The sequence below is a fragment of the Muscardinus avellanarius genome, assembly GCF_963383645.1.
Source record: "Muscardinus avellanarius genome assembly, chromosome: 12".
In the NCBI taxonomy this organism is placed as follows: Eukaryota; Metazoa; Chordata; class Mammalia; order Rodentia; family Gliridae; genus Muscardinus; species Muscardinus avellanarius.
In genome coordinates, this window is record NC_137798.1 from 106,537,673 (window position 1) to 106,605,836 (window position 68,164).

General features: G+C 63.7%; 1 protein-coding gene across 1 annotated transcript; it reads left to right on the plus strand.

The window, feature by feature from the left end:
• Positions 1 to 2,218: 2,218 nt before the first annotated feature.
• Positions 2,219 to 35,019, plus strand: KIF26A (kinesin family member 26A; the record flags this gene model as incomplete). Its single annotated transcript, XM_080706909.1, has 16 exons — positions 2,219 to 2,356; positions 3,838 to 4,083; positions 11,768 to 12,211; positions 17,183 to 17,373; positions 23,335 to 23,524; positions 27,513 to 27,725; positions 28,343 to 28,436; positions 28,682 to 28,944; positions 29,034 to 29,217; positions 29,338 to 29,500; positions 29,696 to 29,858; positions 30,431 to 33,293; positions 33,898 to 34,103; positions 34,193 to 34,213; positions 34,394 to 34,544; positions 34,838 to 35,019. The coding sequence occupies 16 exons, from the start codon at positions 2,219 to 2,221 to the stop codon at positions 35,017 to 35,019; spliced, it is 5,712 nt and encodes a 1,903-aa protein (XP_080563035.1).
• Positions 35,020 to 68,164: the final 33,145 nt, after the last annotated feature.

Here is a 68,164-nt window from a genome sequence, read left to right on the forward strand (position 1 = left end):
GAGCCTGGCCCACAGTGGGCACCCATGTCCGATGGCCCCAAGAGCCAGGCTGCCCAGCTGGGACACATACCCTGGAGGGGCCGTGCGGGCAGCTGCAGTGCCCATGGGTGCTGAGGGTGGCTCTGGGCCACACTTCGATTGCTGGCAGTGTGGGCCCTCCCAGCCTCCTTAACCTCTTTGTTAAACACTAAAACCAGTGATCAAGACGGTCCATAAAAGATCTGCACGGAAGGGTACAGCACGGAGGCGAGAGTCCTTGAGCTCCCCTAGAGGTCATGACTCCATCCATCATGTCCCTCCCAGCAAAGGCCCGGGCCTTGATGAGAGCCCCCCGCTCACATTGGCGCTGTTCTGCCCCACGTCTGGCCACGGTTCCCAGAGCTCCCCCTGGTCCCACCTGCTGCCCGTCACTGCCACAAGGATGAAGCGTGAGGACTGACTGGCAGCCACTTCCAGGGGTTGATCTCCCTGCGCGTCTTCCAGCTTGCCAGCTGCCGGCTGCATGGGCAGTGCGCTTTGAGGGACTGGCCTCTGCGTTGAGGTGCCTTCCAGGGAAAGATGGGGCTCCTCAAGGTCAGCAGCTGGCCGGGGGACCCAGGGCTCCATGTGCCCGGCGCAGGAGCCTGACCGCACCATCCTTCCTGAAATATTGCCGCATGCGTGTCTGCCTGGAGGCTGCGCTCCAGCAATTAATCCGGGGGAGGCTCCGCTCAATTGCAGGAGGTTTTTCTCTTTTGCTCCCTTGGCCTAGATTTCCCCAGGGACAGTTCTGATCGGCCGCTGCGGGCCTGATAAATTAAATGTTAAAAAATCCCCACAATGACTCTAATCAATCCACAGCGATGGCGGGTGGCCCCCTCCCAGAAGCCTCGGGTACACAGAGGGATTGCCCTCCCCCAAGACTCAGGCTCTTGGAGGAGATGAGGTGGGGATAGGAGGGGAGGATCTTTTCCTAGTTGCGAGCGGTGGGGAGGAAGGAGGGTGGCGGCCGCTCCTCCTGGAGCCTAAACCCCAAATCCGGGCCAGGGGAGCTGACTGGAGGGGGTTGAGAGGGGCCCCTCAGTTTGCCCTGATGTCTGTGCAGGCCGGGGGTGGCCATGGGGGCAGGGACGGGGGGGGGGTGTCAGCTCCCTGACTCTCTCCCGCCTGCGAGCCTGGGTGGGGGCTGGGCCAGTGTCATTGCGGGTCTGGCAAATAAGCGTTTATGAAGAGCTTCTTGGAGACGGCAAGGACAGGGCTCCTGGATGGAGTCATTAGAGACAGCGGCCTTCAGTCGCCACTGGGGGGAGTCAGGGGAGGGACCAGGAGCTTCTCTGGCTCCCGGAGCCGTGGTCAGAGATTCCAAGGTCTCCGCAGAGTGCTGTGGAGGGGTGCAGCCGGCAGTGTGCGCTCGCCGGCCTCAGCAGCGCTCCCGGGCGGTTCCGAAAGCACCGGGGCCTCTGAAAGGGCCCCCTCCTCTTCCAGGTCCAGTTCGAGGCTCACCCCAAGGGACAGGCCCTGTCCCGCAGCATCCTTTACTTTCAGAGCTCTTTCCTGTGCGCTTTAGAAATTTAGGCGACGACTCTTTCCCCTTTCGGATCCCTTCTGTCCGGGCATCCCGCCCGCCCGCCCGCACCCCAGGCCGGGAGGGGCCGCCAAAGGAGACCTGGATCCCCGCAGAGCCCCCCAGCCTCCCGGGTTCTTGGCTCTGAAAGTCAGCTGGTTGCGGCTGGAGGCGAGCCCGCGGAAGTCCAGGGAGTGCGGCTGGGGGCGGCAGTGTCCTGGGCAGGGGAGGCACCGGTGGCGGCCAACCCGGGGACGTGGAGACCCAGGGCCCGCCGCCCGCGCTCTGGGCACCCTCGGTCAAGGCTGGGGGCTTTCTAAGAGCCTCCCTGGTGGGGGTCCCCTGGAGCTCGAGCGGGGTGGGGAGCGCAAAGCCACCGGCTCCCGAGGCATCTTTGGGGGCGGGGCCCCAAGTTTCCCAGACAGACCGGAGGGGAGGGGCTGCGCTTAGGCTCTGGGGCAGAGGTCTCGGGCGCCGCGCAGGGGGCGCCGGCGTCTGGGGCGCCGCGGGTGCGGGCGCGGGGCCCGCGTGTCCGCGCGCCGGGCGGAGGGGGCGCTGTGGGCGCGGGCGGCGGGCGGGCGGAGCGCGGGGGCGCGCGGCGCGGGCGGGGGCGCGGCCGAGGACCGGCTGGCGGCCGGCGCGGGCGGCGGCGGCGGCGGCGGCGCTCCCGGCTCCATGGCGCTGCCCGGGCCGCCCGAGCCGCCCCGCGGCGCGCCCCGCAAGGCCCCCAGCCTGCTGGAGATGGGGGCGCTCTGCCTGGACTCGGAGATCATCCTGGGCTTCACCAGCCACCTCCTGCGGCGGCGAGGCAAGGTGCGGCGGGGGGCGCCGGGAGCCCCCAGGTCCGGGCGTGGCTGCGGGGCGCAGGAGCGGGCTCGGGGCGCGTCGGGGCGCGTGTGCGGGTGCGCTGCCCGGGCGGGCGTGCCCGGGTGCTGTCCGGGGCCGCAGGACGGCCGCGGTCCGGGATGCAGGCAGGGTGGCCGGCAGCTGGAGGAGTTTTGTTCCCGTCCCCGCCTTGCGGAAGGGGCTGGGGGCTGCAGGGGGGACGCCCGCCCGCGCCGCCCGCACTCCCCACCGCGTGCCGTCGGGAAGCCCGCAGCGGCCCGTCCGCCCCGCTTTCCCTGGGGGTGCAGCGGGCGTAGGCATGGACGGCTGCCCGCGGCAAGGGGTGGCTGAACGCAGCGGAGGGGCTCGGGGGCGTCCGCAGGTCTGACCGCGCCGCCCGCCGCGGCCGCAGCCCCGCCGGGGCCAGGTGCGCTCCCCGCCCGCCCCCCACCCCCAGCCACTGCGCCCCCCGCCACTGCGTCCCCGCCACTGCGCCCCCGCCACTGCGCCCCCCGCCACTGCGCCCCCAGCCACTGCGCCCCCAGCCACTGCGGGGCGGGCGGCCGGCAGGGGGCGCCGGCGGCTCGGGAGCCCGGGGGCGCGTCCGCGGCGGGGCCTGGGCTTTCGGGACCCGACGGCGGCGACACCTGGGCCGGGCTGGGGCGGCCTCCCGGCCGGAGACGGACAGGCAGTTAATTCCGCAGCCAAGTCCCCTCTGCAGGGCAGCCGGCCACAGGTCCGCGCCCGGGGCCAGCGCGGCCGCAGGCACGCCGGGACTCAGGCCGGCGCCACTGCCCGCGGCGCCCCCCGCGGACCTGCACCCCGCGGGCCGGGAGCCAGGGCCCCCACGCTCCCTCGCCGCACCCCGGGTGCGATCGCGGCCACAGCCTCTTCGGCGGCCTCAGTTTCCCCGCCTGCCAAGTGGGGGCGGGAGGCGCCTGTCCAGAGGCGCGCAGGCACTGGCGGGGGGGGGGGGGCAGGCGGCGCATGCGCGCGAGCGGCCTGCGCGTCCGCGCGGCTCCCAGAGCCCCTCCCACGGCGGGCGGGCCGCGCCTGGACCCCGACCCGGCCCGCGTACCCCGGCGCCCCGCCCCCGGCGCCCCGCCCCCGGCCCGCCGCCCGCGCTCTCCGCCACTCGCCGGCGCCGCCAACTTCGGAGCGGCCGGCCGGGCCATGGGGGCGCCCCCGGGCCGGGTCGCGGGGCCGCGGCGCCCCGGGAGCTAGCGCCGCCCTCCGGCGCCCGGGCCATGGGCGGCCGCGGGGTCCCCTCGGGCACGACGCCGCCCGCGGTACGCGCGGCCGGGGCGGGGCAGGGATGCTGGCGGTGGCGGCGCCCGGGCCTCGGCGCCCCCAGGGCGGGCTCGCGGTTCGCGCCGGCGCTGCAACTTCGGGGCGAGCTTTGCGCGGGGCCTGGCGTGGCTCCCGGAGTGGCTCTGCCGGGCGGCTCACTGTCCCCTTCGCCCCCGCAGGTGGCCGAGAGCGGCCGGGCCCGGGAGCCGCTGCCGCTTCTGGAAGTGTCCCCGCTCAAGAGGCTGTCCTCCGGGCCTGGCCAGGACCCGTGCGGCAGCCGCCCTGCGCCCGAGGGCGCGGGGCCCGGCGCAGAGCCAGGCCACTCGGCCGGCGGCGGCGGCTGGTGCCGCCACTGCCACACGAAGCTGGTGGAGCTCAAGCGACAGGCGTGGAAGCTGGTCAGCGGGTCCGGGACGCCCCTGCGGGTAAGTGGCCCCTCCGCCTGGGGCCCTAGCCTGGGCAGCCTGAGCTGGGAGGGCTTGAGCTGGAGGGAGTGGACCTTCCGCAGTGTGGCCCCTGTCTCCCTCAGGGCCTCAGTTTCCCGTCTGTAACACCGTGGGTGAGCTGGGGCAGCTCACCCCCAGGGGGCTCAACAGCCATCTGGAGGAGGTTGGGAGGTTTTTGTTTTTGTTTTTTTTTTTAAGCGCAGATGTCCCACAGCTGGAAGGACACATCTGTGTTTGGGAGGGGTCAGGGAGAGAGGCCGTGGGCAGGGGACTCCTCCCAGGCAGGACAGCTCCTGCACTGGCAGGGCCCAGAGGTCAGTGGTGCCGAGTGGCCCGCAGGGGGCCTGGAGCCAGCCGGTGGAGGGCACCAGCCAGTGGGAGACCGGGCTGGTCTGCCCCCTGCAGCTGGGGTCCTTTCCCGCCCCTCCCACAAAGGCATGTATGTGTGCCCACCTATCCTGGGACTCCTCTGCCTGCCCGAGTGGGGAGTGATCCGCTGGCCTGGGGTTTCCCTGCTGCCTGTGCTCCCTAGCGTGCTCCGGGAGTGTGCTCCCAGCCTTCCTGCTTGGAGGAGCAGGCGCATTGTTCCAGGAACAATGTACCCTGAAGTTCACTGGGGCTGGGGTGGGCGGTGGCCAGGCACGCCTCTCCAGAGGAAGCCTGCGCTCGACCTTTAGATTTCTCAGAGGAGGCCTGGGAGGTCCACAGACTCCCCACTGAATCTAAATATAGTTCTGGAGGGAGCCATGTGGCCTGGTGGGCCCTAAGTTCCCTTCTGGGCCAGTAGGGCCAGGCGGCTGGCTGTCTGGTTTCTATCCAGAGCACCCTCTGTGGGTCCCCAGGGATCTGCCGCAGGTGGGGGCTGCAGCCTCTCTCTGTGGCCTGTCTTGCGTGTGGCTGGATGCCGTGGCACCCTCTGTTCTGAGCTGGTCTTCCCCTTTTTGGAGTGGCCCAGGCTGTGGTCCTAGCTTGGACCAGCAGAGGGCATGGTCTGGCTGGCCACAGGTGGGCCAGGGGTCCTGGTCCAGTCTCGGTGGATTCGAGGTCCCTTATCTGGGAGGGTCTTGGTGGTCTTTTCCTGCAGATAGCTTACCAGGGAAGCCTCTGACCATCCTTCAAGTCCCCTGTGTTGGGGTCGCCCTTCCCGGGTGGCTCGGGCTCCGGCAGACCAGGGTTGTGGGCTAGGCCCGCTCCAGGCCTGTCCTGCGGGTGCTGGCCAGCAGGAAGATGCTGTTCCCGAGAGGGAAGGCCCACTGCTAGCTCTCCGGGGAGGATGCGAAGCCACGGGGCGTGGGGGCCACGCCTGCTGCCCTGGGCCCTCCGTAGACACCACCTTGGCTTGTGGCCTCTCAGCTCCAGAGTGCGCCAGGGCCCTGCTGGGCCTTGTCCCTGCCAGGACAGCTCCCCATCGGCATCCATCGCTGGAGGTTCCCTGAGAGCTCTTGGCCTTGGCTCTCCGGTGTAGCGCCAGGCCACGTTGTTCACGCACGGGGGCACGGGAACAGTGCTGGGCAGGGCGAGCTCTGCACCCCAGCTGCTGAGATGAACTTGCGAGCCGTGCCAGGTGTGGGGGCCGTCTCTGCCCTTCTCTGCCCCTCCGGTTCCCAGGCCTCGCCTCCCAGTTGACTGCTTCCCGGCACCCTGCAGCTGGAGCCATACCTGTGACCTGGCCTCCCGGGGGCTTTATGGGGGCCTTGTACCTCCTCACTTTCCCTGTCGCAGTCAGGTGCCCACATCACCCTACAGTGAGCTGGTCACCAGGCTCCCACACACTCCTTTGTGTCCCCGCCCCAGTCCAGGGTGCCCTCCCCAGGCGGTAGCTCTGCCATGGCCGGTAGGGAGTCCAGGTCACGGACCTGTTTGCTGTGTGACTGAACGGCCCGCACCCCCCATCTCGCTGAGGGCTGCCGAGCTCTGTGTCCCCAGGTGATGACCCCAGCAGACACACAGAGCCCTCTCCCACAAAGGATCGCTGGCTCTTGCAAGGCAGCAGGGTCCTGCTCCGGGATCTGCCCGGCTGGGGCCCAGACCTGTCCTTCAGGAACACCAGTGACATTCTGAGCGTCGATATTGGTGCTGAATTGATGATCATCCCCAAAGGGGAAGCAGATGATTCTCATTTGCCTCTTGCAGATCTTGCTGCCCCCTGGGCTCCAGTACCCCCTCGCCTGGCCCCTTGCCAGGTGGGGGGTCGGTTCAGATCTTCCCTAAGCAGGCAGGAGCTCGGTCCAGGTGTGCACACAGCCCAGGTGCGGCGCCAGCCTTGCAGGCCTGGCCTTCCTGCCTCCCTGTGGCCACTCTTGTGGCTATCGGGTCGTCCCTCTTGTCTTGCTGTGACTTGGGGTGAGGGATGGAGGGGTCCCGCCAGCTCTCCATTTCTGTTTTGTCCTCCAGGAAGCCCCTGGCCCTCTGGATGGGGGGGCACACTCTGTCTCTACCACCCCTAGCTCTGATTGTACTGTGGGTTAGGGGTCCTGGGTCTGTGGCCCAGGGGGTCGGGCTGGGCCTGACTCCCTTGATGGGGAAGTTCGCCCCTGAGGTCAGAATTCCCACCCCACCCAGTCTCATCGCCCCCCACGTTGCTGGAGGCCAGCCCGCTCCCTCCCCCTCCAGCCAGGGTTGTGCCAGGTATCCATGTCAGCCTGGGGCTCTGCAGGGCGGGCCTGGTGTTGAGCTGGGAGGTGTGAGGGGGCCTGCTCCTGTGGCTGGCTGGCAAGGGCTGAGTCAGCGGGAAGGGCTGGGCTCCTGGCTTTCCATTTGTGGGACTCCAGGCCCTGGGGGGCCAGGCAGGGGCCAGAGGAGGCGGCTAGTCCCTCCCCATCCCAGTGGAGATAGGACGAGGCCTATCTTTGTGTCTGTGTACCTGTTTTGGTGGCTTGGGGTTTCAGAGGTGCAGTGCCTTGGAGGGAGGACAGAACTGGGGTATGGAGGTCCTGTCCTCTGAGCAGCAGCTGAGAGCAGGGAGGAGGGTGGGGAGCTGGCCACTGTGCCTCCTGCAGGGCACCCTGCCTTGAAGGCTGCTGGCTGTGTCAGACCTGGGGCTGGGCGGGGCTGAGAGGTAGAGGGAAGGGGCAGAGCTGCCTCGGTCAAGCTGGGGGGCTGTGTTGGTTCACAGGGGCAAGGGAAGGGGCCCGAGACCTCCCAAGCCTCCTGGGAGGGCTTTCATAGCTAGGAGTCAGAAGACCTTGTTCTTTTCTTAAATAGTAAGGAAGGGCTAGCTGCCCTTTTCCTTTGTCTGCCAGGAAGCTCACAGCTCTGGACAACCACACGGGACTGTTCTCATGTCTCTTAAGGGAATCCATCATTCCTGCGTGTTCCACTTGTGACCGTCTGTCGCTAGTCACGTGGTTTTGTTTTTAATTTTATTGTGTAGTTCCTGGAAGCCTCCATGAAGCCTTTGTATGAGACACTTTGGGCCGTGTGTAAATATGTGGAGGCCGAGTGAGCTGAGGGCGCTTTGGGGTCTGGCCTCGCCCCCCCCCCCACCCGCTGTCGGTGGGGAGTGGCCTCTGCGCTGGGCTGGGGCTGGGTGGTCTCCCTCACCTGCCACTGAGCCCGATCGACCTCCCGTGGTGCTGGGGTGAACGCTGGGCCTCAGGGGGAGCTCTTGGGCAGCTGGAGCCTCACTCACCCTCCCCTCTGGGGCAGGGTCGGGGGGGGGGGGTCCGCTTGCTCCTGCTTGTTCCCGCGGTGCTGGGACACTTTCTCCTTGTCTCACGCTGTCATGGTCTGCAGGCACACCAGCTGCCTCTGCCTCTGGGCAGGGTGGGGACCAGGGTTGGCAACAGCATACCAGAGCCCCGCGTGGGGCAGGCTCCCGAGGGCTGGGCCTCACTCCCTGGTGGCATCCCAGGCTGCAGCTGACAGTGCCAGGCCTCGCGCCGCCGTGTCCGGCCTTTGATGGAGGTTCTTACACGGCCGTGCGCGTTAACCCCTGACCTGGCGGAGGCCGGATTGGGCTTCTGCCCGTTTCTGGGGGGAGTGTGCCAGGTGCTGGCCCTTAGCTGCCATGCTGCTCTCCCTGCACGCAGCATAGGACCGAGTGTCCGATGGCTCCAAGCCACTGCAGCGCTGGGTACCTTTCACAGGTGGGCGTCCTGAGGAGCCGCCGCCATCCCACCTGCTGGAGGCCATACTCCTGCCTGGCCTTTAGAGCCAGCCCCCACACCCTGCCGGGCGTTGGTGGAGAACAGCGCAGGCCATTGAGGGTGGAGGGTCTCAATGAGCTGGTCTGTGCCGGAGTGGGCCAGCTGGGCTGGCGCCTGGCACGGGGGCTGGGATGGGGGCTGGGGATGGCGTGCCGGCCGGTGCTGGGTGGGCTGGGCTGCGTCTCTGGCTGCCCTCCTGGCAGAGGAGGAAGACCTGGATTGAGCTGCAGACATCTAGAAGAGGGTCCTAGCCTTTAGGGAGGTGCCCGGCAGGCAGGAGGGCTGGAAGATGGAGCCCTGGCCGCCCACCCCGCCAGGCTGCGCCGGGGATGTCCTCCACGGCGGGACCGGCAGGGTGGCCCTGGCCTTGCGGCCGGGGAGACCTTCCTGGACCTGTTGTCAGCTCCGGAAGCTGGCTGCATGGGGTCAGGGCCCAGCATGCTTTGCTTGGGAAGGGAAGGGAGGATGAGGATGAGGGACTGCAGCTGTGCGTCCTCATGCCCTGCTCCCTGGTGCTCAGGCCTGCGTGGTGGGGTGGGGTGGGGCCTAGGGTCTTGGGGCCTCTTGCAGGTGGACCTCTGGACCTGTCTCTGGAGGTCACCTTTGGAAAGACAGGGAGGCAGGCACAGGGAAGGTCTCAGTCTCTGTAGGCAGTGGAGCTCCAGGCCTGGCTGGCTTGGCCCTGGGGGTAGCATCCTCTAGCTGCTGGGTGGGAGGTCTGGGTTGTGCCGGTTCTGCCCCAGGGAGGGGCTTGGCTGTCCCTGGACCTGGGACTTCTCTTCTGGTGCTGACAATGGAGCAGCCTCCCACAGAAGAGAAAATGGAAGGATTACTTAAAGTTGCTCAGAGACTCCAGAAACAAAATAAAAATGAGAAGTCATCATTTTTAAGTAGGGGAGGCGCCCTAAAACCCACAGCGTGATGGGTGGGTTGTGCACAGTGCTAAATTGAATCAAATTAAGAAAAACATTTTCCAAATACAAGTAAAATATCTGTTTAATTATACCATAAAGATGAAATTAAAAGTAATATTTTGCAGTGGAGTAATTACTGTCTTGCTGAAGGCATTGGGTTTCTGGGCTGAGTAATGGGCCCCATGGCTGGGGCTTTCAGGGGTTAAAATCTTAAAGCACTGACAGTGGCCCAGGGGGTTAGGGCCTATGGACACCCTGAACTGCCAGGATGGCTGGGGGAGGGTCCTGACTGCCTTGGGGGCTTCCACCTCCTCCTCCAGCCCCAGCTGAGGTCCAGAAAGGTCCAGCAAGTTTGGCTGAGCAGGATTTGCTGGGGAGGCCCCAGACGCCCGAGAGGAGGGCGGAGGGCCGGGCGGCCAGTGCCTTTGTCTGGTGAGAGCCCTGTCTGGGGGCCACAGGAAGGGGGCAGCAGGCCTTCCTCCCTCACCTTCTGTGCTCCATCTCAGCCCTAAGGGAGCTGGGCCTCAGGTGAGGAGGTCCCGGGTCCCTCCAGAGGGGCTGTGTGGTTCTGCATCACTGGGTTTCTGGGTCTGTAGCAGTGTAGTAGCAGTGGCTCCAGGGCCCCCACACTGGGCCCTGTGCTGCTCCCTGGCTGTTTGGGGGGCGCATCCTCTGTCCCGCTCGGTCACCCCCGGCAGTCCTCTCCTCCTCTCTGGCCTGTCTCAGGCGTGTGAGCAGGGCTGGAGAGGGGCCCGCTGCCCTGGGCCCTGGCTTGGGCTTCTGCAACAGGCTGGTGTCTCCCTCCCTGGGGGATGAGCTTTGGTCTTGGCTGGTGAAGCAGGGCCTGGGGTGCCAGGGCGGCTGCCGGGGAGAAGGTTCCTGATGCTGAGCAGGCGCCTGGGCAGCCTTGGCTGTCTCCCTGGGCCTGCCCTGAGCTGGTGGGGGGCTGACCCCTCAGCCGGGTGAGGCAGTGAGGAGGGAATTCCTGCGGGTTGGCTGAACTGGGGAGGGCCTGTTGGTGCAGTCTCAGCTAAGTTAGGGCTCCTGCCCTGCCCCCAGGCTTCCTGAAGAGGTGGTGGGGCTCCCCCCAGGCCTGAGGCCCAAGCTTGTCCCTGGGCCCCAGAACAAAGGCCGTGGGTCTGGCCCGAGGTGGAGCTGGGCCCCTGCCTGCTTTCAAGTCGGGTTAATGGCTCTGGCAGGCAGGCACTTCCTTCCTCAGCGGACTGAGCTGGATTGGAAAACAGGCCACGCTGCCCTGGGCTGGCGCTGGGGCTGGGCCGGGCCGGCGGCCTGGGATCCTGCTCTGGATCTGGCTTTTCTCTCCCCTGCAGCCCTCCTGCAACGCATTCTGCGGACGGACGCAGTGAACTCCATGTGGGGTGGGGCTGATGAGGACCAGACCCGCCAGGCTGTGGTCTGGAGAATGTCCAGGCTGGGGTCTCTCCTTCATCTGACTTGGAGGGCCTGGGGCGTGGGGTGGGCTCACGCCGTGGAGAGGGTGGAGTGAAATGGGACTAGGAGGACCCCTGCCCATGACGGGCCCAGAGTCCCCTCGCGTGAGCCTCCTGGATCGGCCAACCACGGCGGGGGGCTTAGAGAACGGCGGCGCAGTGGGGATGAGATGTCCCTGTGGGGTGGGTGGCCTCAGGGCCTACAGCTGAGAAGGAGGCACATCTGGGGAGGCTGAGGGCTCTTTTGGCCACCGAGTGGCTGGGTGGGAACCAGGCCGCGCTGGGGTCCCCCTGGGGGCAGCGTGGCCAGGAAACAGGAAGGGAGGCCAGGCTGGGGCTGGGCTGGGGTGCTGGGAACGGATTTCATTCTAAGAGGGAAGAGCATGTGGAGAGCCTGTGGAGGTCACAGCCTCGGCCAGGGCCCGGTGATCAGGCCGGGTACCTGGAGCGAGCGGGCGGCCTGCTCCTCTGAAAGCTGGCCGGGCTGGCCGGGCCGGAGTGCGCGGCCAGCTCTGCTATGGTCAGACTTGCTCAGACACTTGGACCTTCCGTAGCCCCTTGGGAAGGTGCTGCCCCTGCCCCAGGGAGCCCCCGCCCCGCGAGCCTCTGGCCTCTGCTTGCTGCTCTGGACACCAGGCTCACGGCTGGAGGGCCCGGTGCACCCGCAGCTTGGCGAGGGGAGCCCTGCCTCTGTCCCTGCGCCCTGCTGCTGGACAGATGCCCTTGCTCACCCCAGGGACTTGTCAAGTGCCTGTCCTCTGTCGTGTTGACTGCGTTTTCTTCCCAGGCCTGGCTGGGGCAAGCTCTGGGTCTCAGAAAGCAGAGAGGGCCAGAGACCCTCGGCTCTGTCCCAGTGAGTTTGGCCTGCTTCTCCTGACTCCCACCTTGCCCGGGCTTCGCCCTTGCCAGGGGCCTGGTTGTCAGGAAGCCGCATACTCGCCCGGTCAGGCACAAGCCAGCGCCGATAACAACGGCTTAGGAGGCGGGCGCTTAGCAAGGCGCTGCGAAGCTCATTATTAAGTTCCATAATTATTTTCCCGCTGGGCTTGTGTGGATGGAACTGCTTGGGGGCTGTTAATCGGCCGTGGCTGGTCTGTGGCACCGTGCCCCAGCCCCTCATCTCACCTGCTGTTGTCCTTCCTGTCCTCAGGATCCCTGCCTCTCTGCTTTGCTTCTGGACAAGCTGCCGGCACCCGGGGTCCCACCAGCCTGCCGTCCCGAGGCTGAGAGCCGCTGTGATGTCTGCGCCCTGCACCTGCACCAGCTCACGAGGGAGGCCCTGCGCCTGCTCCAGGCCCCGGCCAGCCGAGGGGACCCTGATGCGCCCCAAGGAGGCCTGGCACCCACCAGCCCCGGAGCCACGACCAGCCCCAGGGACCCACCTGCACTGGCCAGCCCTGCAGGCAGGCAGCCCCCCTCAGGGCCTGATCGGAAGAAGGGGCTGGCCTGGCCTCCGGGGCCCAGTGTTCAGGTGTCGGTGACGCCCGCGGGCCTCGGAGGTGCGCTGAGCACGGTCACTATCCAGGCCCAGCAGTGCCTGGAGGGCATGTGGAGCGTCTCGAGGGTCAACAGCTTCCTGCCGCCCACTTGCCTGGTGAGTCCCTGGCTGGGTGGGCACTGGGTCGGAACCGGGTTCACTCTTGGCATGTCCGCATTGCCTGCAGTCAGGACTGTGGGCGTGGGGGAACCCAGCTGTTGCGAGCCCTATGTCAGAGCCCCCACTAAAGTGCTGGCGGCAGGGCCCTCTGCATCCCTGGGAGCCGCCAGCCTTGCCCCGGAGATCACGTGAGTCTGTAGGCTGGCGGGGGGCCCAAGGGTCGGGGCAGAGGGAGCATCTCTGGGTGAGGAGCCTTCTATGCCAGGCCTCTCCAAGGGCCCACGTGACAGACCATCCCTGTGGACAGGTGGCAGAGAGGTGAGGGAGGCCTGCAGCAGCCCCAGGGCTCCAAGCCCACTCCCAAGCTGGGCCTGCCCCGGGAGACCAGATAGTATTGACTGAAGGCTTTTCAGCAGCCTCCCTCCCCCGTCCCATCAGCCAGCCCCGTAGTGGACCCGACTTCTCCAAAGCCAGCTCTTGGTGCTCCCGAACAGGGCCGGGGTTCTCATGGAAGGCCTGGGTGCTCAGCCACACTGCCCAGTGGAAGCCAGCCCTGAGTCTGCTTTTCCTCAGCTCCTCCGGGGCTCTGTGGGGCGCCTTCTCTCTCAGCACCCTCGGTGTCCTGGGTTTTCAATCTGGGAGGGGTGCCAGGCTGGGGGTTTCCTGGGATACTGGAGGGTGTGGCTGGGGTTGAGCGAGTGCCTGGGGTTAGCTGTGATGGGCCTGTCCCCCCCGTAGGTCACGAGCCCGCCCACTTGGGGACACACTGGGTGTGGGAGTCCCGCCCTTGGCTGTAACTGTCTGCTTGTCGAGGCCTGAGGGAGGCCCACTGGCACCCAGCAAGGGCATGGCAGTGCGCCTGTGTGTTCACTGGGTGAGCAGCCAGCGGGAGGTGGGGGGATTGCTGGGGACGGGCTGGGTAGAGGCAGATGGGGGAGCTGGGCAGCTACGCATGTGGGTGGCTATCTACAGAAGCCCCCTGCATTGCAGAAGGGTCTGTAGGGCTTGTGCGGGCACATTCCAGGCCCCGCACAGCCGGCTGACTGCTGTGAGTCGGTGGGTCCTTGACCTTGGTCTCCATGCCCTGTGCCATGTCAGGGCCAGGGGGATGGGCAGAGGTGCAGGAAGGGGCCTATGGTGGCTAGGCCACGTGGATATAAGCCAGTGTAGGGCAGGCCTCTGTCCCCACCTGCATGTGGCCCTGGCTAAGACTCTTGCTCCATTGGCTACTGGGGCCGGTCCTCTGGGGCTCTTCCTTCTGTCCTTGGGGCTGGGGTGTGAGGGGGTTCACAGGACGAGGCTCCTGTTGGTGTGACGACTCACCCTAGGGCTTGCTGTGGCCTGCTCCTGGTCTGGGCACCGTGCCCTTATCACCCATCCTTCCGGCCTCCGGGCTCCTGGGAGGAGCTGTCAGGGGTAGCACTGATGGGGGGAGGTGGCAGATGCCCCCTCTTGCTTAGCTGAGCCAGGAGGCTTCTCGGAGGAGGTGGCCTTGAGTTGGGCCCCAAGAGAGAAGACCGAGGGTGCTGGCCCTGAGGTGCCCCGTCCTCTCCTCCCTCTCCGGCCTGGCCTCTGCATCTGGCCGGAAATTGGCCTGGCTGGTACTGGCGGACCTTGTGCCTTGGTTGGTGTGTGATGGGGCTGGGGTGGGGGCACTGGCCTCAGGTTGCTCAGCCCTGCTGGCGGCCAGCATGCCATAAAATGTGGGCACTTAAGGCACCCGCTCCCCATTTTATGTGTGCGTCGATCATGTTCAGGGTAGGTGGGAATGGATTTATAATTAGAGCACAGTCCTGGCAATCAATAGGGGATTATTAGAACCATAAACAGGACGTTAGGACTCCGATGAGGTAATGTCCCCCAGCCAGGGCATCGATCCTTAGAGGTGCTGCAAATATGGCCCGCCACTCTCTAGAATGAGTACCTCTGGAGAGAGCACTGTGGAGCTTTGGAGCCCAGCCCTAGACTGCCTGGCTACTGTGCCCGGAGGCCTATCCCGGTGGCCCTGCCATGGCTGTGTGACCTCCCTGGAGAGCCAGTGTGCAGCCCCTGGTGGAGCAGCCCCTGGCCGGCATGGCGGTAACAAGCCTCGGGCCACATCTGGTGTCCATGAGCAGAGCGCGGCCCTGTCTGGACCCGCTGGGTGTCCAGCCATGGTTCAGAGGCTGTGCAGCAGGACTGTCTACGGTCCATTCTAGACCACCCGGCAGAGGATGCGTACTGCCTGCTGGGCACAGGGCCCTGGGTTTGTTGCTGTCCAGCCTGCCCTGAGAGTGCTGGATGTGGCCCCAGGCTGCATCACCAGGGGTGGCCAGGGCCTGGACACACGTCTCTCTGAGGCCAGTGGTGTCCACAGAGCCTTAAAGGAGGCCAGGGAGACCTGCGATCCTTTTATACTTGAATGCTACTGGATGGAGGTCGCAGGCCCCAGGCCCTCAGTGGGCAGCAGGTTTCGCCTGCCTGTACTGGTGAGGGGGCACTGGCCTGGGGCTCCTGTTGCCCGCCTGCCTCCTTGCTGCAAGCCTGCGGGGGTTTGCCGCTCTCTGGGGCTCCACTGCACTCCGGGTGGTGGTGAAGGGAGCTCCCCGGGAGCAGGCCTGGCTCTCACGATGCCTGCTGCCCCTGGGCAAGCCTCAGTTTACTGCCGTGGGGTGAGGGTTGGCAGGATGGGCCCCTCCTCCTTGTGTGGCTGTGGGGAAACCGCTTCTCTGCCTCGGGAGTGGGAGGCGGCCCTGCGGGGCGCTCCAGGCGCAGGGGCTCTGGCTGCTGGAGCCTGGGGTGGCGAGTCTGCCCACTGAGGCTCTGTTGCACCTGTAAGTCCAGCCTGAGCCGGCTGCTCCCACCCAGCACCCTAGATCCTGCTCAGTGAGTTATTTCTGGGGAAGGTCGGGGGCCCTGCCCTTCGTGTGCCAGAATCTTACAGGGGTGGTCAGACTGGAGGGCTCCTAATGTGCTAGCCAGGCGTTTCCTAAGCTGTGTTCCGGGAACCCTGGTGTCCAACACAGGAGAGCCGGGCCTGGAGGACGGCGTGGGTGGAGGCGGGTGCTTGCGGGAGGGCCTCGGCCCCTCCGGCCTCACGCGCCCCTCTCTCGCGCTTTTCCTTTTGTTGCTGCTGTGGCCCCTCTGTCCTGCTTTCTGTTTGGCGGCCCTGTCCGTTCGCCCCCGCCCCACGCTGTGGCCTCCCTCCTGCCAGCCCTCCCTCTCCGCTCCACCCTGGCTTTGGCACGGCTTCTTTTGGCATGCCCGGGCTCCGCTTCTGGCAGGAATTGGCCGTGGCCGTCCGGACGGGCGGAGCTGGGTCAGGGCAGCTCGTGGGACAGTGGAGCGAAGTGCGAGGCTCAGGCGGGACTCCCGAGACAGGTCAGTGTGGGTGCCGCTCCGGTGGGCCGGCGCGGTCCTGCTGGAGGCCAGGCTGCCTGCGGGGCACGGCGGGATGCTGGGCCCCGTGGGGTCAGAGAGGGTTCTGTGAGTCACCAGCCCTGTCTCCCCGAGACCCTTCGGCCTCAGTTCTGTTGTCCGGCAGGCGGGCGGGGGGCGGGTAGGGTGCTCGGGCCTAGGCCTGCTTGGCGGTGCGATCCCTGTGGGTCACTGCCAGGTGGCCCCCAGCACCTCCCAGCCCCAGGCTGCGGGGAGCGCAGCCAAACCCGCAGAAGCATCGATCCTTAGAGGCGCCGGTGCCGCAAAGAATAGAGCCTGATGTTCTGTAAAGTGAAATACCTCTAGAAAAGAGCACACTCTCTGGAGAAGTTCAGATCCTATTGGTCGACGCTGTAACTTTAGGAGTGGTTCTTTTCTACACCATGTGCCCCGCACAGGAGTTTAGGTCTCGTATTAAAGGAATTACATTCAGGGTGAGGGAGGGGTGAAGAAGGGTGTCCAGCCGGGTCGGGTCCTGAGGGATGCTGGGAGCTCCTGCCTGTGTGGCACCCTGCACGGTGTGGGCACGACAGATGGCCTGGGGGCTGCTGCAGCCCCACTGCTCACTCGGGGCTCCAGGTACGTCCCGGACTGCTAATGACCTGTCCTCTTCGCAGCTCTGAGGAGTGAGGGACGGGCCCTCCGGGGCTGCAGCGTGCTGGACTTCCCCTGGACGTGGTTCTGCGCCACGTCCTGGGAGGATGTTGAAGCAGCACTGGCCTGGGCTGGCCAGGGCAAGGCCTTCCACCGCGGCCAGAGGGAAGCTGTGCTGTGGGGCCTCCTGGGGGCGCTTCCCCCAGGCCGGGGTGGCTTGTTCTGTGTCTGGCCTCTGGCCTGTGTCTCTTGAGCGGCTCCAAGGACTCTGGGCTCCTCGGTCTCAGGGTCACCTGGCAAGGCCTGTGTCCTGCCAGCCTGGACAGGGCTTCTCGGCAGGGGATGTTGACCCACCACTTGGAGTGGAGCGGGTTACCTGGCAGGGCTTGGGGCGTGGGCCCGTAGGAAGGGGGATGGGCCCAGAGTCTAGGGCCAGACCCAGCTAAGGTATGGAAGCCGGCCCCAGGTTTGCTGGGCCCATCCTGGGGAGTGTTTAATTACTTTGTGCTTCATTATGAGGCTGTCTCCCTTTCTGGAATTTATTTTAGCTAATTAGTTGGAAATGCCAGAGTAGTATTTCAGACAATGGGACCGTCGTAAGTTATCATACAGGGGCAGTTAACCCTCGTGCAGATACTTACTGTGGTTTCTTGTCTTATTATGGCTCTGGTGTCCTACTCGGCTGGAGTCCAGTCCACCCGTTCTGACCTCTGGTCACTGCATTTCTGGGTCTCCACGGGGAGGGCTGGGAAGCCAGGCCCAGCTCTGGGGTCACATGCCCTGCAGGGTCCTCCTGTCTTGCTTGGAGCCTGCGCCTTCCCAGCCATGTGGGTAGGGGTCTTGTGAGTGTGGGGTGGAGCGTGCCAGGCTCTGGGCGCTCAGGTTCGAGCTCCCGGCACCAGGGCAGTGGGCGCCTAAGCCTGTCCTCGCTCACCTGGACATCCTTCTTCCTTCCAGGCTGAGGCGGCGGTGGCTGCCGTGGCGGTGGCAGACACGGTGCGAGATGGCCCCCCCATGGCGGGCCCCGATGGTGTGTCTAAGGCATGGGGCCGTGCGGGGGGCTGCACGTCGGCCTTAGTCACCCCGGCCCCAGGCTCCTCGGCGGGCGGCTCCCCGGGCCAGTCAGCCGCAGCTTCCTTCTTCATAAGGTAGGTCCTGGGCCCCTTGAGCATGCAGACGAGGCCGGTCAGTGGGGACCTGGGCTCTTGCCCCTGGGGGCCTGCGGGCCATTCCTGGGTCGCTGTGGCCTGCCACAGGTGGTAGCTGCCGAGTGGTGTTCACCGAGGAGCCCCGGTGGCTTCCGGGGTGCTGTGAAGGGCAGTGTCTGTCCCTGGGTTCCCGGCCCAGGCCTGCAGCTTGGGGTGTTGGGGGTGCCTGGGGCCATGGTTTGCAACCTGGGGCCATGGGGATTGCGCTGGTGTGGATAGGATCCCTGCAGAGGGGGCAGCTGGGCTGTGGGAGCCGACCCCGCGCCTGCCCTCCCCCTGGTGGCCTCGGGGATGTGGATTACAGGATGTAATCTCTGTAATGAGTGGTAACAGCAAGCCCAGCTGAGGGTCGCTGTGCCATTAGCAGCCGCGAGGGTGCTGATAAGCTTGTCTACGAATCACAGCGGGCAGCCGGGCACAGCGCGCCTTATCAGCCTGGTCCACAGGGACTAAGGCCTGATGGGGGAGTGACGGGGCATATGATGAGGGCATTGTCGCGCTGGGCTGATGAGCACGCCGCTGCCGTGAGGTCCGCCTTCATCATGCATGTGGCCTCAGCCGCCATGCCAATTAGGAGCGGAGAGCCCGGCTGGGCCCTCTGTCTAGGCTGCTCGGGTGTCCCGTGTGCCAGTGACAGTTGGGTTGGGGCGCAGGGGCAGCCGGCCTTCTCAGTCCCCTGAAGCCCTGTCCCCGGATCCTGGGGTTGTGCTTGGCTTGCAACGGGAGACCTTCTGAAAAGGGAACGCTTGCAGACAGTCGTGTGCTGGGGCCACCTCTGCCCCATGTGGAGGCCCCTGGCTTGGGGGCCTTGTCACGGAGCGTGCAGGCAGGTGCAGACACCACGCTGGCTCATTAGCCAAGGCCCCAGCGCAGCAGGCCAGGCTGCCTTTTGTCTCAGCCTGGGCTGGTGCTGCTGCTCCCGGGCTGCTCAGCAACTGACCTTGGGAAGTTACCATAGAAACAAAGAAACAAGCCCGGACTGGGACTGGGGACCGGGAGGAGGGTTTCCTGAGGGGGAGCACTGCCAGCTGCCATTACTTCCAGTCTGTTAGCCACCCTGGATCACAGAGGCTTCCTGAGGGCCTGTGGCAGGTGGCAGGGTTTGGGTCAGGTGGGGTGGTGTCTTGGCTTGCGATGGTCCCCGCAGTCTGGCTGGAGGGGGTGGCAATGAGACTCTTCCCCATCCAGGGGTGCACTCGCAGGGTGCTCAGAGTAGGGAAGGGGCCTGTCCAGAGTCCACTAAGATGATGGTGTCTGGCCCCCTGCCCCTCGAGGGCCCGGGGCACGTGCTGAGCACTGGTCTGTGCTCCTACCTCTGCTCTCCTACAGGACCCAGAGAAGCAAGGCTGGCCCCTGCCCTGCCCCGCCCTCGGGAAGTTTCCAGGCTGGGTGAGGGCGGGCAGTGCGCCTGTGGAGCTGGCCTTCTGTGGCCAGAGCAGAGCCAGGGTGGAATGGGGTTTGAGGGTTGAGTAGGAGCCTGCGGATGGGATGGGGTTGGAGCTCGGGCCTCTGGTCTTGCAGCCCTGGGGCGAGTCTTGCTGTCTGCTCCCACACACACAGTCCCTGGTGGTCCCAGCCTCAAGCCTCCCCAGATCTAGCCGCCTTCCAGTGCCCTGTGTCCCCTGTGCAGGAAGCCAGGGAGTGCTCTGGTCCCGAGGTTCCCTGGAGCCCAGGGTCTCCTTACTGTCCCCAGGGATGGGAGGCAGGGAGAGGGTGGGGATGGGGCTGAGGCCAGACAGCCCCTTAGCTCCGGGATGGCTGGAGCTGGGCCCGCTGCTCCTGAGGAGGACCGGAGGCCAGGCTGTGTGTGTAGGGCCCTTCTTGTTGAGACTCCTGAGGCCCATAGTCTTCCCACTCCCCTTGTGTCCTGGTGACCAGCTCTGAAGTTCTCCGCCCCACCAACCCGCAGTCCATGCTCTCCACGTGCCGGTCAGTGCTGCCTGCCCTTTGCTGGGAGAGGGGGTGTTGCCTCGGCGACTCAGAACCTGCTGTCTCAGGATGAACTGCTGGGGGGCGTTTCCGGGGCAGGCGGGTGTGGATAGGGGAGTGGCGGGGCTTGCTTCTGGCAGGGGAACCCCCATACTAACAGGCTCCTGAGGGTCCCCACTTGTGACCCCCATGGAGCCCTCTGGTGGCTGGATGCCCAGGCTCGCTTGGCAGTGGTGCAGAGCCGGCTGGGGACCCAGGCCGGAGGGCTCTCTGGGCAGGTGTCTCTTACCAGCGCACAGTCTCCAGGGGAGGATCTCAGGTGATGTGAGGTGTTGGGCCACAGCAGGCTCTGGAGGCAGGCCATGGTCTCCCCCATGGCCTCAGGCAGCAGCTGCCTTCAGCCAGGCTCTGGGTGTCCCCTTAGGGGGCTCCGACTCCTGCCAGGCCCTCAGTGGGGCAGATTCTGCAGGATGGGCAGGGCCCCTGGGTGGATAGAGGTGTGCCTGGCCCAGCTGCTAGCCCCGTCACACATGGTTGGGAAGCTCTGGGTTGGCAGTGCTAACCCTGTGCTGCAGCAGACCTGAGCTTCTGCCGGCAAGCAAGGGCCTCATGGTTAGGGCCCGCTGCCTGAGAACTTGTGGGCGTGGTGGCACACACTCATAATCCCAGCATTTGGGAGGCTGAGATAGGAGGATCGTGGTTTGGGGACAGCCTCAGCCACTTAGTGAGGCCCTTGCAACTCAGTGAGATCGGGAGGGCTGAGGGTGTAGCTCAGAGGTAGAATGCCGCGGGGTTCCATCCCCAGTACCACACACACAGTTGAAGCAGCTTTCTCTCTGTCACCAGGGACTGGCGAGCCTGGGGAAGCCCTGGGATGGCGCGGCGGCTCCTGGTGGCTCTGGATGGTTCCAGCGGCCTGAGCGTGCCTCGCTCTTTGGCGGCCACGGCTGGGGTAGCTGTGTGTGGCACAGCCCCTGCTGGGTGTGCTCCCAAGTCTCAGGAGGAGCAGCTCCCATCCTAGCTAGAGGCTCGGGGCTGGGACCCAGCCAGGCAGCTTCCTGGAGGAGGTTCTGGGAGGCCACAGGTGCATCCCCTTTAGAGCCAAACTAAGAGTGGTCCACAAGCCCGCTGCGGCTCCTGCCCTGGTCACCGTGGTGTTGCTGGGGTCTTCTCTCAGCCTGGTGACCGTGGGTGTTGCTGGGGTCTTCTCTCAGCCGTGGTGGGCACCAGGTTGTCCTGCCCCTGCTGCCTCCCCCTTCCAGGTTCGGGGCCGTTGAGGGCAGGTCTGGCCTTGGCCCGGAGGCCTCTGAGGTGTGGCAAAGCAGTGGGGGGCACTGCTGTGGCTGCCAGGGACCTGCATCCCATAGAAGAAGCGCCTGTCCTGGGGCCTCGTTAATGCCTGCGTGCTGAGTCACGCCCAGTGAGGTGAGCCTGTAAAAGCAGGCGCCTGAGGCGGGGCGGTGGGTGGGGCCGTTGGCTCCTGGCCCCTCGGGGCTGCCAGTGGGTGGGGGGGGCACCTCGAGTTAGGCTCAAGGGTGGAGACGCCTGGCCACAACCATCTGGCTTCTGGGCTGCCTGGACTTTGGAGGGTGCGCACCTCTGTCCAGACAGCCTAGGGCTTGAATGTGCCCTCTGGGGCCCCTAGGTGGCCTGGGTGCAGCTAAGGTCCGTGATGTGACCTGGGCTTCTGACCCCGTACAGCCAGCCCTGTTTCTGTGCCTCCCTGGCATGGCCCACTGGGGGTGGCAGTGCGGGTGCAGGAGGCACTGCCCACATGGCCTTAGTGGCGGTTGGCTGTACTGACCCTGTCTGACCTTGGGAGGGCCTGGGGCAGGACTGACCCCAGGACACGGTGAGGAGGGTGGGTGGATGGCTGACTACTGCGGACACTCCCACGCCTCCCTCCAGGGCCAGCAATGGGCGTCCTAACCCCAAGCCCTGGGCAGCAGTGCTTCGCTGCCCAGGTGTAGATGATGAGGTGATCAGAGCCTCCCGGTCCTGCACAGGGGTCCCCGCCTCCCACCTACCCCAGAAGTTCCTGCCCCAAGCTGGCTGCACCTTGCCCCCTCCTTCTGGCAGTGGGCCCTCCCCGGGGTCTGTGCTTGGGGCATGCCAGGTAGGGGCATGCAGCCCTGCCCCATCAGACCTGCGAGACAGTCATGTCCTCCGAGACAGGGCTACAGTGTCTCCCCACGGAGGCCACTGTGGAGGCTGGAGTAACCCTGTGGTTGGGTGGGAGGGGTCCAGAGCAAGAGGCGAAGGCTGGGGCGGTGGGGACAGGAGGAGCCCGTGTTGACACTGGTGAAATTGGCCTCCCCAGGCCTTGCCCAAGACCTGACCTCAGCCGGTCGCAGCACAGCACCCTCACTCCACCCTGCAGGGGCCGCAGCCGCACCAGCGACAGTCTGACCTCTGCTGCTGTCTGGTCCTGGGCAGAGGGCGGCGGGGACGGCGGCCTGGCAGGGTGGGCAAGGTGAGCAGTGGGTGCAGATGCCCGTGAGGCCTGAGGGCTTTGACACATAAGACCCTGTCCCCTAGGGTGCCACTAGCTCACGGGTGAGGCACCGGAGTTCTCGAGGCTAAGCCTCCCTGGACACGGCGCCTCTGCTCCCCGCTGCTGGGCCTGCCTGGGCGCGTGCGGGGCCTGCCACGGCTCTATTAAGGACTCCGTCGTGCATCGTAGATTACTTTTATTTTCCATGATGACACGTCACCAGGATGAAGCCATCCCTGGGGTCTCTTAAAAGACAACTCCTATTAAAGATGAGAGGAGTTAGTGAATCGCAGGCACTGGGTCTTCCCGCGGTGGGAGGCGGTGGAGGCCGGGCTGCTGCCCGTGGTGTGGGCCCTGGGGGCAGAGTGGGTCTGAGAGACCCAAGGTGCTGGGGAGAGGGGGCACTTTTAGGTGCAGGTGAGGGGCAAGTCCGGTAGGGAGGAAGGGCCGCTGTGGGGTGCCCCATGCCTCCTGAGCCTTCTCTTGTCTGGGCCACTGCCCTGCCCTGGGCCCTGTGGTTGGAAGCGGTGATGGGCACAGGGAGACGGGCTCAGCTGGTGAGCCCTGTGTGTTTTCACCGACAGTGTCCCTGGGTCACTGTGCTGGGGGAGGGTGAGCAGGCTGGTGGTCCGTGCAGACTGGGGTACTGGGCTTGCTGCCCAGTGAGGGACTCGGGGCAGCAGGGAGGGGCGCTGGAGGAGCCCCCCGGGGAGCCCTGGGAGCAGGCAGTAGGTGGACCTTGGATGCGTGCCTGACAGTAGGGTCAGCTTGCGGGGCCCTGAGGTTCAGTGACTACTGCCCTGGGCGTGTGTCTGTCTCTGTGTCTGTGCACGTGTGTGTCCACAAGGTGTCTGTCTGTGGCCCTGGGAGTGGCAGTGGTCACCAAATGTGAGCTAGCGCCCCCCCCCCCGATGTGCAAACAGGTGTGTGAGTCAGGCGTGGCGCCCGCCAGGGGCCTGGGGGCCGCCGAGCTCCGGCTGCGGAGGGCTGCGGCGCTCTTTCCCCGGGGCACGGGCATGGTATTCATGCCGGCACCTTTGACTGAGCCCACCTGTACAGAGGCAGCATGATCGATGCTGAATGCATTAGTTCAGTGGGGTCACGTCAGCCCGCTTTAGAGGTGGGGAAACTGAGGCAGTGGGAGGCTGAGTCGGCAGCCTGAGTCCTCCCTCCTGTAAGCGGCTGCTTGCAGCCTGGGTGCTCCCGTGCCCCATGGCAGCTGTAGGTGGGGCATGACCGATGCCCTCGGCGGAGCACAGAGCCGTTGGCAGTCCTGTGTCCAGCTGGACCCTCTGCCCAAGGGCCTGGCCTGTGGGCCGGGCAGAGCTGCCAGAGGGCACGCAGCAGTGGCCACATTGCTGGCTGTGTCTCTTCGAGCACCTACCGAGTGGCCGCTGGGGTGGGAGGTGAGGCCTGTGTGTGCAGTGAGGCGGGGATGGGGACAGCCTTGGAACCCTCTGAGCGCCTCTTCTCCCCAGGGCTGCTCAGAAGCTCAGCCTGGCCTCCAAGCGCAAGAAGCACCCCCCACCACCTGCGCCTGCCGCCCGGGGCACCTCTACCTACCCGACCGACTTCAGCGGGGTCCTGCAGCTGTGGCCGCCCCCAGCACCCCCCTGCCTGCTCAGGGTCGCCTCCAAGGCCAAGGACAGCCCCGGCAGCTTCGGAAAGGTAGACTAGCAGCCCTGCTGGCGGAGCGGTGGGGGAGGAGTGCGAGGAGGTGCAGGGAGTAGAGGGCCCCACTTGGTCTCCAGGGTGGGTGACGATGATAGCAGAGGTACAGATGGGGAGACTGAGGCCCAGGCCAACAGGGAGGCTTGGGAGACTTCATGGGGCTGGGAGTGGCTTGTCTTCAGGTCCCAGGGGCAGGCTCTGGGTCAGCCAGGTCATGGGGCTTCCTGGGACTGGGGTGAATTCCATCCAGGAAGCCACCTTGCCTGGTTCCCAGCTGCCCTTAGGGGGCAGGGGAAGGGCCAAACCCTCAGCTCCTCTGAGTCACCATGTCCTGCCAGATGCCAGCCACGGCTTGGGGAAAGGATTGATGTAGGGGCGCTGTTTCAGATGGGGACACCGAGGCCTGGGCAGGGAAGGGGCTGGCTGGCCCTGAGCCTGCTCTGGGAGCCTTGGCCCTGGACCCTGCGGGTCACTGTCCCTGCAAGGCTGGAGAAGCACTTGTCTGGCCCCTAGAGGCCATCCATGCTGGACTGAGCGACTGCTGGGCTGAGGCGTGCACTTGTCCAGTGGGGAGCCAGCTCACACCAGCGCATGCCCGGGGGTGGGAGGACAGAGAGGCCATACGACTCCCCGCCTCTCTGTGACCTCAGCAATGGCTGGACCTGCACTTCCTTGTAGCCCACCAAGGTGCCCTGAGGGTACTGGGTGGAGGCCCCCCGCGGTCAGCCAGGCTGCTGGGCTCCTTGTATGCTTCCTGGGCTCTGCTCCCCAGGACAGTGTCTGGAGGGGAAGCTGATGTCTGCCACCTGCCTTCAGCTGGCCTGGCCAGCACCTGCCCACCTGCTCAGCTCTGTGGGCCAGGTGTGCTCTGGGTTCCCCTCTGCCGGTTGCCCCCAGGGGGGTGCTCCTGGGTGTCTGAGCCCTCATGCATGGCCCAGGACCAGCTGCCCAGGCTGCCCTGAATCTAGTGAGTTCAGGATTGATGCCCAGCCTGCCCTGCCCCGTCAGAAAGGGCTCTGGGCCTGGCCCACTGTGGGGGTGGGAACTGCTGGGGACCCCACCCCAGGTGATCACAGTAAGAGTGCTGTTAGCATGTGGGGTGGGGGCTTCCACCTCCACCTGCATCTCCCAGAGCCCTGGCTCAGCGGCTGGAGGCTGGAGACCAGCCCGGTGCCCAGGGTTGAGTGCTGCCGTTGGCACGTGAGCTGTGTGCATGTCCAGAGTGGACTGTGGTGTGGCCAGGCCCGGAGCGAGGAGTGTGGCTGTGAGCTCTGGGCCTCCTGCAGCTGCGTGGGTCTGAACTGCAGCCTTCCGCTCTCAGCCTGGGCTCCAGCATCTGCAGTGCAGGGGTCTTCCGGGTGGCCTGGCCATCTCCTATCTTAAAGTGGGACATTTGGTGCTGTTTCTGTCTGAGTTGCCAGGCCCAGGGGTCCGGGCAAGGGCGACCTCTGCTGCCTGGTGAGGTGACCTGCCAGCCTCTTGGGATGGGTGCTGGGGTGGCAGGTGTCCTCACTAGCCCCCTAACCTGCACCGCTGGGGCACATGGGGCTTCTGCCCTGTCACCCGCCCTGCACACCTGCAGTGTCCTCAGGAGGCAAGGCTGGTAGTGTGGGGCATCTAGGAGGGAGGGCAGGATAGCGGGCCAAAGCCTGGCCCAGGGGTCACCCAGTGTCCTCTTCTCTGCAGCAGCTCCCCAGGGAGGGTGCCCCTGGCCAGGGGCCTCTGTCCCGGCTGCATGGGGAGCGGGGCTGGGCTGGGAAACTGTCTTCCCAGCTCTGGCCTCCACTGGTCCGATTGCCCAGCCTGTCTGTACCATTGGGGCATCTATGCCGAGGGGCCTCGTGGGGACAGGCATGCCTCGTGGCCAGCTGGCAGGTGAAGGGCACAGTGACGCAGGAGTACCACTTTCTCGCTGCCTGTTTCCTGAGGTCCAGGCTCCCTCCTCCCTCCTGGCACCAGGCCCCCACCCAAGTGCTCCCTCGGGGACCCTCAACCTTGTCCCTGGTGATTCTGGAACATGTGGTGCTTCTCCAGAGACCCTGGCCGCTGCCTTTTACCTCCATAATCCCGGTGCCTCCCTCCCCCCGCTCCCCGTGTTATTAGCACTGATGTCGCAGTCAGAATGCTTCCTGAAAGGCGTTTAATACTGTCACAGAAAAGAAGTTAGATTACGTTCAATTTCTGACATTAATGTGCTACTTAAGATAATTCATCATGTTGTGGTATTAAAAAAGACATCCCTTTTGCGGTGGGTGCGGGCGGCGCCCCTCCCCCTCCCTGCCTGGGCCACCTCTGGGGAGCTAGAAGCCCCTTTTTTATGCAAAATGTGTTTTTCCTTCCCCGCAGCAGCAGAAGCAGCTATTCAAGCAGGCTTTGTAATATCTGCACATTTCGGGGAGAGAGATGTGCTTGTCTCTTGCGAAGACCCTGTCATTTCCCGAGGTAATGACAGGTTCTTTCCAGGAGACAATGGCGGGTGCTGGGGCGGGGGCGGGGGGGGGGGGCTGCACAGCCAGGCTCCTGCCAGGCCCCCTCCCCGGCGGGTCTGCACTCTGGATTAGCATCTCTGCTTGAGAGGCAGACATCAGGAGACGCCAAATCATAGCTTCTCAGGCCTCCCTCCCTGCTAGGGATTCTCGCCAATCTCCAGAGCCCATTTGGTTCCTGAAGTGGGAAGGGGTTCACACTGGAAAAAAATTGCCAAAAATTACCGGGAAGTGCACATTTTCGTCTGTGGCGGCTTTTGAAAATGGAATAGTTTTGTTCCTGTTGTCAGGGAATAAAAGAATCGATTCTGGCCTGCCGGAGCCCAGGTTCTGAGTGTTACAATAGCCAAGTGTTTCTTCCTGCTCCTCCCCAGAGGGTGGGACACCCAGATCTGCATATCAATGTGCCCGTGCCCAGGGGAGTGGATGGCGCGGTGCGAACTACCCGAGGTAAACCAATTTCACCGGTGTTATGTATCTGTCACTTACAATTAAATCCGTGAAAAATACTGGCTCTGAAATGAGTCTCAGGTAATTTGATTTACAGCGAGGTGGAGAAATGAGCGATTTCATCGGAGAGTGGACGATGGTGTCCTCCAGCAGGACATGGGAGGCCTAGCGCAGGGTGGCCTGGGGGACAGAGCGCCCCTGAGGCCCCCCGCTGTCCACACGCCTGCCTGTGAGACACCCCTGGGCACATTCCAGCCCAGGCTTTGGGGAGTCTGCGGCAGGGGCTGACCGTCCCTTCCGAGGCTGTTGGGCTTCTTCATGTTTTAGAGGCGCACGTTGACTCTGCCACATGCCCAGGATGACTGCTCCCTGGCCGGCTCCGGGAGAGCAGGTCCAGCCTCACCCTGCTCATGCTGTCCTCTCCCACACCTCTGCCCCAGCCTCAGTTTCCCCCAGCCAACGTTGGGAGCTTGTAAGGCCAGAGGTTGTGAGAAGTCACATCCCTTCTTGGATAGCATTCTCATTCTAATGAGACGCCCTTAGCCTTCCTGCTGACCCCAGTCCTGCAGGGGGTTCTGGGAGCCTGGCCACCTGGGCTGGGGGAAACTCAGGCTGCAGCCCGGGGACTTCCCTCCGAGGCCTCGGGCCTTTGTTGGTCTGGTCATCTTTCATTGCACAAATGCTCCTGCTGTCTCCTGGTGGCTGGGCTGGCACTGCGGTGGGAAGAGGGGCCCCTGCAGGAGAGATGCCCGGGGCACAAGACGTGCCCCTCCCGTCTGGGAGCGCAGTGAACTGCTCGCAGGACCTGGCGTGCGGGCGGGAGCCCGCTGCCCCCGGCCCTGTGCTGCGCCATGCACCCTGCCAACCTCACCCTGCCCTGGGCTTCATTTTCTCCCTGCTCCGCTGACCTCATGTGGATCCGCTCTGGCTGCATTCCTGGGCGTTGGGCCGCTCTGAGGCCCTGTCCGCTGTCCAGCCCTGCACTCCTCCTGCCCTGTAATTAGCACCCAGCTGGGCGGTGCTCAGACGCCTGCCCCTCCCCACCCCAGGTGAAGGTTGTGCTGCGTATCTGGCCGGCCCAGGGGGCCCAGCGCCCTGCCGAGTCCACGTCCTTCCTGAAGGTGGACCCTCGGAAGAAGCAGGTGACCCTGTACGACCCGGCTGCTGGGCCCCCGGGCAGCGCGGGCCTCCGGCACGCCGCCACCGCGGCCGCCCCTAAGATGTTTGCCTTTGACGCCATCTTCCCGCAGGACTCTGAGCAGGTACCGTGGGGTGGATCTCCTGGGGCCCTGGGCTGGGGCTGCTGGTCTGGATGGGGTCTGTGTGGAGTGAGGAAAGAGAGGGGCCAGCTGCCTGTGCCCACTGGGGTTTCTCTCCCTTCACCACCTCTCGCCAGCACCCAAGTATCCCTACCCAGCGCCTACTTGGTTCTCTAGCCCAGCTCTCAGGAAATGCTGGGTTTGGGAAGTCCACGCTTCTGGAACTTTCTGAGCGGCAGTGTGCTTTGCCCTGGATGCGGGGGCAGCTGCCCCCCCCCCCACACACCCAGCATGCTTGTAGGCAGCAGGGCCACGCCAGGGTTGGCCGGCTGTGCATCCGCGTTGACGTCAGCCCCGCTGTGTTTTATGGAGCGCGTGTCTGTGCACGTGCTGGCCAGCAGCCCTGTGTGTGTTGCGTGTGTTCTGTGTGCTGTTATTGCTAGGCCATGCTTTCCGTGTGTGTAAGCGAGCCCTGGTGTGTCGCCCCGGCCTTCCAGCTCAGCTGCCCTGAGGGCTTGCTTCTGCCCGTGACAGGCAGACAGGCCCTGGCTGTACAGGCGACCAGAGTGGGTGGCCGCAGCCCCCTGGGCTCTGCTTCCGACACCCTGCTCCCTCCACAGGCCGAGGTGTGCTCGGGGACGGTGGCCGACGTGCTGCAGTCTGTGGTCAGTGGGGCTGATGGCTGCATCTTTTCGTTTGGCCATATGAGCCTTGGTAAGCCTCCTGGGCGGCCAGCGCACTGCCTTCCAGCACCTTGCTGCCGTTGCTGGGCCCTGGGTGGAGAAGGACGTGGTTCTCTATGAGGGCGTCTGGGTAGGCTCGCCTGGGGAGGCCTCAGCATGGATGGAGGAGGCTCCCGAGGTCCTAGTAGCTCCAGGTTGGCCCCAAGGACTCGGGCAGGGCTCGGTGGCGCCTCCCTGCCTGGCAGCGCTGGGCCTCATGTGCCCCACGGCCCACAGGCAAGTCGTACACCATGATTGGGAGGGACAGCTCGCCCCAGAGCCTGGGCGTCGTGCCCTGCGCCATCTCCTGGCTCTTCAGACTCATTGAGGAACGCAGAGAGCGGACAGGCACCCGCTTCTCCATCCGTGTGTCGGCTGTGGAGGTGTGCGGCCGGGACCAGAACCTCCGAGACCTGTTGGCCGAGGTGGCCCCTGGCAGCCTCCAGGAAACCCAGTCTCCGGGAGTGTACTTGCGGGAGGACCCCGCGTTTGGGGCACAGGTGCGCCGCCTCACTGTCCTGGGTGGGTGGGGTGGTACCACATGCAGCCTCAGGCCCCTAAAGGCACGGTTGCCCCCACCTCTTCCCAGCTCCAGAGCCAGAGCGAGCTGCGTGCGCCCACGGCCGAGAAGGCCGCCTTCTACCTGGACGCAGCCCTGGCCGCCCGCAGCACCAGCCGGGCTGGCTGCAGCGAGGACCTGCGGCGCAGCTCCCACATGCTGTTCACGCTGCACGTCTACCAGTACCGCGTGGACAAGTGCGGCCAGGGAGGAAGTAGGTGCCGGGCGTGGGCCGACACCGCCTACGGCGCTCCCTGCCTGGCCCGGGCATCTCCCGAGGGTCTGGGGTAGGTGCCCTGGACCATGGCACCACCTGCCTGCCTTGCAATTCCAGTGTCCGGAGGCCGCAGCCGCCTGCATCTCATCGACCTGGGCAGCTGCGAGGTGGCAACCGGCAGGGGTGGGGAGGCCGCCGCCGGACCCCTGTGTCTGTCCCTGTCGGCCCTGGGCAGCGTCATCCTGGCTCTGGTCAACGGGGCCAAGCACGTGCCTTACAGGTGAGTTCGGGCATCTTGGTTGTTGCTAGCCGGGGGGCCCCTGGGAGCTGGCCTTGGATGGGCCCTGCGTTGGGTCCCTGAGCCCAGGATGTGGGGCACAGGATGCTGGGACAGACCTGGGGCCCTAGCACAACCTGGTGAGACTGGCCCTAGAGCCCCCCTCATCCAGCCTCCCGCCCTGGCCTCGGCTTCCAGGGACCACAGACTCACCATGCTGTTGCGGGAGTCCCTGGCCTCCAGTGGCTGTCGCACCACCATGATAGCCCACATCTCAGACGCGCCGGCCCACCATGCCGAGACACTCAGCACCGTGCAGGTGGCCGCGCGCATCCACCGCCTGCGCAGGAAGAAGGCCAAGGTGGGTGCCATCCCGTGCCCTCCAGCGGAAGACCCCAGGCTCCCGCGTCCTCGGCGGGCCCCAGAGGGCACTCACTGTGTGTCGGGGCGGGGGAGCAGGTGGATCTGTGCATCCTGGGGCCCTGTAGAGGGAGAGGGAGCCAAGGCCGGTTCCTGCTGCAGTGGGCTGAGCTGGTGCTGCCCCAGTGGGGTGCGCTGCCCCAGTGGGGTGCACCTCCCTGGCCTAGCCCGAGGCCCGGGCAGGTGGGACTTGGACACATGTCCAGGGGCCTGGGGGGTGCGCCTTGGGGCGCTCTGGGTCTGGCAGCACCAGGTCTGAATCTGGGCTCTCACCTGAGCGCCTGTCTCTCTCCTGTGAGCCGGCTCACGCTGTTCTCCTTGGATAAGGCTAAGGAGACTGTTCTCTGCCTAAAACTTTAATGCAGGTCCCAGTGCAGGCCTCGTGCAGTGGCTGTGACTGTCATTTGGCCACAGGGACCACAGCTGCATGCCGCTGGAAGGCCCAGGGACGGGGGACGGTGGTTGCGGGTGGAAGGTCGGGCCTACTCACTGTGTCTGCCTTGCCGCCCCCAGTACGCATCCAGTTCCTCGGGCGGCGAGAGCTCCTGTGAGGAGGGCCGGGCCCGCCGCCCCCCACAGCTGCGGCCCTTTCCCCCGTGCACGGTGGCCCCGGAGCCCGGCCGCCCAGCTCCCGGCCTTTCTGGTGACGCTGACTACTCATCCAGCAGCGAGCAGTCCTGCGACACGGTCATCTACGTGGGGCCTGGTGGGGCTGCGCTGTCGGACCGGGAGCTCACTGACAACGAGGGTCCGCCTGACTTCGTGCCCATCATCCCTGCGCTGAGCCGCCGTCGGCCCTCCGAGGGCCCTCGGGATGCTGACCACTTCCGCTGCAGCACCTTTGCAGAGCTGCAGGAGCGGCTGGAGTGCATCGATGGCAGCGAGGGCCCCTTGGGATCCCTGGCCAGCCTCAGTGGACCTCAGGCAAGCCCTGCCCGAGGGCGCAGGAAGCCCTCACTGCCCGAGGCAACCTCGCCCAGGAAGGCTGTGGGCCCCCTGATGGCCGTCAGCACATCTCGAGGGAGCCCCGGTCTGAATGTCCACCGGGGCACCCCTGAGTCCTCCAAGACCAGTGGCCAGGGTGACCAGAGAGAGGACAGCAGTGTCTGGTCTGAGCCGTCCCCTCCAGACAAAGCCATGGCGGGTGGAGGCCGGCGGCCACTGCCCAGCCCAGCCCCTCCGCCACCCCAGCAGCCGGAAGCTCAGGGAGCCCCCACAGAGCCTGGAGGAGGGGGTCCCAACGGTGTGGTGCGGACACCCCCTGTGGGCATGAGCGGGCAGGCAGGCCAGCCCCCTCTCTCCCCAGATGTGGCCTGCCCCCAGCCATCTGCTCGTGGCTGCCAGGTGGAGCGGGGCCTGCTGACCACCACCGTTACCCTGCAGCGGCCCGTGGAGCTGAACGATGAGGACGAGCTGGTGTTCACGGTGGTGGAGGAGCTGCCCCTGGGGGACCTGGCGGGGGCCGCACGGCCCTCCAGCCTGGCCAGCTTTGGCAGCAACTGCTCCCTGCAGGCCCTGGCCTCTGGCTCGCGGCCGGTCAGCATCATCAGCAGCATCAATGATGAGTTTGATGCCTACACCTCACAGGCGCCCGAGGGGCCGGCCTGGGCTGGCGGAAGTCCCAGCTCCTCTCTCGGCTCCTGGCCCAGTGAGGTCAGCATCTGCCCCACGCCACAGCCTCCCTTTGGGCCTGACTTGCCAGTGGGGCCCAGCCCCCCAGAACTTCCAGCCCAGGGCAACTTCCTGGAGGACAGCAGCTTCAGGTCCTCGGACTACGGTTCACCTGGCAGTTCTGGTCCAGCCCGCAGTCCTCGCCCCCGGGAGGCCAGTGTAGCTGCCCCAACCCGGCTGGGCAGGGAGCCCTGGGCTGGGTCCCCTCAGGGGACAGCCGCTGCCGAAACTCTCCACTCCAGCCTCCCCCGAAAATCCAGGACTACCTCCTCAGCCAGCCGCACTGGCTGCACTCGCCAGGGCCCCCGTCCATCCAGCCCCGGAGGCTCATTTGAGGACCCTTGGCTGCTCCGGGCACAGGACTGTGATCTGCTGCAGGTGGCCTCTGCCAGTGGGGCCTCCGGCCCGTCCCCGAGCTTGTCCCAGCTGCCTGAGGCACAGGCAGTGCTGGTCTGTGCCCATAGGGTGGTGGACGGCTGTGAGGTGGGGGCCAGGGTGGCCCGCAGGCCGGAGGCCGTGGCTTGCATTCCCCCACTGAGGAGGGGCGCCACCACGCTGGGAGTGACCACACCCGCCACGTCTTGTGGGGACACCCTGGCTGAGGCAATTGTCTGCTCTGGCAGCCTGAAGGCCTACCCCAGCAGCAAAAAGAGCGGGGCTCCCAGGGGGGGCTTCCTCCCAAGGCCCAGTGGGGCACTGCCCCCAGCACCCCCTGTACGGAAGTCCAGCCTGGAGCAGAACAGCCTGGCTATAGTGCCCACACAGGCCCTGGCCCTGACCCGGACCCCTGCCATCTTCCGAGGGGAGGAGGAAGCTAGGCCCAGAATGGCTGACCAACTGGTTCCCAAGGCCACATCCAGCCTGAAGGCCCGGGCCGGCAAGATGGAGACAGGCCACCGGGCTGTCGGCCACACATCCCTGGAACGATGCGAGGGCCTGGCACACAACAGCGGCAGGGTCAGGGAAGCCCCAGGGAGGCCACCCCGGGCCATGCCCAGGCTGGGCGTGCCGCCCGCCAGCCCCACCCCTGGGCTGGCCCCTGCCTGTAGGGCCAGCCCGGCTAAGGGTACGGGAGCTGCCAAACCCCCAGCCGGTGGGGCCAAAGGCCGGAGCTTAGCGGCCAGTGGGTCTCGGGCTCTGGGTGCCTCAGCGAAGCCGCTGGCCCCGGTGGTGGGCCGCACCCCAAGCGGCCCCGTGCCTGGTCCCCGGGTGGCCCCGCGGGCTGCCCCTGGCATTGGGGCCAAGGCTGGACGGGGCACGATCATGGGCACCAAGCAGGCTCTTCGGGCTGCCCACAGCCGTGTCCACGAGTTGGCGGCCAGTGGAGCTCCCGGGAGGGGTGGCTCCTCGTGGGGCTCGGCTGATGGCAGTGAGGACAGTGGCGTGAGCTTGACGGGGGAGCCGCCCGTGGGCCCCGCCCTGCCGTCCCCCTACAGCAAGGTGACGGCGCCGCGCCGGCCCCAGCGCTACAGCAGCGGCCATGGCAGCGATAACAGCAGCGTGCTGAGCGGGGAGCTGCCGCCCGCCATGGGCCGCACGGCGCTCTTCTACCACAGCGGGGCCAGCAGCGGTTACGAGAGCGTGCTGCGGGACAGCGAGGCCAGCGGCAGTGCCTCCTCCGCCCCCGACTCCACGAGCGAGAGCGGGGCCGCCTCCCCAGGCGCCCGCGCACGCAGCCTCAGGTCCCCCAAGAAGAGGGCCACAGGTGGGTGGTGGCACCGGCCTGCCTGTGCGGCCCTCTGCCGGCCATGGCCAGGCCCCTGCGGCCCTGCCTGTGCCCTGGCCCTGGCCCTGGCCCTCTACCGAGACCAGGCAAGCCTGGTGTGGTCTCTGGCACAGCCTTTACAGACGCCAGGTGTGCACAGCCCTTGACAGTTTCTAAGTGTGTCTGGGGCGTTTCAGTGAGGTGTGCGGTGCCCCAGCTCATAAATCTGAGAGATATCGTTGGGACAGACCCTTGGCGGTTGCAGACTTGGGCTTACCGGCACAGCACGGTGGTGTGCCGAGCTCCCAGAGCATACCCTCTGGTCCCCGTAGTCTCGCAGGGGCCACCCCGCGGGGTTCCCAGGGAGCAAGGCAGGGAACTGGGTGTGAGCTGAGTGTTAGGTCCAGGATGGGCTCTCTCTGTCTCTGCTGCCTGGGAGTCCCTGCTGGTGCCTTTCTGCTCTGGGGACCAGCCTGGACGGCCAGTTAAGGGGTGGAGGGCCGCCTCCGGGGAAGGCTGGCTGAGGGGCTGTGTGGCCGTGCGGGCGGGCGGGGGCTTGGGCCAGGCCCGGTCTCCGTTCACCAGTGCCTTCCTTCTGTCCCAGGTCTGCAGCGGCGGCGACTGATCCCGGCCCCGCTGCCTGAGGCTGCTGCCCTCTGCCGAAAGCCCAGTCTGCCGGGCCAGTGGGTGGACCTGCCCCCGCCCCTGGCCGGCTCCCTGAAGGAGCCCTTCGAGATCAAGGTGTACGAGATCGACGACGTGGAGCGCCTGCAGCGGCATCGCCCGCCCCAGCGGGAGGACCCAGCCCAGGTGGGTCCTGCGTTGGGCTGGGGGCTGGGGGCTGGCTGGGGCCTGGCTGGGGCCTGGGAGCCCCTGACTTCACCTTCTCTTCTCCGCAGCTCTCCCAGGATGTGGACAAGGTAGGAGGGCGTGAAGCTACTGTTGTCGGCTCCAGCGGCTGCTGTGGGCCCACAGGCCTTACCTGCCCACCTTCGAGGCCCTTCCCTGGGCTCACATAGGCCCATGGCCCAGGCGGGGTGCTGGGGAGGGAGGGCCGCAGCGCCCCGAGTAGCTGAACCCCTCCTGTGTCCTGCCACCAGGGCCCCGTGTGCATCAGCTCCAGGCTGCGCCTGGCGGAGCGCAGACAGCAGCGGGTACGCGAGGTGGAGGCCAAGCGTGAGCAGCTGCGCGAGGAGCTGGCCAAGACCCAGGGCCGGCTGATGGTGGAGCCTGGCCGCTGGCTGGAGCAGTGTGAGTGCCTGGCCAGTCTCCCAGCCAGCCTCCCTGCCCCTGTGCCCGCCGGCCTCCCCGCCTCTGGCTCTGCCGGCCTCCCCGCTGGCCTCTTGCCTCTGGCCCCACCGGCTTCCCGCCCCTGCCCCTTTGCCCCACCGCCTTCCCTGGTGGCTGCAGGCCCTCCCGTGTCCACCCTCCAGCCGGCATCACACCGCGGGGGTGGGAGAGAGGCCCACAGGCCCGCCGTCTTTCCTGGGCATTTTGGGAGCCCGGTGTGGCCCTGACCGTCTGTCCCTCCCCTCCCTTCCCAGTCGAGGTGGACCCGCAGCTGCAGCCCGAGTCAGCGGAGTACCTGGCGGCTCTGGAGCGAGCCACGGTGGCCCTGGAGCAGTGTGTGAACCTGTGCAAAGCCCACGTCATGATGGTCACCTGCTTCGACATCAGTGTGGCTGCCTCCGCCGCAGTGCCGGGGCCGCAGGAGGTGGACGTCTGAGGCTGCGCTGGCCACGAGGACATGCCGAGGGTGTGAGGATGGACGTGGATGGCGTGCGGATGTGCTTGGAGATGGAGGGACAGGACCCAGAGGGGTCTGTGCAGGACTGGGGTCTCAGAGCGGAGTCGAGCGTGGGGACGGGCAGGGCCGGCTGGCCACAGACAGAGTGAGCCAGCGTGGGGGGCCGCGAGACGCCGCCGCCCACACAGTCACGCAAGTGCCTTTAACTCGGGTCGGGCTTCTCTCCTTTCTGCATTTGGTGCTAGGGACTCACGACACCAGCGGGGCGCTTGGGCCCAGGCTCGGGCCGCCTGACCGCCGGGCTGGGGCTGGGCCAGTTGTTTGTATCTGACTCGCCTTCTTTACGGGCCTGCGCTCAAAAGCTTTTTTTTAGGATCAGGATTTTTCTTTCTTTCTAGCAGTTTCTTCCAGCAGAGCTGCTTCAGATCTCACGGTCGGCACCAGCAGGGTCTTCTGGAGTGGGGGGCCGACCTTGGCTCCCCCCAGGGGCCTGCTCTGTCCTCAGGACACGCGAGTGCTGAACCGTGGGCACGCGATGCCTTCTTCCACGGCAGGAATTCTTACCAAAACCACAAGCAAAAAACACAAAACGAGACCAACTACCACTAACAGACGGGGTATGGGTTTTATAACGGTTCTGTTAGGTTTGTATTTTTATATCATTTTGCCTATAAACATGGAATTTGCATTGGGAATTTGAAGACAAATGATCTATGTTTTTATGGTTTTCTATGGAAGGTTTTCCCGGGCCGAGCTCCTGGCAGCCGCGGGAGGCAGCCCTTTTGTGGAGGTGCCAGGCAGGATGGGGGTCCTCGGAGGCCCAGTGACGGGCCCCGCACGGCATGCTCGTGCTCTCTGGCCATTGTGCGTTTTATAGGGCGTCCAGACCTTTGTACAGATGTGTAGATAACATCTTGCTACAGTTTTTACCTGTGAATAAAAGATGCACTGTTTGTTCGCATGGCTCTTGGGTGCCCTGGCTGTACCAAGCCCCTCTGCCTGGGTGTGCCCCCAGGGGTCCTCCGGGCGAGGAGGCCGCAGGCTGCAGGATACCTGCATCTGAGGGCGCTGGGGGCTGCGTCAGCATCTCCACCGGCCCTCAGCCCTGCAGAAGGCATGCAGGCAGGGACCCCGGCAGAGAAGGTGGCGAGAGGCAGGGTGGATCCAGTCACACCTCTTCTCGCCCTGCCTAGATCCTGGAGTCAGGCTGGCCGAGCCAGGCTGCTCGGGGCCGGCAGGAAGGAGCCTTCCTGGTGGCTGCGCTGGGTTGTGTTGTCTGGGGAGGCGGCAGGTGCCCGGGTTCTTTCCTTTGCTCCCGGCTTGCCTTCCTGGGAGAACGTGAACCTGTCGACACACCAGGACCCCCAAGCCAGCGGACCTGGCAGGGCTGGCTCCTCCTGCGAGGACTCGCCATGGCGCTGTCTCGGCCTCTGTCCCTTGGGCTCTCCCTGACTCATGGATCTGGAGCCCTGGCACCTCCAGGAGGCCCATCCTTTAAGCTCCTGAGTGGTGGCCTGCTCAGGCCTAGGTCCCCAGATCTGCCTCGGTGGCGGCTCCGGCAGCGGCTCCTGGCCTCTCACACGCAGCCTCCCCCAAACCATGTCTATCCCCGCGCTGCCCCGCCCTGCCCCACACCTGTCTGCTGGCTGGGGGTCTTGAGAGGAGAGGAGTGTGGGGACGGGCAGGGTCAGCTGGCCATGGACAGAGTGAGCAGCGCGGGAGGGCTGCGAGACCTTCGCCACCCAGTCAGCAATACTGCTCTGACCGTACTCAAGCCTGGCCCTGAGCACCCGCCACGGGCTGCTCCTGCCTCGACCCCAGCACACGCACCCCGCACACTGCCCTGCCTGCGCTCCAGTCTGCAGCCCCTGTGCCCAGGGCGCCCCTGCTAGGGCCTGCGGGGCGGGGCCCCTCTCCTGGCTCTGGGCACGAGTGTGGGGCCCTTCTTGGTGGCCCTGTTGCCTGCCCCCAGCACCTTGCATCTTGTGTGGTCTCTATCTCCCAGCCTCTGGGGCCTTCAAGGGGGGCGGGGTCTGAGTCATCCTTGCACCCCATCACACAAGGCGGAGCCGTGGGGCTGCAGGGGAAGCCCCTGCTGAAGAAAGGAGGAGTGGGTGAGCCCTTGTGCAGAGGGCTGTGGCTGGGCAGGCCCAGGGCAGGCAGGCCTTGACGGTTGAAGGTCTCTGCCTGGAGCCACATTCTCGCCCCAAAGCAGATCCCAGCGTCTCAAGGCCCCATGGGTCAGTGGGTCAGGTTCCAGGCTGCCCCCCAACTTGTTCTCCACTGCCTTTGCCCAGCCCCCCGCCCAGCCCAGGTCTTTTTTCTATTCAGGCAGATTTGGTTCCAGCTGAACCCTGACTTCTGGAAAGGGTGAGGTTATTTTTAAGCAGGCGAGCACCACCAAGCCGCGTCTGTCCCTGAATATGGAAGACTGGATGGGGAGAATCTGCAGGGTGTGGAGCTCAGGCTGGGGCGGGGGCATCCTCTCTGGGGGGGAGGCCGTGTCCTTGGGCCCAGGGAGCTGGGTCCGAGCAGGCCCACTTGCAGACGGAAGGCCTGCTGCCAGGCCTAGGTTTTCGCTCCCAGCATGCACTGCACACGGCTGCTGTGCTGCGCGGGGGTGGATGGGAGCCTGGGTGAGCTCCCCTGCAGCTCCCTCCCTGACCCTGCTTCACAGGAGGGTCCAGAGCCCACATCTCTCCAGGGAGCCGCCTCTGGGCCTCCGTCCGCTGCCCTGCTGTGGCTGCTGGCTCTGGGCTGGCCAGGTGGAGCCCACTTCCCACAGTCCGGGCTGGGCCTGAGCAGGGCGGTGTCTGCTTTTTCTGGACAAGGAATCCACTGTCCTGGGGCTGGCCTGGGAGCCTTGGGTGGCCTTTCATCTGCGACATCAAAGCCCTGAGCCCTGTCATTACCGGCTGGGAACCCGTGGGGAGCAGTGAGTCCCAGTACGCCTATTTTATGGATGGGAAAGCTGCGGCTGTCCAGAACCCAGCTCTCTGATTGGTCCAAAGCCAGGCAGCCCATCTAATGCTGTCTGTGCATCACTCTGACTGAGCGTTTGAGGAAACTGAGGATCAGAAATGGCAGGGGTTGCTTGAGCCCTGATCTGTGTTCTTCCTGGGAGGGGGGCAAATTGGGAGCCAGAAAGGCTGGGTGGGAGGTCCCAGGGAGAAGGGGGGCGTCAGGACTGGACAAGCCTGGGGTGGACTGGGGACTGCCAGGGCCAGCTGCTAATGGGGTGTGGCCAGGAGGAAGGTGGGGCCTGCCGTGTGGGGGCTCGGGTGGCAGACCACACGGCAGTGGCTCTCATGGCCGCCAAGGCCGGCCTGGCGCGTGGCCACTTGCTCCCCGGGGCAAAGTACCCGCCTGACTCACGCAGCAAGTCCAGGACTGTTCTGCGGGCCCTGCCCTAGCATGGGAGGCCACACGGGAGGAGGGGCAGGGGGCTCCAGTGGGGGCTGGGAAGAGGCCTGCATTGAGCTGGGCAGGGTCCCGGGGTTAGGAGGAATGGCTATGGGTGGAGGACCGGCTGCCTGGGCCCCACAAGGCCTGCTGCCCCGTGTCGGGTGTGGGACTTCTCCAAGGACGGCGGTCAGCAGGGAGGAGGCGGAGCCAGACACAGAATCCTCTCGGGAGGCAGAGAGCGTGGAGGACCCGTTGGGACTTCGGGTGCCAGGGTCCTGCGTGACCTTCAAGAAGGACCACTTGGTTTTCAAGTCTTCTGAGAGCCTCCTCTTGTGGCCACGATCATAGAAGTTGCAGAAATGAGCCACAGGAAGGGGCACGAGGCCAGCGATAACGGCGGGGTGACACGGAGGCAGCGGCCACCCTGAGCATCCACCGGGTGGCCGTGGGTCCCCTGAGGTCCTCACTCCCTGCCTGTCTGGGCCCTGGCCTGTATGTCTGTCTCCTGGGCTCTGGTCCCAGCGAGTTCAGCTGGGCGGCCAGGACATCTGTTTCCTTCTTGACCTCTACAGGGAGGTCATAGCTGTGGTCTCATGGGGCTCCTCGTGCTGAGCAGGGACAATTGGGGGAGCCCAAGGGTGGGCCAAATAAACAGACGGGGGTCCTTACCTCAGCGGCCTCCCTGGAGTGGGGAGGGGGCAGCTCTGCCAGTCTTAGCCTCGGTTCCCTCTCTGCCACTGTCAGCGTTTATGTGTATTCATGGGTGCCTGGCCCTCCTGGGCCTCCCCCAGTGCCAGCCCTGGCTGCTTTGGGGTGCAAGGGGCTCTGGGATTTCTGGAAGTGGGCCCAGTCTTTGGGGCCCCCCATGCTATGATCCTGGAGGACTCTGAAGAGAACCCTCGTTCGGTGACTGTGCCTTCCCAGGAGACCTACTGCAGCCCTGGGCTCGAGGGGCATCTTGGGACGCAGAGCCCCCTGCCTGTGCTGGGGCAGGCCTTGGGATCTGCTCCCTGCAAACAGGAAGCACAGAGGGAGATTTCTCCCTCCTGATATTGTGTTTAGCAAGGCTGGATCCAGGCCCCCGTTTCCACACAGGAAGCCCTGGAGGCTGGGAGGGGGCCGGGAAGGAATTCCCTGAGCCAGCCAAGAAGCTGGGCCTTCCTGTGGGGTAGGCTGCGCCGAGGGGGTGGGGTGGGGAGCTGGCTCCAGGTCCCGTGGTGGGACCCGTTCTGAGCCCCAGGCTGGGTGGCTTTGGAGTTTGTGCCCCCAGCTCCTCTTACGACCAGGGACATTGAGGCCCAAGCCCAGGGCGTGTCCTCCCTCAGATGAGGACAGAGCAGGGAGGTGGCTTTCTGTCCACAGGGTCCAGTGAGGTTGGGCCCAGGGGCTGAGCAGGGGACACCGTGGTCTTGAGAGGTATTTGTGCTCCTGGGCGCCTGGGGCGGTGGGAGACTCCCAGGGCCTTCTTTGGTGCCTGAGGGGCTCGCTGGCTGCAGGCCGAGGCCTGGGGACCAGCGGGTCGCAAATGCCCTCCAGGCCAAGCTCCTGTAAGTGTGATGCCTCCTTCCTGCCCCAGCCCCAGCTACTCCGACCCTAACCTTTAGCTGAACTGCATTTGTTTCAGAATCTTCTTTATAAAATTGATTTCATTTTGTGCTTACAAGACAATTCTGCAGATAGTAGGGAGTTCTGTACTCCACACCCCGTTTCCCCGATACTCCGTCTCCTCTGGTGTGGTGTGTGACAGCTGATGAACCAGAACGGAACGTCATTAGCACTCAGGCCCAGCCCCATTTCCCTCCTGGGCCTCTTCCAACCCAGGACCTCACTCAGGACCCCATGTGGGGTGGCGGGTCAGTTCACTAGGAGGACAGTGTCTCCGTTCACTGAGATGACGTGAAATTCTTCTATAAGGGAGATATATATTATTATTTATTAAATTTCTGATGATGCTGTGGTGATAGTCCTGGAGATTGGACCCAGAGACAGTCTACCTCTGAGCTACACTCCAGCCCTATTTTTTCTTCTACTTCTTCTTCTTCTTCTTCTTCTTCTTCTTATTATTATTATTATTATTATTATTATTAATTATTTTTTTGTGGTACTTGAGGTTCCTGGAAACCTTTCTACTTCCAGGCTACACTCCTAGACCTATTTTATACTTTTTTAAAAAAAAAAAATTGGAAACAGGGTCTCTTAAGCCAGCGTGGCTGGCTTCGAACCTGCGCGATCCTCCTGTCTCCGCCTCCCAAGCGCGGGGATTATAAGCGTGCGCCACCACACCTGGCTTATTTTTTATTTTGAAACCAGATCTTGTTAAGTTGTGGAGGACCTCATGAGATTGCTGAGGCTGGCTTCAAACCTGTGATCCTCCTTTCTCAGCCTCCCAAGTACTGGGATTACAGGTGTGTGCCAATGTGCCCAGCTCCTATTTATAATTTATTCAAATCCTTACTTACAGCAATATGAACTTTCATATATATATATATATATATGTAATAATGGGGGCTGAATCTAGGTGCATTCTATCTCCAAGCTCTTAGCTGACTTTCAGATATTTTCTGAAGTAAATAAATACATTTACTGAATATATAGCCACCAGGCCCGGCTGACTTTCAGATATTTACTTTCTACTCTGGGTTCTGCCCAGTGCTTGCTAGTTTCCAACTGAAATTCAGCTCTGGCTGCGGGAGTCCTGTTTTGGCCGGCATAGCTTCTCAGGCCCAGCCGCTGCACCCAGGACCCGCAGGCCTCCTGGGGTGACCCCGGGAGCCACCCCACCCACGCGAGGCTGCCTCCTGCGAGATTCTCAGTCCCCCTGTCCCGCACGGTCCTCAGACTCCTTGACTGCCTGAGCCCACAGCCCTGGCATCTGCTGGGGTCTCCACCCATCCCGGACGACAGACGCAGAGTGGCTGAATCCCCGGGGCACACAGGGTAGAGAGGTACACAGTATCAGCCCTTCCTCGTCCCTCTCCTCTGGGCTCCCCGGGCAGGGGGAGACTATCCCAACTATCAGGTTGGGACTGTCCCCCAGGAGGTGGGGCTGCCTTTCTAGGCCCCTGACCAGCCCCGCACCCCACAGTCAGGGATCCCTATCCCTAGCCTCTGAGCAGTGATGAGCCCTCGAGCTGCCCAAGGCGGGTCGGCCCCTCATGGCCGCAGTCAGGTGCCAGGCGGGGCTCGGTGAACTCGGTGGCCCTGAGGGGGGCAGGGCAGCAGGAGGGGCCTGGCTGCAGGGGCAGGCAATGCCAGGCTAATTGCTGGTGTAGCCTGGGAGGCCAGCCCAGCCCTGCGGCTGGGAGAAGGTTCAGTGACGTCCCTGAGAACCCACAGGGCGGCTCCGGGTGAAATCACCCCACAGCCGCCTCCGCTGTCGTCAGCGCCACCTCGGGAGGGTGAGGTCAGACAGGATGTGCCGCCTGGGCACCGGGCCTCCTGGCACGCAGCAGCCCGTCCCCCACCGCTGTCTGGTGGGCTTCGGCCAGACCATTTCCTGGAGCATCCTGTGGCTGGGGAGGGCTCCCTACGAGGGAGGGTGGGACTGGGAGGAAGGCAGCTGCTCCTGCTTGAGGTCCAGTTTTCTCAGCTCTCTGGGAAAACACAAAGTGTAGAGGTTGGCAGAGCGGCCCTGCTTCCCTTCCAGGAGAAAGCCACGGCCTGCAGAAAGCTCCTGCATGGGGCCTTGATGGGGGGACCAGGGGCTCTAGGAGACGCCAGGAGGGGCCCAGGATGCCCACTGTACTCTGGTTCCCAGGCAGGTCCTCCACCCCCACCCGTGCCTTGATTTCCCTTCTTGTAGAGTCAGCAGCCGCCTGGCTGTGTCTGAGTCATCCCAGCACTGGATCCAGGGCTCAGTGGAATAAATCTCCCTTTCTCTGGCATCGGGGAAGACAGGCTGTATTTCTCGCGGCCTCAGTGGCCGTCCAGGGGAGCTGATCTGCTGGCAGAGGGTGGTGCTCTAAGTCCTGCGCCTGGCCCTGATTTGTGGGGCTGGCTGTACTGGCGCAGGCTTGTGGCATCTTTACGAGGCAGAGGAGCCTCTGCTGAGAAGCGGGACGGGCTGGCGTGATCTATGGCCTCATCCACCCGGCCTGCCTGGCCACCATTCATACCCATGTCTCTCGGAGCCAGGCCTGGTTAGTTACCAGGACCGGGGCACAGGATGGGTGTCTGGCCTTTCCTTGCTACTTGCTCTGGGAGCCTGGGAACGTGTCTGCAGGGCCTCCCACAGGCCTGTGGCTTGGCTCTGGGCTGGTTGAGTCAAGCAAGGGCAGATGAGGGAGACCTGTGATGTCTACAGGGAACCTAGACCTGGGGCCCCTCAACTCAGGGGAAGGGGCTGTGGTGCTGGCCGGGAGTGAAGAGGCTGCCCTGAACAGCCAGTAACACCAGCCTTGGACCCGTGGGCTCCGGCAGCGTTCGCGGCTTCCGGGCGCAGCTCTGCCACCTACCCCCTGGGCTGCCATCACCCGCCAGGCTTCAGGTTCACCACTGGCCACACAGGCCAACGAGGCTGTGGGGGACCTGGGCTACAGCACAGATCCCTGGCGCAGCATCTCGCGCCGTGTGATGGGGAGATGGGCACACGCCAGCCTCTCTCTAACACGGCGCTTCCGCCTCCCTCCCCCAGGGCGAGGGCCCCGGTGGGTTCTGGTGTCTCTCCTGTCCGGAGGTAGACCCGCAGCTTCCTTGGCGAGAAGTCCTGGCTCATCTTCCAGGGCTTTGGTTTCTCTGGAGTAGGTGCAAATTTGATGAAGTGCGGGCTCTGGAGCCCCTGGGAGGGGTGGACCGACGCCATTCCTGAGCCTGGTGGGGGTGGTGTCCTGGGCCTGGGTGTGCCTGCTCAGAGCTGGGCCTGTGGGCCAGAGTGTGGGTTCTGCAGTGTGGGGAGTGCACACACATCTGAGCGCAGGCCAGCCTGGGGTGGGAGCCGACCTGACCTCAGCGGCACACCTGTCCCAGCCCCTGCTGAGATGTCACTGGGGCTCACACTTGAGGTTCATGTCCTTGCTGGACACCATGCATTGTGAACTTGCTGGCCTGGATGTATGTGAATCCTCTAAGCCTTAAAGCCCAGGCTCACTGGCCCCTGCTTGGCCCATTGGGCACCTCACCTCCAACCCCAATGAAAGCCTTAGCCCCGTTGGCTCTGGGTGGCCAGCTGCCTGGACCAGGTCCAAGGGAGACCCACGGCCAGGACCCACCGGCCCAGGCCTGCTAGGAAGTGCGTGCTTACCCTATGTGGACCATGCTCTAGGTCCACTCCAGCATCCTATGGCCCTGTGCCCCCCTGAGTGGGCTGTGTGCTGTTTAGGGAAAGGTGCAGGGTGGATATGGCCCCTGGCCCAGCGCAGATCTCCACCCTCCCAGAGCCAAGTGACTTCTCTGGTATATGCCAGGGCTTCGGGTCTTGTTCACCAGCCGTGGGCCGGTGTCCGTGCCCACCCTGGTGCCAGCTCCCTGCGGTTCAGACAGGGCTGCTTCTCCCTGGAGCATTCACCTCCAAGCTCCTCGAGGCTCTCAAGCCCTGGCCCACCAGTCCTCTCAGGGAGCACCTCAAGAGGCCCAGGGCTTGCCCAGGACAGAAGCTGCCGTGCCTGGGGGCCTCCGCGCTGGCGACCCGGGCAGGCAGCCTCTTCCCTCAGGTGGCAAGTCTCCCCGCCCCATCCATCTCCCTGACAGGGCCTGGCGGCCGGCGCCTCTGGCCAGCTGTGTCCCTGCCCTTGGAGGGATGAGCACCTGCCCCCTCCACGGGATGCCTGGAGGGGCCTGCGGCCTCAGCTGCTCGGCCCTCCAAGTGTGTGCCACCACGCCCGGCGATAGCTACGGGCTTTTATAAGGGCCCCTCCTGTCCAGGCCCGCTGGTATCAAGTCAGCCTGTCCCACAGTCCAGGGGAAGGAGGAGGTGCCTGTGGCCCCTTGGCCTGCTGCAGAGCCCCTTAGCTGTGAGGCCTGGTGGGGCAGCCAGTGGCCAGGGAGGGGCCATAGGGCCGGCCGATTCTCGGCGTCCGTGTGGACACATGTTTGCGTGTGAACACGAGCGGCGTGGCTGGCCTGGGTACCCGTGGTGGGTGGGAAGCAGGGCTGGGCACTGCCTCTGGGGGAGGCCTGCGTCGGGTGGGGCGCCCTGTCCTGGGCCTTAGAGGTGCACCTGCCCCGGGGCGTGCGTCAGGGCCCACACCCCTGCTCCCCGAGACTGGCCAGTGCCAAATGGCTGCCCGCATCCTCCCAGGCCCAGCTGGCTCAGCATGCTGGAGCTGCGTCAGTGGAGGCCGGGGGCTGGGGTGACAGTGGGAGGGAGGAGAGGAGCCGCCCTGATCCTGCGGGCTGGCTCTCTCTTCCCTCTCGCTGTCTGCCAGTGAGGGGGGCTCCGCAGCTGGGAGCTTGTGGCGGCTCTGGGGGCTAACTTATGGGTGCGTGGGCAGTTAGCTGTGCCGTGAGCCCGCAGCCCAGCGAGGCCCAGGGCGAGCCCCTGCCTGCTCCCAGGCATCACCCACCCACGCCCCTCCGGGACAAGGGGTGGGAGGGCACCTTGCAGGGGCTGTGGGCCCTCCCTCCCCCAGCGCCCGGCCTCGGGCTGAGGTCTCTGCAGACTTCGGGGGTGGCCTCCCTACTGTCCCCGCTTCCCCATGTCCCTCCCTGGCTTCCTCCGCCCCTGAGTGCCGCCTTGGCCCGCCCACTTGGTGGCCCTTGGGGTTTGGTCCCCAGCCTCCCTGTCCTCTGGTCTCACCTCCCCCACTGGGTTCCTCGGTCTCTGACCCCTAAGCCCCAGACCTGTGATTCCATCAGTCCCTGGTTTCTGCGCCTCTGTCCTCTGAACCCCCAAATACCTCCCACCAGACTCTCCATTCTCTTCCCAGACTTGGGTGTGAACTTGGGGTCCCCCACCTGTCCCCTCAACCCTCCCCTGCCAAGGAGAAGTCAAGCTGGGGGCAGGCAAGCCCAGGACAGACCCAGTGTCCAGTGGAGAGGGAGACAGTGGCGGTGGGTGGGCTGGGGATGATTTTGGTGAAAAACTCTCAGGAAAAAGGTCCTTGCTGCTTAAAATTCAGAATTTCATTTAAAATGACAAAGAACACTTGTTTTCTGTGAACTCGGATCCTGTGCATCAATCTGCCTTTGGTGATTACGGTCTGTTTGCTCTGAGCCGCTGCCTGACGCAGACCGGCCCCACGTCCTGGACTGGTTTCATGGCCTGTCTGATTTATGTTGTGGATGTACAGAGCGTCTTCTTTTCTTTTAAAGAAGCAAATATTTGCACAGGATTCAACTTAGCCCCGGGAGACCTCTGCCTGAGGCCTGCCACTTACCACGGCCACATGGCCAGGGGTCAAACCAGTGGATGAGAGGGGGCCGCGGGGACGGCTTCAGCGGAGACGCAGCCTCGGCCCACGGGCCCCGCGGCTCTGGAAGGAGCCTGTGCCATCTTGGGGGGATGGCCGTCTTGCTGCTGGCCTGCAGGGCCCCTGTGGTTCTGGGCAGCACGGTGTCTGCCAGCCCTGGCCCGTGTCTCCCAGAGAGGCGGGGCAGCTGCGTTCTCGGTGTGTATGAGATACAGAGGCTGGAGCTTCTCGGCTTTCTCCTTGCTCTTATCTCTTATCTCTGAGCGGGGGCTGCAGGTTGTGGTGCCACGGGATGAGCCAGGTGGTTGGGCAGGGGCTGCTCTCCAGGGCTCCTGCCATCCCCAGGCAGGCTGTGCGCCAGGAGGCTGGGCAGTGCCAGTCGTGGGTGAAGGAGGCTGGGAGGGCTGGCGTGGCCGGCACGGTTCTGGTTAGCAGCCTGGCGAGGTACAGGGCCCAGCACCATGGGTGGTCAGAGGCAGTGGTCTCCTGGCAGTTCAGGAAGAAGCTCTGGGCTGAGACACAGACTCTGTTCATCATTTATCCATCCGTCCATCCATGCATTCCCGCGTGGCCGGCAGCTGTGCAGGTGCAGGTGGAGGCGCTTCCTGCCTGGCGAGACGCATTTGATAAGTTTTTAAAGCTTTTGCCCAGCCAGTTCTTAAACATATTGTCACTAAATAATATAGAATCAAACCATGTCTTGATCCCCGCAGTGGGATGGAAGCTGACAGTGTCTGTGGGGTTGGCATGGTAGTGCTGGCCGTTTCTATTGAACAAATTGAATTTGTGTGTGTGGCAGAGACGGCCTCGCAGCAGGTCACGCAGCACACTTGATGACGGGGACTTCAACGGGAAGGAGGACACGGCTGCCTGTGTCATCAGGTAGAGGACGCCGTGGGTTGGCTGTGGACATGCCAGCGTCGGCCAATGGAAGGCGTCCTGGGGCTCACGGGGCTCACAGCGAGGGGTGCGTGCGCTGTTGTTCTGGGGGTCACGGGGCTCACAGCGAGGGTGCCATGTGCTCTTTTCCTGGGGCTCACAGCGAGGGGTGCCGTGCGCTCTTGTCCTGGGGGTTACGGGGCTCACAGCGAGGGGTGCCGTGCGCTCTTTACCTGGGGGCTCACAGCGAGGGGTGCGTGTGCTGTTGTCCTGGGGGTCACGGGGCTCACGGCGAGGGTGCCATGTGCTCTTTTCCTGGGGGTTCACAGCGAGGGTGCCCTGTGCTCTTGTCCTGGGGCTCACAGCGAGGGGTGCATGCGCTCTTGTTTTGGGGGTCACGGGGCTCACAGCGAGGGGTGCCGTGCGCTCTTGTCCTGGGGGTCACGGGGCTCACGGCGAGGGTGCCATGTGCTCTTTTCCTGGGGGTTCACAGCGAGGGTGCCGTGTGCTCTTGTCCTGGGGCTCACAGCGAGGGGTGCATGTGCTCTTGTCCTGGGGCTCACAGCGAGGGGTGCCCTGCGCTCTGTCCTTTGTAAATTGCGTGCACACGTTGCTCACAGCAGCGACCTTTAGCTGTGCGTGTGTGCGTCCTGTTTTCTCCGAGAGCCAGTTGGTGACCATTGGCCAGCACCTCGGGGGGTGGGCGAAACAACCCCTGGTGAGTGTTTATGATGTAGGCAGCGGGGCAGGGACCATGGGGACGGGAGGGTGAGCTCTGAATAGGCATGGAGATCACCAGGAAGAGGACGGGATGGGTAGGGGAGGCGGATCAGGGGCCGAGGGCGGGGGCACCCACGTGCTTGCCTTTGAGGCTCTGGGCTAGTGGTTTTCGTCCCCTTTGTGAAGCCAAGGGCAGCCCGTGCCCAGGGCCTGTTCCCTCTGGGCCCCTCTGGCCATTTCTGTCTGTCTCTCATCTTCTGTTGTGACAGGCTGGGTCCCCCGTGTTAGCACCTGTCCCTTCCTGACAGCGCCCTGCTGAGGCCCTGGCAGGGTGGGCGAGCCATGTGAGTGTGGCGGCCTGGATGAAATAGCCCAGGTGTGGCCGTCAGCAGAAGTTGCCGGGCTCTCAGGACAGTGCTCTGCAAGGAGCTCAGCCGCCTGGAGCCTGCGCCGGACGCCTAGGAGGCAGCCGAGAGGTCCCTGCTTCCAGCAGACCCTGGAACTTGTCACATCCATGGAGACCTGAGAGAGGAGCCTGGCAGGGGCCCGTTCAGACTTGCTGTGACACTGGGAGGCCCTCCCCTCTCTGGCCTCATGGCCCTGGCTGAAGGCGCCTGGGTTGCTGGCCCGGCTCCTCCCTCCGTGGTGCTGGGGGAAATGGTGGATCGGACTCCTGGGCTACTTGATCAGTCAGTATGGAGAGAGGGTGCAGTCACTTCCAGTTCCCACCCATTTCCATCCATCCATCCATTCATCCACCCATCTATCCATCCATCCTCCAATCCACCCATCCATCCTCCCATCCACCTATTCATCCAACCATCCACTTGTCCATCCACCCTCCATCCTCCATCCGTCCGTCTGTCCATCCATCCACCCACCCACGGGGCGCCAGGGATTGAACCTAGGGTCTCAGGTGTGCTGACCACAGGCTTTGTCACTGAGCTCCACTCCCAGCCCTCATTTGCTCACTTGACAAACACCATGGAGTGTGTTCCTGGTGCCAAGAAGCAGCACAGATATGGTCCTTGTCCTTCGGGGCTGTCCTGCCTTCTGTCTCTGTCCGTCCACACATCCGTGCAGCATCTGTCTATCATCTTTCACTCTATCATCCTCCAATCGATTTCCCATACTCTTCCCTATCCTATCATTCATTCCTCTATCCTCCATCCATCCATCCTCCATCCATCCATCCATCCATCCGTCCATCTGTCCATCATCCATCGTCCATCCCCCCACCTTTCCATCCACTCACCCAGTGACAATCAAGGCTTGCTCCTTTCTGGACTCAGGGCTGGGCTGGGGATTATCCAGTGAGCCCAGGCCCCTGGAAGCTTTCCCCGTGGAAGGCCAGTAGTTGACTACCACTTACCGTTTGGGGCAGATGGACTCTGGTACCCAAGAGGGCCTGAAATGGCAACAGTGCCTGGGCTGGCTGCCAGGTCCCCAGAACTGTGGTTGCATCTGCCTTGCCCCTCCTCGCTGCAGAGCCGGTGTGGAGGCCCCTCTGGAAGCAGGGTGGGAGGGCCAGGTCATCTGAGGGGCGGTGAGGGGAGATCTCTGGCTCTCCCACCCTGCAAAGACCCTTGACCTCCCTGGACCTCAGTTTTTTCATCTATGAAATCGGAACGGTGGTCCTGCAGTCAACAGCCCAGACTCCCTGGAATGGCGCTGTGTGTCGCGGGGGTGGCCTTCCTGGGGCTTGGGGAGGCTCTGAGGCCTGGTGCAGGAGTTGGGGACTTGGGCTTAGTGAGCTGCTCTGGGGGTCCTCGGGGATTCAGCGGCTCCCAGGGCCCGCAGGGCTGGAGCCTGTGGTCTTCTCTGCAGGTGTGTGCACCTGGGTGTGGGGTTGGATGGGTGTCTGGGTAGAATGTGTCAGGCCAGGAAGCTTCAGGGTGACGAAACAGCTTCCCGGAGACCTGGAGAGCCTGGTTCTCCCAGAGCACAGAGTGGCGCGGAGGCGCCAGGGTCCCACTCTGGTGGGTGGTCCCGTATGTCTCACACCCAGGACCTGCTGAACCCTCACGCTGCCCGTTCGCTGTGTCGTGGGTCAGCGCGCTGTCAGGGTGCTGGGAGCCTGGCTGGCACAGCAGCCCGGCTACGTGATTAACAAGCACGGCCCCAGGAACAGGGACTTGCACCATCTGTCTCTGGGTGATTTGTGGGGAAGTCGGCGCAAAACTGCGTCCTGAATCATGTTGGGTGTGTTGCACACGCATAGCCAACAGACTTGTTCCTAAATTATCTTTTATGATCACCAGCAAATCTGCGGGTGGCGGGCATTTGTACCCAAAGCCCGCCGTTATTTGTGGCGGCAGACACGGCATTAATTACGGACGCGCCGGCCGCCACCTCACCACCTCCAGTTAAAATTCATGGTCCAGCCACTCTGCAAATATTGATTCTGACCCAAGTTGATGTTTTCCCCTTAACATTATTATAATGAGGGATAAAAATCAAATTGCCTTCACTGAAACTCAATCATTCTTCTGGCCATTCCTCATCGATCTTTCTTTCCCCAGGTTTTACCATAAATTATTCTATTCAATTAAGTAAACTCACACATAATGGCATTTTGCAAACTGAATAATTTATTGACTGTGTTTGGCAAAAGCCGGATTTGGGGTGGGCCAGGGAGGGAGAGGATTTGTCCCGCAGTCCTGGGACGGCCTGGGGCCTGGCCTCTGCCTTGCCCTGGGGCTCTCGGCTGCTCAGGTGGGCGGCCTGGGGTGCAGCCAGACGTGGATGAGAGCCGGGAGGGCGAGGGGCTGGGGAGCCTTCAAGGAGGAGGGCGGCCGGGTGGGCACTGGAAGAGGAGGTCCCCAGCCAGGCTGCAGGGGTGCTACTCTTTGTCCCCTGGCCAACCATGGCCTCAGCCTCCCCTCTCGGTGCCCACATCTGCCGTCATCTGCTTGGGCTGCGCTAGCTAGGTACCACAGGCGGGAGGCCTCGAGACGGGAAGGGTCTCAGGTCCCGGAGGCTGCTATTCAAGGTCAGGGTGCCAGCAGTGGCTCCGCCTGAGCCCTGTCCCCCGTGAGGGGGCGCCTTCCCTGCGTGTCCACACAGGGTTCCTCTGTGCGTGCCCACGCCCTCGTCTCTTACAAGGACACCAGGCCTCTTGGGTCAGGTCCACCCTAGGGATTGCATTTGGCCTTCATTGCTTCAAAGGCCTCACCTCTCAATATGGCCACATTCTGAGGTCCTGGGGTCAGGGTGTCAATATGGGAATTTGAGGAGGCGCGGTATCCCCCTAGTGGTCAGCTTGGCCCTCTGCCTGGCCTTCGGAGTCCAGGTCCAGCTGGCCTCTTCCAGATCCAGCCTCCTCAGCTGCCTCTGCTTGGGGGGCTATAGAAACAGTCCCGCCTCCCCAGGGGCCAGGCTGCCCCCGGCCCAGCCTGTACACCCAGGGGCTCCGCCAGCAAGTGGACCAGGGCCAGCACCGGCGCAGGACCCAATGCAGCCTCGAGCTTGCTCCCCACAGACGTGTCCTCCGCTGTCTGCACCTGCCTCCCCGGCCTGTGGAGGGACGGCCTTTGGGGCTCCGTGGGCACTTCTTTCTGGGCACCCCATCCCGCCTTCTCTTTGGCTGAGCATTTTTCTCAAAGCTCAGACCCAGGGGCCAATGGGGGGGGGGGCCCTGCGCACCTGGAGCCACAGCTGGGCATCCTGAATAGCGCTTGCCCGCCGGACCCGCACCCTGTGCCTGGGCCCAGCCCCTCACCCACAGTCCTGGCCAAGGAGCTGGGGCTGCCCACACTCCTTCTGAAACCCCTCCCAGGTGTCCTCTGGGCCTGCCAGCTGCAGGTAGTAAGAGCCCAGGTGCCGGCTGGGCAGGGCGGTGCAGGACCCAGCCTCTGGGCAGCACTGCCAGGCTGCAGGGCCCAGCCCAAAGCCTAGCTGCAAGCCCTAACTTCTCTGTCTCCCCTTGAGGTGGGAGTGGGGGTCCCCTCTCAGGAACCAGGGGTGTGTGTCCAGGGGGCATAGGATTATCCTGAGGTGCAGAAGTACCTGTGGATGAGGGGAGGGGAGGGGCAGCACCCCAAAATGGGCATGAGGGCAGCAGGGGCCACTAGCCTCAGCTCTGTAGGGAAGAGAATGCAAGGCCAGAGATGGGCAGGGGCTTACTGACCTTGCTGACCCCCAGACAAGACCAGGTCTGGGGCAATCTTGCCCACGGGGGGGGTGGGGTGGGGCTGGGCCATGACCTGGGGCTGGGCTGGGCTGCAGGGTCAGAGACTGGGGATAATCAGGGCTAATCTCTTCTCAGCTGGCCCTGCTCCAGCTCCCAGCCATTAGCACTAATCGCTTCCGTAAGGAGTCGGTCTTGGCAGATCTGCCGGCACCAGGTGGGGCTGCGGCCCTTCTCCGGGGCCCTTCCTGGGCTCTCCACGGCAGCCTGAGGCCCCAAGAGGGGATGTGGGGTGCCAGGGTCCCACAGCTACCTGCTGGCTCCATGTACACCCCGAGGTGAGCAGGGATGGGGTCAGGGTCTCAGAGGCTGTTCCTGGTCTTGTGAGGGCAGGGGCAGGGGACAGGCCCGGGGAAAGGCTGTGCCCTGCGGGGAGTGTTACGGGTGGTGTTGCTTCAGCAGGGCCGGAGGCTAGGCTGTGCCACTTGCTGGCTTCACAAACACGCCCAGTCAAGTGGCAGGAAAGCTGGGCGCAGTGGCACACTCCTGTAATCCCAGCACTTGGAAGTCTGAGACAGGAGGTTGCAGGTTCGAAGCCAGCCTTAGCAACTTAGTGAGGCTCTGTTTCAAAATAAAATAAAGCAAAATAGGGCTGAGAGTGTAGTTCAGAGGCAGAACACCCCTGGCTTCAATCCCCAGTACCACACAAACACAAAAGCAGAAAATGGGTTTTATTCAAAGCCAGCTGCGAGGGGAGATAGAAACTTTCTCATTTCAATCTCCATCTTTAGGGCCCGAGGGTGAGGTTTAGAGAACCTGCAGGGTCAGCTGGGCAGGGGGCTGTGGGCCTCAGCTTCCCTGGTGCCTATGAAGGGGGGGCGGCAGCTTGGATGTGGAAGTCAAGCTGCTAATTTTGGCGGGATGGGTTTCAGGAGGAGCAGGCTCTCAGAGGCCTGCCGCTGCGGGGTGCTGGACAGACAGACGAGCTAGCGGGGGGGGGGGGGGCTTACTCTTCCCCACCCTCCTCCTTTGCCCAGGACTAAACTTGACTGGGGACTAGAACCAGGGAGCCTAAGCCACCTGCACGTGGGGGCCGCAGGGGCCATGGCTGGAACTCTGGTGCTGGGGAGGGCGGCGTGGGGGCAAGCTTCCTGTGCGGCCCACGGTAAGCCAGTCAACCGAGAGATGTTTGCAAAACACTAATCATCTAAACTCTGGGCCACGGAGGCCTTGAGGCTCTAGCAGCAAACGGCTGTCCAGGGGGCAGGCGTGAGACTTTATCCCAGGCGGGCATGGGCGGCGCTCACAGTAGCCACACATTGGTGTTGGCTAGGCCGGGCGGACCTGAGTAGCGGGGAGCCCCGTCCAGCCCTTGGAGTCATGTCTTCTGTGCGCATGGCCCAGGGTCACCCAGGGTCACGACTCCACGGCATCCCAGAGTGTGGAGCTGAGCCAAGGGGCAGGCTGGCCTCCCGTCCTCCGGCCTGAGCAGGGCACTGATGCGGGGAAGGTGCGCGGCCGGCTGCTGCGGGTGTTGGGGTGGCTAGTGTGCACGGCCTTCTTCTGCTCCTGGCCGCGTGGCCCTGGCCCGGTGGTGCAGGCCCAGTGGGGACCTGTCTAGGCCTTGCCAGCCTCACTGCTGGCAAGAGGGCTCTGTGGCTCTGGGTTCGGGCCCTGTGTGAACGGGGTAATGTGTGCCTGCCTCCCCTGAGACGGCCTGGGGACGGGGTGGGGACGGAGCAGATGGGTCCTTTGCTGCCAGGGCGAGATGCCGCCTGCCTTCAGAGGGTGTGGTCTCAGTGCTGCTCACGAGCAAGAGGAGGCAGTCCTGATGTCCTAGAGAACGGGGGAGTGGCAGCGGGACCCCAGGCCAGGATGCCTGCATAGCCCGGGCTCACAGCTTGCAGGTTGGGCCCAAGGATTGCAGCTGGCCTGTCCGTGCTTCCGTCTCTGCAGTGTCTGGATTTCCCACAACGACTCACAGCTGTTTTGAAACAGAGGGGAGGAAAACCCAAACCAAACCAAAGTCCTGGCAAGAGTGTGTCTGAATATTTGATTTTTAGAAAGGGGGTCCACTTCTGATGTCACCGGCGCCTTGCTTCTCCAGCCCTGGCTGGCACTCAGACCTGTTGCGCCTTGGCATAAACCTGAGTCCTGAAACGCTGTTCTGCGTGTGGCCAGGCGTGTGTCTGGAAGGTGGTTGCGCACGGGCTCATGGGTGAGGCGCACACGTGCCCTGGGTCACCTCCACCCCAGCCTCACCCTTCAAGGTGGATGTGGGGCCCTCACACACACACAAATCCACTCACTGCTCTGATACCTGCAGGTCTCAAAAGTTCTTATTTCCAACCCAAATGCCGGCCTTCCTGGGGCAGAGCTTGGCACCTCGCTGGAAACCTGGCCCGAGGATGGCGGCTCAGGAGTGGCACCCGGCGTGTGTGCTCCGGTGTCTGTTCCTCCAGACACCACTACCATGGCTCAGCAGCCATGGCTCACAGCCACAGGCCTGTGCTGTGCCTTATGGGAGCTCACACGCCCATCCCAACGAGGGGTGCTGGCACGGGGCGCAGCTCTGTCGGGAATCTGGGGGGAGGCCGTGGTCTGGGCAGTGGCCGGAACTCTGGCCTGAGCTGGACGGGCAGCAGCGTGCCCAGGACCTGGCCCTGCCCTTTCTTTGAGCTGACTCCTGCTGTGACCTGCTATTTAGGTTCAGATCTGGAGCCGTCTCTTAGAGGCCCACATGCTAGAGGTCTGGTCCCCAGTGCAGCGATGTCCAGAGGTGGGCTCTGAGGGCATAATGGGGTCCTGAGGGTGGCACCTCCGCTGTGGACCAATCCACTGACAGCCGAGCCACTGTGGGAGGTGGCGTGTGCCGCAGGCAGGCAGGCAGGCAGGGCCTGGGGAGATGGTGTCCACGGGGGTGTTCCTTGGGGACTCTGTCCTGGCCTGGTGCTCCCTCTCTGCTTCGGGCTGCCGTGAGCTGAGCCATTCTTGTCCACCTGGCCCTGCCCCACCTCAGGCCAGGGCAGTGGAGCCAGCGCCCATGGGGTGAGCCCTGCAACCGCAAGCTAAACAAACCTTTCCTTCCTGGGTTGCTATGCTAGCTCTATGGGCCCTGGGCGTGGGGCGCTGACTAGCACCCCTGCCAGCTTCTCCCCAAGGTTGCTCTCAGGCCAGCCTCCCCCATGGAGGCATAGGGCGCCTACCTCTCTGAGATGCCTCGATTTTGGAAAGACTGGGCATCCCTGGGAGGCCTGCTCCTGCTGGACACCACACCCTTCCCCAGGCCCTCCAAGGCCTGTCTCTCCCCAGGAGGTGGGGGGTTCAGGAGGATTTCAGGGCTTTGGCTGACCTGGCCTGGGTGCGGCGGAGGAGAGGAGCCCAGTGCCACTCCAGGAGGCACAGCTGCCCAGGGGGAGAGGGGTGGCCGTGGACTCTGCTGGGGACACGCCCAGGCCCTGGGAATCAGGGCAGGGGCATCCAGGCCTGGCAGCTGGGATGAGGGCCCTGACCCTGTGCTGTACCGTACGCACCCTGAGTTCCGCCTGGCTTAGGTTTTTTTTTTTTCCTACCTCTGGGCTATAGTCCAGACCCGTTTTATACTTTATTTGGAAACAGGGTCTCACTAAGTTGCTGAGAGCCTCCCTAAGTAGCTGAGGTTGGCTTTGAACCCATACGATCCTCCTGTCTCAGCCTCCCAAGCGCGGGGATTACAAGCGTAGGCCCCGCGCCTGACTCACCTGGCTTTGCCACTCAAGACTCAGGTCCAAAGGGCCAGGGGTGGACTGCAGTGTCACAGGTGTCACCAGGCCGGCCCACATCACCGTCACAGAGGTGATGGGGAGGATGGCCGGCCTTTGTGTCAGCATGGTGGGTCCTCCTGCCATCTGGTGAGTCCAGTGTGGCGGCTGGGGCTCCGAGGCCATCCCCGGAGGGCCCCAGATGGGCTTCCACGGCCAAGGATTAAGTGGTTCCCGCAGTGGAGCCCCCAGCGAAGCCGCTAAGTGGACCTCACAGGCGGATCGATTGTGTAATTGGTGGTGAGCCCCTTCCCTCTCACCTCAGTTTCCTCTTACCAGGGTCTCCTGGCTCTGCCCGGCTTTGGTCCTGAGGGTACACGCAGGGGGCGATTCAGCACAACCTTCTGGCCAGAAATATCATTAAAGAAAAATGGGTCTTGGACCATCTTTTGGCTTTTCCATTAAATCCCGTTCCTTTCCATTCCATGAAACAGTGTCCTAATCCTATTTGTGACGTGCCTGTGAGCCACAGATAAAAGCGGGGCATTTGCATCAGAGAAGGGAGCGGTATGCAGCCGACCTCCTCCCCTAAAGATATCTCAGGCTCCTTAATGCACCCGTGCGCCTGGGCATTGCGATTCTTGTATGGAGGCTTCAATATTCAAAGCTAGTATAGGGCTCTCCCCTCCGAGTCTTCGCTAACTATTAGAGACAGATTAAATTTAAGAGATTTAATTTGTCAAGTTGTCGTGAGCGCTAATGGGGACTGAACCATGCCTGTGAAGGGGAGCGTCCTGCCTGTGCCTTGTTGTGCCTGGCTGAATGCCTTAGCAATGGGCACAGTGAAGCCTCAGTGCCCACTCTGCCCGGCCTCCCTGCGGCTGTCCTGGGCCACCAGTTGTATGGAGCATCCCAGGGTGCTGCCCGGGGGCTGCCTAGAGAGGCCGGGGACTCGGGGTATTGGCTACTGCCCCTGTGCAGGTCACCCAGAGCACGCTAGGGCTGGCCATGAACCTGGTTCAGGGCTCTGTTCCTCCTGTGTCCTGGCAAGCAGGGGCCTGATTCTCAGTGCCATGTGTGCTCATGTGTGTGTAAGTATGCGTGTGGTATATGCCCTGGAAGGGCTCTGCTTCTGGTTGGTCAGGTTGAATTGGGCCCTTCAGGCCTGTAACATGGCACCCAGTGCTACCGCGGTGGGCAGAGACACACTGAGACTTGTCCTCTGGAGACGTGTGTGTGTGTGTGTGTGTGTGTGTGTGTGTGTGTGTGTGTGTGGCTGGTGTGTTTCCAAAGCCACTCCCGGAGTGTGGCCAGCGGTGATTTTAAGTGGGAGAAAGTGGGGCGCTGGTGGAACTCAGGCTTTGGGGAGGACCTTGTATGATTTATTCATGCTTACCATTAATTAACTAATTAATTCATTCACTCACTCATTGGTGTTAGGGACTGAACCTTAGAAGTCTTCTACCTCCAAGCTATACCTCCATCCCGATTTTATGTCTTATTTGGAAACAGGCTCTTGCTAGCTGGCTTCAAAACCGTGGTTCTCCTGTCTCAGCCTCCTAAGTCCTGGGATCATAAGCATGCGCAGCCACGCCTGCCTATATTCTATATTTACTTTTTTTGTGTGGTACTGGGTATTGAGTCCAGGAGCATTCTACCTCTGAGTTACATCACCAGCCTTATTTTTATTCTTTATTTTGAAACAGGGTCTCACTAAGTTGTGGAGGGCCTCACAAGTCACTGGGTCTGTCCGCGAACCGCGATCCTCCGGTCACAGGTGTGCAGCAACGCACCCAACTTTACTATGCTATCTTATTTTTTCTTTTTGGTACTGGGGATTGAAGCCAGGGGCATTCTACCTTTGAGCTAAACCTCCAGCCCTATTTTATTCTGTATTTTGAAACAGGGTCTTACTAAGTTGCAGAGAGCCTTACAAGCAGCTGAGGCTGGTCGTGAACCTGCGATCCTCCAGTCTCAGCCTCCCAAGTACTGGCCACCACGCCCAGCTTATGTTTACTTCTTAGTGTTAACTATTGCTTCTGGTAGAGGGGCTGGGGAGTAGAGAAGGGCGCGGTGGCCAGCGGGGAGGTGGAGTTCAGGAGAAGGGACAGACAGGAGGGAGTTCCTTAGAGATGGCTGGCCCCGTGGGGAGAGGGCCCTGAAGCCCTGGACTTCTGCCTGGGAGGCAGGGGCAGCTGGGGTGTCTCTTAGCGGCCTGGAGTAAGGGTAGCCAGGGTGAGAGCCCAGGGGCGCTCTTCTCCAGTGTCCCCACCCATGTCCCCCTACTCTCCCAAAGCTGGTCTAGCTTCTGGGACAGGCATTTGGGCTATCTCAGGCAGGTGTCGGCCAGGGAGGGAAGCCTTGCTGCTTCATTCTCCCTATAGATGGCAGGTGCTGGGTGCTGGACACCTGTGGAGCTGCAGACCCCTGTCCTGCCTCTATGCTGCCTGCCCGGGGGAGGGAGGGCCGAGCACAAGCCTGTCGGTTCCTGAGCCTTCTGTTGGCGGCTCTGTGGGAGCTGATGAGCCCCCAATTCTGGCACAATAGAGGCCCCGAGGTCTGAGGCACAGGTTTGAGGCCAGTTCCAAGGTCAAAGACCCTCATCTGCAGAGCAGGGGTGATGGGTCCTAGCCCTGGTCCCCTCCCTCCCCTCTCCTGCGCTCTGGGCCTCAGTCCCCCTGGGGCCCACCCTGGTCCAGATCTGCCAATTAGGGTCTCTAAGTGAGGCCCAGCCCAGCCTGGGCACCTGGGCACCCCCACCCCAGGGACGGAAGCGGATTAGGGGCCACACCCAGCAGACCTTTGTTGGAGGACCAGCTTTGTGTGGCTGCTGCAGGGCCCGATGGACCACTGGACCTGCACCCTGGAAGGAGGAGGCCATGGCGTGTATGGGGAGCCCTGCCTCTGTGCTTAGAAGGCCCCTTCCTGCCCTCAGAGATGTGGGAGGCCAGAGCCCTGCTGTGAGCCCCAGAGGAGGCCCAGCCCCCGGGTCCCCACCACCTGGAGAGTGTGCATGGCCCCTGCCCCAGCCTCATCCACAGGTGGAGTGAGACCAGCTGTCACCAGGGTCTTGTCTAGAATGACTTCCTCTGCCGCCTCCTCCCCACACTCAGCCCATCTCCCTGGCTGCTAAATATTTATTTAGAGAATTTCCTGGGAGGAGCGCGGCTGGCAGAAGGGCTGGAGGAGGTGGGGACCAGGCTGGCGCTTCCTGGCACCCTGGCTTGGAGGCTTCTGGGCCCCTGAGGCTGAGCCGTGTGCCCCCGGCAGCGCAGGAGCAGCAGGTGCCGGTCTATGCGGTGCTTCCTGTGCCCTTTCCCCCGGCCGGGCTGTGTGGGCTGTGCGGGCTGGGCTGGCTGCGGGCCGCTTGCTGGCCATCCAGGAGGCTCTGGGCCAAGGCAGTGTCCTGCCGCCTGCCTGGTCCTGGGCTCGCAGACATCTGGTGAATGACAAAGAGCTTAGTGGCCTGCATGGTCCTTAAGGGCCTGCTCCGCGCCGGCGTGGCCAGCTCCATTGTGGCCAGCCCTGCTCCACGGCCGTCCTGGGGGTGCTTGGTGCCGGCTGCCACACTGTTGGCTGCACTCCAGCCTGCAGTATTGTTACGGGGTGGCGTCAGGGCCAGGTGTGTGTGGTGTGTGTGTGTGTGTGTGTGTGTGTGTGTGTGCTGAATGGAGACCCGCAGTGGCTGGGTGGCGCAGTGATCCCCTCTCAGTTCGGGACCCGGGTGTGGTTCTACCCGAGATGGAGCCGGCGCGATGTGCCTGGGTGGAGGGCGTGGCACGAGGAAGCCAGGGCCCACCGAGCGGGTGGGATGAGGGTAGAAGATGCATAGACCATGGTAGCAGAAGGGAGAGGAGTCAGAGGAAGTTCTCGAATGAGGACGGAGAGGTCACTTTCGTCTGGGAGAAGTAGGACGGCCCAGAGCAGCCAGAGGCTCTGTCTGGCCGAGGAGGTGCCTGGCGTCTGTGCGGGAGGCTGTCCCTTCGGGAGGGGGAGGCCTGGTCACATTAGCTTGTGCTGGCCCCCGGGCTGCCCAGTCCTGGGCACGCCGCAGGTCTCACCGTGGAGTGGCACCGGCCCTGTGTGTGCCGTGCTCTTGTGGCTCCTGGCTCTGGGCTGGCCTAGAGTTTCTGAGTGGCAGGGTCAGGGCATCAGAGTGGGCGCTCCGCTGAGCCAGGGCACATCTTGTGACCTCAGAGGGCTGTTGAGGGGGTGAGCAGAGGCCGGGCCATGCTTGATCATCAGGTCCTGTCCTCGGCACAGGGCGGTTCCCAGGGGAGCACAGGAGCCCTGTGCTGGCACCGACTCCAGCTTGCTGTAACTTTTTATGGGGGGCACTGGGATTGAACCCTGGGACACTCTACCTCTGAGCTATACCCCAGCACTTTTCATTTTTTTTTATCTTGGTACAGGGTCTTGCTAAGTTGTGGAGGGGCTCACTAAATTGTTGAGGCTGGCCTCGGACCTGTGAGCCTCCAGTTTCAGCTTCCCAAGTACTGGGATTACAATGCACCGCTCCTGGCTTGCCGTATCTTTTGAGCCTCACTTTTCTTCCTGGGCCTCGGTTTCCCCATCTAGCAATGGTGATCATTCATTTACTTTTGGCGCACAGAGATGCTGTTCTAGGCTCCGAGGAACCTGCCCTGACTGGAACAGACCCCTGGAACTGGTTGGCCCAGCATCAGGTTCCAGGTGTGGGGAGAGGTCGGGGAGGAGGGGCGCCCGGGCTGGGCCTGGGGAGGAGGGCTGAGAGGGGCTGCCGCCTGTCCTCCAGATGAAAGCCAGAGGCCGGGCCAGAGCGAGTGCGAGGGAGGAGAAGCCAATTACGCGGCGCGCCTGCTCCCCAGGCTCCCTGCCTGCCCTGCCTCTGATCAAACACAGCCCTCCTGGCCGCCCGGCAGCGCCAAGTCCAATTATGAGTCTAGCCGGGGCGGCGTGGCCTAATAGAAATTCAGCAATTAGACCCTTCCCGGCCGCTCTTCTGGAGCAGTGCAGTGTGCGCATGCGTGCATGTGTGTACACCTCTTGGGTGTAAGATGCAATGTGCATGTGTGTGCATGTGTGCGGAGAGGCTTGCTCTCTCCTGGCCACAGCCCCACCCCGCCAGGCCAGGACCCTAGACACAGCCTGGGAGCCACAGCGGAAGAGGCTGGACTGGGCAGTGGAGACTCCTCCCCAGCCCTGCGCAGTGCCTCCTGGGGCTGGCTCCCCACCCGGGGCCTCTCAGGCCTGGCCACAGCTGGAGGCCGTGTCAGCTTGGAGCAGAGAGGACAGGGCTTGGAGGTGTCTGAGGCTCTGTGGATGGCCGGAGCTCTGCTCGTGGCGCCCTACCCTTCCTGGGTGCTGGGCTCCGGCCTGCCCCCGCCGGGACTCCCGGGCTGTCTGACCTCGTGCCCCGTCTGTCCTGTCTCTGGACCAGCTTTTGTGCAAAACGCTTGCTCACCTTGCTGGCGTCACTGGCAGGTCACGAGTGCCCGCATGCCCTTGTTGTCCCTGCCACGTGACTGGCTTGCCCCTCGTGGTGCCTTAGTGCTCGCAGCCCGGAGGACACAGCCTGGCGCCTCGGTGGGATGAACTCGGGTTAGAGAAGCCCCTTTGTCCCCAAGAGCCCCGTCCTCTGCAGAGCCTGGCCGGCCCTCAGCACCAGCCCGGCAGGTGGGGGGATGCTGCAGGGTGCAGGCCCTCCTTCCCTCCGGCCAGCCCCACGCACCCGCTCCGCCCTCCCTCCCCTCCCCTCCCACTGGCCGGGAGGACTCTGAGAAGAGCTGACCGTGAGCCTCCCTGCAAGTCCTCCTTGGGCTGAGCTGTCCCTCCTCAGTGTCTTTATCAACAAGATGGCCCCTCTGGGGGCTGCCAGCCCCTCTGCTGCCCACGTCCCCTGACAGACCCCAGCCCCTTGTCAAGTGTGTGGGTGTATTACGCTGTGTGCGGGGTTTACCCACTCAGGACTTCCACCTCGGAGGCCGGCGTTGGCTCTCCTGGAGGGTCCCCTGGCTCTCCAGTTCCATCCGTCTGTCTGTCTGGGTTCTTGGGACAAGTGATGGTATCCAGCCATGCTGTGGCAGCCCCGTGCGCTCTGCTGGGCGGCTTGGGCCGGCTGCATGGGGCTGACTTCTCTTAGAGACTGGGCCCAGAGATGCTCCCCGCCTGCAGGAGTGGGCGCTCTGAGGCCCGGTGCCTCTCCAGCCTGCTGCCAGCCCATCTTTGGAGAGCCGGCTGGGGTCCAGGCAGCAGGGAGGCTGGAACCCCCTCCTCAGAAGCTTACCAGCTGCAGGGGCTGTTTTGGCCAACTCTCCGGGTCTCCCCAGGTGTGGAGTGCAGCCAAGCTTGCCAAGGATGGCGGGAAGGGCAGTGTCCAGCGGAGGCCCAGCCCCGTTGTCTGCACTCTGTCCCAGGTCCGTCTGGCCCACTCTTGTCAGTGGTGATATTCCTGTAACAATGGAAGGGATCTCCATAGAAACCCAACAGGGTCTAATTAGACACAAGTGCGTGCCTCCCAAATGCACGTTAATTACAGCTTTGCTGGAGTAAACGTCAAACTGAGGTTTCAGTCTCTGCTGAGCGGGAGTGCCGCCCTGGCCAGCAGTCGGCTGGTCCTTGAGCTGTCAGGTCAGGACCCAGTGCGGCAGGGCAAGGGACCTCGAGGAAGCCTGGGGAGGGACCCCCTCATGCAGGGCACAGCGGCTTCAGGGGCTGCTGAGAATGAGTGTTGGGGGCCCTGGGCATGCATGGGGCTCCTAGAACTCGGGGCAGAAGTTGGCAGGCCAGGCTGAAGCTGGTATCAGGGGTCTGTCTGTGCATGGCGGAGCATCTGCCTGCCTGGGCAGGAGGGTCCTGACAGGGCCGGGGGCCAGGCAGCAGGGGGGTCCCTGCAGGGTAGGTCCAGAGTCCCTGATCAGAGCCAGGTACCTAGCAAAGGCACCGAGGTTCTGAGACCAGTGTGGGGTGGCATCTGAGGACACTCTGTGGGGCGGGTGGGGCCGGCTTCTCCTTCAGGAGATGGGAGTTTACGCCCCGCTCATGAAGGAAGCCAGTCTCCTGCCCTCCACCAGGGCTCGCGATGGGCGTCAGATTCTCAAAGAAACTCAGAATGTGACGATTTGCAGAGGGGATCTCAGCGCGGAGGGCAGGTGTGTTGTGGGGTGATCGCTGGGTACTGCTACCAGCCTCAGCAATGGACTTCCCAGTACAGAAACCCTGGGCTCGGGTCCTGCAGGTGAACTTGCCCCTCCGTCCCGAGGAATCCACAGTGACGGCAGAGGCCAGCGTGGCAGTGGCCGAGTCCCCCTCAGGGGCGCAGGGAGGTCGGGGAGCTGGCCACCGCGTCTAGGGCAGCAGGGCCGGGTGGGCCAGGACGCTGACTGCTCCCCAGGGCATGGGTGTGCAGGACGACGGGAGCAACCAGAGCCGGGGGAGGAAGGATGGGCCAAACTGGCCAAGGGAGAGCGGGGCCTGGAGTCGCTCCTGCTCTGGAGCGACTAGCTTCGTGACCTCGGTGCCGCGTTCCCTCCCTGGGCCTCCGCGTCCTCATCTGTAAGGTGTCTAGGTCTCCAGGTCTAAGCTGAGCGGTGGGTCGACTTCCTGTGCAATGTCCTGAGACCAGAATTCGAGGGCAAGGGGTAGATCTAGAGAGATCTGGGGATCAGGTACAAAGGAGAGAGTAAGTGTGGACGGGGAGGGGGGATTGTTATCTCAATGGGGAGCTCAGTGTGCTGACCACGAGGTAGGTACCGAGCACACCCCGGGGGCGTCTGGGAGCTAGCCCACTGGAGGGGTGAGGAAGGGGATGCTGGCCTCCAAGCCCTCCTGTCCCCAGCCCCTCTCCAGGCTGGGCTGCTCCCGGGGGCGTGGCCCAGGATGCTCTGGGATGCGGGGCAGGACCAATGTGCTTACTCACAGGGATGTTGGGGGCTGTGGGTCAGCCCAGGTGCCGTAGCATCTACTGACACAGCTCCTCAGGAGCTGGAGCAGGGTGAGCAGGAGCCCTGTGCACCGCGGGGCATGAGTGTGAGCCTGGCACAGTGGTATGCCGGCTGGGGCAAGGGCGGCCAGCACACCCAAACAACAGGATTGGAAGCCAGACAGACCTCTGGCCCCCAGGCCCCGCGAGGAGAGACCAGGACCAGGCTGAGCGAGCTGTGGCTGGGGAGTGGAGGGAGGAAGGGTCAGGGTGAAGATGACTTGTGTGTGTGGGTGCTGGGGGCGGTTGTGTGCTCAGAGTAGCGGGGCTGCCAGGGGATGTGGCCCACGCTCAGCTGCTCGCAGGGAATGCCGACCATAGGCTAAGCAGGGATCTACCCAGGGACGCCTCCCCTTGGGGGGTCAGGAGGGCGAGATGCCACCTCCTCAGCCCACACCCGTGCCTCCCCCCCACCCCCGGCCTGCTCTGGATGCAGGCTGGGCAAGGAGTGTGGGCCCTGAGGTATTTGACTTCATTTTGTGAATTCAGTAATACCTCACCTCACCTTTAGCTAGGGTCCCATCCTCATCAAACCATCATAAAACAAAACTATCCTGGGGTGACAGTGCATCAGTATACTTAATCTTGGGCATCATAGCGCAGCCACACTGCACACCACACCACCAGGACGCGGGGCCCACAGGTTGAGCCCTCCAGCAGGGTCCGAGCTGGCGGGCTTGCCTAGTGCGTCTAGTGGCACCGGAAGCTCACCCGTGCTGGTGGGTGTCCTTCGGAGAACACAGCTTACATGCGCTCTTGCAGAAGATCGCATGGCGCCGAGGCTCAAGGCCCCGCGAGGCACCTGGTCGAGGTCTTAGGCCAGTGTCCCTGGCTTGAGATCAAGGTGTCTGCGAGCCGGCATCCCTCTGAAGACTCTACCGGGGGTCCCTCCCGCCTCATCCAGCTTCCAGTCACCCCCCATGGACGGCAAATCTCCCCCACCTCCCTGAGTCGCATGCCGGTGATAGCGTTTAGAATTTGCCCAGATGACGCAGGGTCGCCTGGGGCGACCTCCTGTCTCTCCTCTAATCACGTTTGCAGACGCTGAGTGGGTGGGGTCGCAGTCACAGGTCCCGGCCGGGCACCTGACGCGTGGGACCACCACCGGGCCTCAGAGAGGATCGAACTCCTCCGCCCATCTTCTGCGCAGGCTCACTCGTGCGCCCGTAGTTCTCTTTACTCGAGTCCGCCTCTCATTGCGGTCCTTCTCATCTGATCTCTGTGCACATCTGCCTGGACGCTTGCTTTGTGGGCACGCCTGCCCCGCCGCTGGAGTCGGGCTCTCCTGTGGCCCTGCACTGGCGCCAAGATGTTTGTCAGGTTGAGTGGGCTCTGCGCCTGCTCTTTCCGGGGGAGCCTCAGCAGCTGCCGGCTGTGCTTTGTGTTAATCATTTCTTCTCTTGGAGTCCTTTTGTGAGGAACGAAGGGTAGATCTGGCGTGGAGGAGCGGTGGCCCGAGGGAGGGACCGGGAGTGCTAATGGGAAATGCAGCCTTTCCTGCTGGTCACACTTCGCGCCCGCAGCGGTCCACAGGGACTGTCTCTTAACACCTCGGAATGAACTGGAAGGAGAGGCGGGCGAGCCAGCAGGATGCTCACCCTGCCGGCCACATGCTCCAGTTGCCCGGGTGATGGGGGTCTTCTCTGGAGCCCCCTGCCCACCATACCTGCACGCTGGGCTCCAGGCTGTCGGGATGGGCCCAGATGGCGTTCCAGGACCCGCAGGGGCAGTAAAGCCTGCCGACCCGACGCAGACGCCACGCTCAGTGGAGGGGAACCTCCGCACAGGCGGGAGAGGGGGTCCTGTCCCCGGGGAGCTGAGGGCTCTGGGCCCACTGACGGCTTCAGGTGCACCCGCGGGGATTCTGTTCCATGTGGTGCTGCTACCAGGACTGGCCACATAGCCCTGGGCTGCCCCTGGAGTTAGGGGCCTTACGGGGAGGGCCCAGCCATCCTTCCCCCGGGGACTAGGCTGCAGAGAGAGGCAGGCCCAGCTCTTTCAGACACACATCTCTTCCTTGACAGATTGGGAGGAAAAAAAAGTACTGTCATTTCTTCCACACAGGCAAGAGGAAGTCCTGGAGTTCTAGCCGGGGGGCGAAAGGACATGGTCAGTCAAGCTGCCATCCATAGGTGAGCTGCCAGAGGCCAGTCCCTGTGGGCGCAGTGGGGGCCTGAGGTTGCTGCAGTCTGGGGCCTGCCTGCACCTCTGACGCTCTGGGCTGGGCTGGCGTCCTGGCCTTTGGCCCCGAGTTCTCTGTGACCTGCAGGGCTGTGGTGGGGCTGAGTGGTTCCCAGGTTAGAGAGGCAGAGGACAGGAGCAGAGGCCAGGCTGAGGGCCAGGGTGTCGGGATAGCCCTTCCATGGCCCCAGTGGGGAGCCAGTGGAGAGGTCTGCTGGCCTGAGCGCTTGCCCTGGTTTGGCCGAGGGCCTGGGCCACGCTTGGAAGGGCCACACTGGAAGCGTCTAAGCTCCCGGCTCTGACTGACCCCTCTGTGAGCGAGCTGGGCCTCTCTGCCTCCACATCTGGCTTGGGGGGAGTCACTCTGGTCTCTGTGTCCTGGGGACTGCCACACACGCAGTGGTGCCGAAGGTGTGTGTGGCTGCGCAGGTTTCTTTGCCTGGCTGGTTCCTGCTGTCTCGGGCATTTGGGGGATCAGCCTCGGAAACCAGCTGTTGTTTCTCTGTGCAGCACCCGGGCCCATCCGGCTGCTTCCCCTCACCCTGGGGAGGCTGTCTGGGCTCCGTCCTGTGGAGGTCTCACGGAGCCCGCACCTTGGGTCGCAGGATGAGTCGGATCACGCCGCAGCCGTGATCTCTCCTGACTCTCAGGCCCTTTCCACGTCTTGAGCTCTGGGGGCTCCTGGGGAAGCATCGTTGAGGGGATGGTGTCTGCCCGCTCCATCTCCATCTCTGCGGACTGGGACTGAGGAGCTTGGGACAGCTTCCTCCCTGTGCCAGGCACCGGGGCAGGAAGCCCCTTCTGCAAAAGAGGCTCTCCAGTGGTCAGCAGCTGCTTCGGAAGGAACCCGCTCCTGGGGGGCCTCTGTGCACGAGGCTCTGGCTGTGGGGCCTGGGGAGGGGTCTGGGATGGTGAGACGGGGTAACGGAGCCCGGCACAGGCCACAGGGTTTCTTTAGGATCAATGGAACCATGTATAGAGTGCCCAGAGCCCCCGAGGTGACCCAGTGGTAAGGCTCCAATGTTCTGGAAGCATCATCCTGCTCCAGGAAGGACAGTGGGAACATCTCTGCTGCCTGGGCTTCCAGGCTGCCCTGTGTCACTGGGAGCCATTGCTCAAGCCTCTGCCCACCCCATCCATGGAGATGGTTCCTCAGACTCCAGCTCCGCCGCTCTTTAACGCAGACGTGGAATTATTCTGTCCCTCCTGTGATTGTTTTACAGGGATTTTCAGTACTACTCATGACACTGGTTATTTTTAAACATTTACTATCTCAAATTGTTTTAAGGTTAAAAAATATTCAAATGCTTCTGCTTAAAAACAATAACTCACTGGGTATGGTGGCAGCATACATCTGTATTCTCAGTACCTGGGAGGCTGAGACGGGAGGATTCCAAGTTTGTGGCTAGCCTCAGCAACTTAATGAAGCCCTCCACACATAATGAGACCCCAATTCAAAATAAAAAATATGCCAGGTGTGGTGGAATGTGCCTGTATTCCCAGTACTTGCGAGGCTGAGACAGGATCGCAGGATCGTGGGTTTATATCTAGCCTCAGCAATCTAATAAGGCTCTCCACCACTTAGTGACACCCTGTTTCAAAATAAAAAAATAAAATAGGTCTGGGGGCATAGCTCAGTGGTAGAATGCCCCTGGGTTCAATCCCCCCAAGCTTGGGATCCCCCCAAACAAACAAAACAAAACAAACCAGCCAATTAACCAAGCAGAGCCTGGGCATCAAAACCCATTCAGTATCCGACGTGGGCCTGTGTCTCTCGGGTCCACTCTAGTCCCCTCAGCCCCAGGGCCTGCTGGATGGCCTGTCCAGGCGTGGCGGACAGGAGGGGCTCCCCCTGCCCCTGGGGCTCGTGGCCCCCTCATTAGCAGAAAATGTCAATAAATACTTTGCATAGCGCTCTCCCCTCTTGCCTTTTATCAATATTTAATGACAGGCTACAGGAGGTTCTTGGTTGCAAGTCCTTCTGGGGCGCTCTCTTGTGATGGCCACAGAGGTCTCCGCAGGGGCCCAAACCATAGGTCACCCCCTCGCGGAGGCCCGGGGGCAGGTGATTGGCTGGGTGGTGCGGGCTGAGCTGGGGCAGTGGTGATGAATTTTAGCAATTCTGGCAAGAAGCCGCACAGTTAGTGACCTGTGGATGTCTGGGTGGGCTCCAGGTGGGAGACGGCTGGGGCTGGCGGGAAGCGTGCACTCTAGGTGGGCTGCGGGTGGGGAGGAAGGGGCTTCTCAGCAGGTGGACCAGGCAGCAGGGCGACCCTCGGGTCATCGCTTGGAGAGGCCCAGGGGAGCAGTGTTTAATTTGATCCAGTGCTGTTCAGAAACCATGATCACACCAGCGATGTGCACTGTGTCTCTACAGGTTACACAACCAGGGACCTGGCGGCCACACAGCAGGAGCAGCTGCCACCCCTCCCCAGCCAGCCTCTTTGCAGACTTCTTGCTTGTGTGCGTCTATTAAGCTGCGGCCACACACCGGCTGGTGACAGGTACTGTCAGTAAATAAGGAGGCGTTGTGACAGGTGGGGGCTGAGAACAAATATGCAGTGTCGGTACCCCACCTCATCCTGGATAAGTGGGGGGCTGGCAGGGCGGGCGGACGGGCAGGAGGGTCAATTTGCAGCTAGCGTGCGTCTCTGGTCTGGATTCTGTGTCTGTAATAACTCATCCCTTTGAGGACCCCAGCCTGCGCCACCACAGCAGGGGCCTGGTGCGCGGGGCCACAGCTGGCTGACAGCCGGCTCCACTG